This window comes from Bos indicus x Bos taurus, chromosome 4, assembly GCF_003369695.1.
Source record: "Bos indicus x Bos taurus breed Angus x Brahman F1 hybrid chromosome 4, Bos_hybrid_MaternalHap_v2.0, whole genome shotgun sequence".
In the NCBI taxonomy this organism is placed as follows: domain Eukaryota; kingdom Metazoa; phylum Chordata; class Mammalia; order Artiodactyla; family Bovidae; genus Bos; species Bos indicus x Bos taurus.
Genome location: NC_040079.1, coordinates 117,876,828 through 117,948,916, shown reverse-complemented (window position 1 = coordinate 117,948,916; position 72,089 = coordinate 117,876,828).

Genomic DNA, 72,089 nt, shown 5'->3' with positions numbered 1-72,089 from the left:
CCTGGAGAATCCCAGGGATGGCAGAGCCTGGTGGGCTGCCGTCTATGGGGTCACACAGAGTCGGACACGACTGAAGTGACTTAGCAACTGTTCATAGTGTTCTATAATCTTTTGCATTTCAGTGTTATTCATTGTAACTTTTCTTTCATTTCTGAGTGTATTTATTTCGTCCTCTTTTTCTTTTTTCTTAGTAAGTCTAGGTAAGATTTTGTCAGTCTTGTTTATTTGACAAAAGAACCAGCTCTTAGTTTAACTGATCTTGTTATTACCATTTCATTCTCTATTTCACTTATTTCTTATCTGATCTTTATTATTACTTTTCTTTAACTAATTTTGGGATTTGTTTGGTTTTTCTTTTCATTAATTATTTTATGTATAAAGTTAGCATGTTTATTTGAGGTTTTTCTTGTTTTTGCAAGTAGGTTTATATCCCTATGAAGTTCCCTTTAGGACTGTTTCTGCTATACTCTATAGATTTTCATATGTTTTCAGGTAACATGCATTTATAACTTGATTTATTTGTTGATCCAACAGCTAGTCAATAGTATGTTTCACTTAAGGCCACTATTTCCTTTTTGAGTTTCTGTCTGTTCTACCCCTTGATACAACTGAGAGGTTAAGTTTCTCTACTTTCACTGTGTTGCTGTCAATTTCTCCTTCAAATTTGTTTAAAACTAAACAATGTATTTGGTATCCTACATTGGGTGAATATATATTAATAACTATTATTATCTTACTGAGGAATAGTCTCCTTTTTATCAATATATAATGTTTATTACTTTCTCTTGTTGCTTCTTTTGGCATGAAGTCTAGTTTGTTTGACATGATTATGGTTACATCATCCCATTGTTTCACTTTGAGCCTATATTTTCTCTAGAGCTGAAGTAAGTAAGTCTCCAAGAGGCAGCATATATCTTGGTCTTGTTTTTCCATCCATCCAGCTGTTTTTTGATTGGTGTATACAATTCATTTACATTTTGTGTGATAATTTCATACATGAGGACTTAAAAATTTTATCTTTTGGGTTTGAATTTTCTATGTTTCTATGTTTTCTTTTTCTTTATTTCTGTATGCTCTCATAGTCTAATGGTTCCTTATGATATTTTCTTTAACCAGTTTTCTATCCTTCTTTCTTCTTCTTCTCTTTTTTTTTTTTGGTTGTGTGTCTGTGCTATAGACTTTTGTTTTGTGGTTACTATAAGGTTTTTATAAACTATCTCATAGATAAAATAGAATTTTTTCTGCTGATGATATCTTAACTTCATTTGTCTATTCAGGGTTTGTCCTTTTTCTCTTTCCTTTTATATGTTTGCTGTCACAAATCATCCCCTTTTATATTGTGTTTGTTACCAAATAAGAGCGGTTTTAGCTATTTCAGTGTTCTTTTATCTTAAACTTTATGGTGTTTCATTAATTATGCTTGTTAAGTGTTTAACAACTTCTCCTGATATAGTTTAAATTTTTTACTCTATTTACTACCTTTCTCAACATTTTGCCTTTTTATTTCTTTTGGAAGAGCTTCTTTCAACATTTCTTGTAATGCAGGTTGACTCATGGAGAACTCCTTTACCTTTTATGTCTGGAACAGGTTTTATTTCCCCTTCATACTTGAAAAATAATTTTGCTTGGTTGAGTATTCTTAGCTGACAGTACTTAGTGAAAGTGGCTTAGTTGTGTCCAACTTTTTGAGACCCATGGGTATGGATCCCTCTAGAATCCTGATGTGTTGATCAGAGAAAACTTGTTGTATTATGGATGTTTTACTAGTTGTAAATTGAATTGAAGGGAAGTGAAAGTGAAAGTCACTTAGTCATGTCAGACTCTTTGCAAACCCCTGGGCTATACAGTCCATGGAATTATCCAGGCTAGAATACTGGAGTGGGCAGCCTTTCCCTTCTCCAGGGGATCTTTCCAACCCAGGGATTGAACCCAGGTCTCCAGCATTGCAGGCGGATTCTTTACCAGCAGAGTCACAAGGGAAGCCTTTGTGTAAATTGAAGAAGGGAGACAAAGAGAGCATCTCATCCCTACATGATGCTGATGTCATCCCAACATGACTCTTAAATATGAGTAACATTAGTTTAAACTTTTTGCATAATATAGGAAACACAACTTAAAACTCCAATATAAAATTTTCCATATTAGGCAAGATTCAGAAAATTATACATATTTTATTTGCATATGTGTTTATACTATGTAGATAGATAGATGACAAAAAGAATATCGACTGAGATGGATAGATAAATAATATATACTTGTACAATCTGTATTAAGAGAAATTTGATAGAAATAATAGTGCTAGTTGTTTATACCACTAACAAATCAATATGTAAAATGACACATGTACAAATATCTTCATATTTTTGAGCATCATTCATATTAGCATAAAATTGAAAATCCAGAACTCCATCTATAAAGCACCATTAAATCAGTGTGCCGTACTCAACACCCACACGATTTCACTTTTCTATTATTCTCTTGTGATTTTCTTTCTTCCTGCTCTGATGATTCTGTCAACATTATTATCAGAACTTATCACAGAGTAAGTAAAAATGATGTAATGGATAAACTATTAAGCTACTGATGGACAGTAGCACTATATGAATGTTAAGGTCCTTTTCAGCCTTGAAGTATAATTTTTATTGGGGGTAAAATGAGTTTTACTGTCAATGCATCAAATATCTAAGGGGGCTGCAATTTCAAGTATAGTTTTAACTAACTAAAATATAAAAACAGATTAGGAAAAATGGTTAAAAAAATACAGTATTATTATAGGATGTGTAATGTTTCAAGGCATTATTTAAGGCTTGTACATGTTAGAGGACATTTAGGTATCTAAGATGTTGTTAAGAATGATTTCAAACTTTGATGGCTTCATTTAGGAGGGTGAAATTAATCCATTTTTATGTATTGATGCAGTTTCACACACCTATATCAGCATATATTCCTAGACTTGCTATGATAATGTACCAGAGAATTGGAAGTCTTTTAGAATTCACAACCCTTTGGCATCATAAACCATCATGATTCACACTAGAATCAGAGGAACAATGATTAGAGTTTGGCTGAAGTTCAGCTCCAGTTATTTATATAGTAAACACAGTATAATCAAGCTCTTGAAAATCAAAGACAGTGAATTTTGAAGTCAATAGGAGAAAAAAAAAAGACTCATTATATTTTGGGAATACTGATAAATTCATAAATAGATTTCTGAACAGGCACCTTGGAGGCTAGTTGAGAGTAGAATAATATTTTCAAAGTATGTGAAGGAGGAAAAAAAAAAAACTGTCAACCAAGTAAACTTTCCATAGCAAACTTTTCCTTTATAAATGAAGAAGAGATAAAGATTTTATCAAAGAAACAGAAACTGAGAGATTTTATTACTAGGAGATGATACAGGAAATTTTTGAAGCTGAACAACATGAAAACATAGGAAAGTATACAATTCACTGGTCAAGGTAAATGTACAGTCAAATTCAAAATGTTCTAATACTGGAATGACAGTATATAAATCACTTTTAACTCTAACATATAGGTAAAAAAAATGTTAAGAGTAACTATAGCTGCAATATTGTGTTATGGATACATAGCACAAAAATATGTAATTTTGTATATTAACAACATATACTGTGGAGAGGCGTCTAAGTATGTAGAAAGTTTGTAAGCAAGTTAAGCTGTTTCAACTTTAAAAACTCTTGAGAGTCCCTTGAACATCAAGGAGAGCAAAGCAGTCAATCCTAAGGGAAATCAGTTCTAAATATTCATTGGAAAAACTGATGCTGAAGTTGAAGCTCCAACACTTTGGCCACCTGATGCAAAGAACTGACTCATTGGAAAAGACCTTGATGCTGGGAAAGATTGAAGGCAGGAGGAGAAGGATACAACAGTGAATGAGATGGGTGGATGGCATCACTGACTCAATGGACATGTGTTTTAGCAAGCTCCAGGAGTTGGTGGCATTCTGCAGTCCATGGGGTCGCAAACAGTTGGACATGAATGAGTGACCGAACAGAACTTATCAAACCTCAACTCACAAAGAAATACAGCAAGAGAGGGAAAAAAAGGAGAAAGGAAACTAAAAACTCACAATATAATAGACAAAGTGGTGATAGTAAGTCCTTAGCTATCAATAATTATTCTAAATATAAATCGTTTACATTCTTCAACTAAAATAAAATTAGCACTTGAATGCATTAAAAATATCCAATTTTATGCTGTCTACAAGGAACTCTCTTATGTTTTAAGGATGCACATAAACTGAAAGTAGAGAGATTGAAACCGACATCCCATGTTAATAGAAAAGGATTAGGGATAACTATACTTTGCTGTACATTAGAAATTATCACAATTTGTAAGTCAACTATCAGATCAGATCAGTCACTCAGTCATATCTGACTCTTTGCAACCCCATGAATTGCAGCACGCCAGGCCTACCTGTCCATCACCAACGTCCTGAGTTCACTCAGACTCACATCCATCAAGTCAGGGATGCCATCCAGCCATTTCATCCTCTGTCGTCCCCTTCTCCTCTTGCCCCCAATCCCTCCCAGCATCAGAGTCTTTTCCAATGAGTCAACTCTTAGCATGAGGTGGCCAAAGTACTGGAGTTTCAGCTTTAGCATCATTCCTTCCAAAGAAATCCCAGGGCTGATCTCCTTCAGAATGGACTGGTTGGATCTCCTTGCAGTCCAAGGGACTCTCAAGAGTCTTCTCCAACACCACAGTTCAAAAGCATCAATTCTTTGGCACTCAGCCTTCTTCACAGTCCAACTCTCACATCCATACATGACCACTGGAAAAACCATAGCCTTGACTAGACAAACCTTTGTTGGCAAAGTAATGTCTCTGCTTTTGAATATGCTATCTAGGTTGGTCATAACTTTCCTTCCAAGAAGTAAGCGTCTTTAAATTTCATGGCTGCAGTCACCATTTGTAGTGATTTTGGAGCCCAGAAAAATAAAGTCTGACACTGTTTCCACTGTTTCCCCATCTATTTCCCATGAAGTGATGGGACCAGATGCCATGATCTTCATTTTCTGAATGTTGACTATACTGAAATAAAATTTTTAAATGGGTCCTTAGCCTTATAGGACTGGGAAGAGGAAGAAGAACCAAAAAGTTCTCTCTTCTTATGCGTGCAAAAAGAATAGGCCATCTGAGGACAACAAGAATTCTATAATCCAGGAAGATAATGTTACTAGAAACACTGTTGGACCTTGATCTTAGACTCTTAGCATCCATGACCATGAGAAGATAGATTTCTCTTTTTTAAGTTACTCTAGCTATAAATTTTCCTTATGGCAGCCCTGGTAGACTAACCTTCTTTCTGGTCGAAGACTACTGATTTGAGAATAACCATATTCTCATTTTTCTTATTTATATTTGTCAAGTAAAATTAATTTCATTGTCATAAAAAGGCAGTTTCCTGATAGCTCAGCTGGTGAAGAATCTACTTGTAATGCAGGAGAACTGGGTTTGATCCCTGGTTTGGGAAGATCCCTTGGAGAAGGGAAAGGCTACCCACTCCAGTATTCTCGCATGGAGAATTCCATGAACTGTATAGTCCATGGAGTTGTAAAGAGTCAGACACGACTGAGCAACTTTAACTCATTCACTTACTCATGACATATATGTGAGACAGAGTGGAGTTCAAATTCTGTCTTTATTGTAAGTGTGATTTTACAGAACCACAGAACTGTTTTCAACCACAGATGTTATATTTATTCTGTTAAGCTATAATTATGATTTGAATGAAATTACACATGCATACACACATGCACACACACAATTAGCAGCAAAAATAAAAGAGATCTAACTTTGACTAAGTTTCCTCAAAGATTAAAAACTAAAAAAACACTCCATGTTAAAAATTAATGGGATGTTTCTGGTACTAAGGACCCCTGGTTTGTAGGGACACTAGACAAACTCTCAACACACTTTTTACTTTGTGAGTAGACACAGATCATTGTAATGAAGATGCTATTCGACTTAGGGTAGTCTGAGCTTAATGTTTCTTGATTATCAGAGGACAGTGTCATGACTAGACTTATGGAGCCAACTTAGTCATTTTATCTCCTAGAGAAATAATCCATAGATAAAAATAACAGGCATACTTGTACACTGAGGTGTACAAAATAAAGAAAATAGTTTATGCTCACGTGAACAACTTTTTATGTTGCTTCCTTGTTGTTTGGTATCTAAGAATCCTCAAGAGGTTCCTGTGAAGCAGGTATGTTCACCCTGGGTGAACTCTACTTTCATTTTTTCTACTTTCATTTTTTCTCTAGCCACCCAGTGAAGAAAACAGAATTAACTAGAGCTATCTCACTACTCACAGTTACTAGTATTTAACCCTGCACCCCCAGAGAATTTCACTATTGCCCTTTCCATCAAAGCATTAAGGCATGAATTTATTGATGGCCAGTGATATGCCAGCACCTGCAATATGACCATCAAGCACCACTAGAGGCATCATGGCACTGACTTCTCAGAGCTCTGCATTTGGAAATATGGCTCATTAACTCCTCCCATTGTACCCTATGTCACATATGTTGTAACTTCTCCCCCTGCTGTGTTCTTTTGAGAAGCAAAAGCTATGATGGGATTATATTTCCAATAAATTAAATGGGTAATATGCCTTGTTATAGCTGAAATGTGCCCCCCCACCACTAATGCCTGTGTTGAAGCCCTAACATTTGATGTGAATGTATTTGGATATGGGGCCTGTGGGTGGCAGTTAGATTTAAATGAAATGATGACAGTGCAGTCCTCATAATGGGAGTAGTGCCATTTTAAGAAGAAGAGACCAGACATCTTGCACTGTCTCACTCTCTCTCACAGTAATGTGAGATGCTGGTCATCTGTAAATTAGGAAGAGAGATCTCACCATGAACTGAATCTGCTGGCACATTGACCTTAAACTTCCAGTTTCTATAACGATGACAAATATTTGTTTTTTTAAGCCACAATCTATGGTACTTTGGTATAGAAACCTAAACTGATTAACACAATAGTTGGTTTTGATAAGTTGGGTATTGCTTTAAAAAAATACCTAAAAATGTGAAAACAGCTTTGTAACTGGGTTATGGGTAGAGGCTAAAGGAGGTTCGAGCTGCATGTTAGAAAAATGCTTAGATTTCTGCATACAGACTGTCAGAAGAAAGACAGATGTGAAAGGTGATACTGGGGAGCTCAAAAGAGCTCTGGAGAGACCTTCCATCTTCTTAGAAGAGGCTAAAATCATGTACAGAATCTTGGTAGAAATGTGAACATTGAAGGCTATTTTGATGAGGCCTCAGTTGGAAGTAGTGACTATGAGCTGTGGGGGTAAGGTTGCCACCCCAGTGTACCTGCAGGGAAAGCATCAAACTAAACAGGATCATTCTCAAGCTTTAAGTTCTAATGGAATAGACCATGTCAGGTTTTGGACTTACTGGTCACATCACTTTCTTTCCCACTTCTTTCTTTAGGAATAAGAACGCCTATCTTACACTTTCCCACCATTTTATTTTTTAGGTGGATAGCCTTTCTGGTTTCACAGAGTCACAGCTGAAGACAAACTTTAGCTCAGGAGGACTCATACCCTGTATCTCATGCAAATCTGATTTAGATGATATTTAGATGTTCCTTTTGACTTTGGACATTAGAGTTGATGCTGAATGAGTTAAAAATTCCTGGGACTGTGGGATTGAAAGTATATATTTTGCATGTGACAAAGAGAGGCATTTTGGAAGGCCAGGGACAGAGTGCAATGGACTGAATATCTGTGTCTTTCAAACTTCATATGGTGAAGCCCTAATCCCAAATGAGAGGATATTTGAAAATAATGATTGGGAAAGTTAATTATGTTTAGACCAGATCATGAGGTGAGATCCTCAGGATGGGATTAGTGTCCTAATGAAAAGAGAGTGTGTGCTCCACACACTCATACCAAGGAGGGTCCGTGCATGCACACACAGACAAGGGAGGCTTCTGTAATAAAGGAAGAGGAGCTTCACTAGACATATAATCTGGTGGCACTTTGATCTTGGATTTTCAGCCTCCACAAACTGTCTGGAGTCTATTAAATAAATAGAAATAGACAGAAATAAATGTCTGCTAGTCTATGGTGTTCTGTTATAGCAGCCCTAGCTAAATAAGATAGCTTGTGAGAGAAAATGGGACAGAGTTAGGCAAGGCTGAGAGACTCTCTGGATAAAAGACTAAATCTTACAAAGTAGAGAAGGAATAGAAAGAAGGTTGGGTAGAAAGAGTCCTAGATGGCAGTGCAGTTCCATGAGAGTTTGGCAAGACTGATGGGCAAAGTCAGAGTGGTACCAGGGCTCACAGGAACATGCTTGAGTTAGCTTTCATGGAGCCAGAGCATAGCAGTTGTGGTCATCATTCAACTTGCCTTTTCCATAGTAGGTATTATGAATGACATACTTTTATAGATACATAAAGTGCATTGAGTTTGAATCAGAAGGCCCAGGGTTCAAGTCTGAGGTTTTGTATTTTCTGCTGGGAAAACCTAGAACAAACAGGCTTTTGAAATTCTGTTTCTCAGCTGAAAATGGTCTAAAAGGAAGTACCTCTTTTGAGGCATGGTTGTAAAGATATAGACACACACACATAATGTAAAATGCAAAAACATTCCCTGGCACACTGTGTAGATACAATAAATGTTAACTATTAGGATTATTCAGTTCAGTTCAGTTCAGTTGTTCAGTCATGTCTGACTCTGTGACTCCATGGACTGCAGCATGCCAGGCTTCCCTGTCCATCACCAGCTCCCAGAGCTTGCTCACACTCATGTCCATTGAGTCAGTGATGCCATCCAACCATCTTATCCTCTGTTATCACCTTCTCCTCCTGCCTTCAATCTTTCCCAGCATAAGGGTATCTTAAAATGAGTCCGCTCTTTGTAGTAGGTGGCCAAACTATTGCAGTTTCAGCTTCAACATCAGAGCTTACAATGAACATTCAGGACTGATTTCCTTTAGGATGGACTGGTTGGCTCTCCTTGCAATTCAAGGGACTCTCAAGAGTCTTTTCCAACACCACAGTTCAAAAGCATCAATTCTTTGGCACTCAGCTTTTTTTATAGTCCAACTTTCCCATCTATATATGACTACTGGAAAAACCATAGCCTTGACTAGATGGACCTCTGTTGGCAAAGTAATGTCTCTGCTTTTTAATATGCTGTCTATGTTGGTCATAACTTTTCTTCCAAGGAGTAAGCATGCTATCAATGTCCCAGAGTCACACACAAATAAATGGAATTCCATTCAAATGCAAATTATTGCAGACCTACTGGTTTCCCCTCATCCAGTTCCAAGTATCAGATCAATGTTTTTCTGTCTTTGTATATTTTTTAAATTGGAATATAATTGCTTTGCAATGTTGTGTTAGGTTCTATTGTAAAGGATATAGGTCACTTTTTAACAGAAAGCATTTTTATCTTCTCCTCACACACACAGGCAGTTTTCATAGATAAGTTGCTTTGATCCCAGCCTATAATAAACTTTGAATTGTGTACAATGTTCATGATCAATGATAAATGTATTGGACCCATGAATTAAGATAGACAATGTTGAGACACATTAATTAATTAAAAAAGGAACACTTGAATGTAATGGGGGATCATAATTTACTCATATTTTACCCAAACAGTGCAAGCTAAGTAATAGATGTTTTGAAGCAGATATAGTTTGTGAATTAAAAAAGCACTAGAGCATCAAAAAATAATCTGTACATTGTGGCATAGTTTACGAAGTACTGTCAATTGTCGTGGGATTCTCAGTGAAGACCCACTTGTGTCTTGGGATATCAAAATAAGGCTTGCTAAAATCTAAAATGTAAAAAAAAAAAAAAAAAAAAAGATTCCACAAAAGTTCTTGATTTCTCCCAACTACACTTACAGTTTTGCAAAGAAAGAAAAAAAATTGAAGTGAAGAATTTGATTCCTCCATTAGTTATTAATTCCTATCTAAATCAAGACTAAAGGAAGGCTTTCCAAAACACCCTCAAAAAGAGGCTATCAGTTATAGCTGATTGAGTTTCAAAACTCTTACTATGTGTACTCCTATGTCCCATGTGGTCCTTTTGGATAAGAACTAAACCAAATCAACTGAACGGAGGCAAATAATGTCCCTACCTTCCAGTGAAAGGTCTTATTGATAATAACAGATTCTGAGGAAGTATTGTATCCTTGTAAACTTGGAACCCTTCTAGACAAAACTACAGGTTGTAACACTGTTCTACTTGGAGAAGCATCTTTTTCTGTAAGATGCAACTATAAACTGGTTCCTTCAAAATCATGGAAATGTATACTTATATTTGTGTACATATAATTATGTGATTTGAAAGTCTCAAGAGAGGGTATTGGGTTCTTTCAACTCTTAAGTATCTTCTGCTAAGATACGATGAAAGAAGACTTGTGAAGAACAAGATTTAGAACAAAAGTCCACTGACATTGAAACGGTTGTTGATGTGTTACCAGACTAGATAGAGGACCGGTCAGGTGACAGCTACCCACAGGGCACAACTCTAAGGTTTCAACATCTCTGAAGTAAATGAGTTTATAATTCCAGATATTCAGATTTTCCAAGTATTTCTGTATGCAACTGAGGAAAAATAGACTGCTTCTACTGAGATGGAATATATTGTCATTAGTTATTTTTTAAAAATTAAAAGAACACACACACACAGCTTTCTCATTGCCACCAATGGAATGCAGTTGATACTGTTTATAATTTTTGCCATTAAGATATATTGGATGGTGGTTGTCTGGGCTCTATAGTAGCAAACATTCAGGTGAAGTTTTAAAAACACTAATTCAAAGCCTGATCCTTTTAATAGAGGACAAGCTGTATGCTTTATTATTTGAATTATTAAAATATTAAATTATTTAATAATCTTTCAAATATGTTTTGTGATTTTGAAGATGGCAGACAATTGACAAATGCTTTAAATTCCTTATGTTGAAAATACACAGTTTTTATTAACAAAAAGGAGTTTTTCTTTGGTTTTACTACATGGGTATTAAACTAATACTTGAAAAAATAAACTAAAAGATTGTTAGGAGATTAGATAGTCTACATCTCTTAAGAAACTTTTATTGATCCTTGATGTCACAAGAATGTTTCTTGGTATAGGTGATGGCATATTCATTTCCAGCTTCAACTTCAAACACAAATTACGCTGCATAAAGGTGCGAGATAAGCTTTGTGTCACTGTAGTATCAGAACACTGATTAATGTGGAGCAAAGGCATGAGAGAGAGGACAAGTTAAAAGTTAAAACTGAGATATTGAGAATAAGGGAAACAAAACTCATTCTCTTATTTTCATCATTTTAAATAGCAAGTGGTCTAGAGACAACACTTTGCAAAATATGTTGGAAATAAAGACATCCCAAACTAATCATTAAAAGATGTATTTTAGAAAGTGCTTTTAACTCTTGCGTGCTGTCTTGGATTGGTAATAGGGGCCCTGCAGCAGGAAGCAGTGGATGGAGGGCAGGAGAAATGTGGAGCTGAAAGTCATGATTCAGTTTGATGAAATGGGGGCCATTCCCGGATGTCATGATGAGGTTCGTGTTGTGACCCTCATTGTGGAGAAGCTGTAAATTTATATAAGTGTTGTTGAGTGTTCCCCATAGTATTTTGTGTATATACACATAGTTGCACTTATCCACTTTCACTTTTCACTTTCATGCACTGGAGAAGGAAATGGCAACCCACTCCAGTGTTCTTGCCTGGAGAAACCCAGGGACGGGGGAGCCTGGTGAGCTGCCATCTATGGGATCGTGCAGAGTCGGACACGACTGAAGCGACTTAGCAGCAGCAGCAGCACTTATCCTAAACTGTATATGTGAGACGTGCGTGGTAATTCTCAACAAAATTTTGCCTTTGCTAAAACAAGTACTAAGTAATCTTTAGTTTTATATAATTGTGTTAGTTTTCTAAGACTATCATAACAAAGTACAAAGACAGCAAAGTTTAAAGAAAAACAGAATTTTATTTCTTATATTTCTTCAGGCAGAAATGTGAGATCAAGATGTCCGTAAGGTTGATGTCCTCTGAGACCTTCTCTCCTTGGGGTGTAGATTGCTGTCTTCTCCCTGTGTCTGTGTCTTAATCTCTTTTTGCTAAAAGGATATCTTGTTTGTTAATTGGATTAGGGCCCTAAAGAGCCTAATTTGACCAACTTTTTAGAGACCCTATTTTCAAATACAATCTTATTCTAAGATAATGGGTGTGATAGGGCTTCAACATATTAATTTGAGGAGAGGGTACCATTCAACCCATAGCAATAGTAGATCTCTGTGTAACATATGCAAGTAGATTACACACATACATACACAGACATATTGTCTATATATAATGTATTTTATACTCTCTTTTATAATCCACCAGTATCTATCTCTATTGATAACTTTGTCTATGTTGTTCAGTCACTCAGTAATGTGCAATTTTTTTGTGACCCACCAACTGGAGCATGCCAGGCTTCCCTGTCCTTCATCATCTCTCAGAGCTTGCTCAAACTCATGATGCCATCCAAGCATCTCATCCTCTGTCATCCACTTCTCCCCCTGCTTTCAATCTTTCCCAGAACCAGCATCTTTTCCAATGAGTCAGCTATTCTCATCAGGTGGCCAAATTATTGGAGTTTCAGTTTCAGTACCAGTCCTTCCAATGAATATTCAGGATTTATTTCCTTTAAGATTAACTGGTTTGATATCCTTGCTATCCAAGGGACTCTCAAGAGTCTTCCAACACCACCTTTCAAAGGTATTCAGTTCTTCAGTCTTCTTTATGGTTCAACTCTCACATCCACACATGACTACTTTGATTAAATGGACCATTGTTGACAAAGTAATGTCTCTGCTTTTTAATATGCTGTCTAGTTTTGCCATAGCTTTTCTTCCAAGATGCAAGTGTCTTTTACTTTCTCTGTCTATATGATGTATATACTTTCATCTTGAAAAATTCAAGACTCTTCTATGTATTTTTTAAAGTTTAGAAAGAAGTAATATCATAGGAATATATTTCTGAAATGTGGCAGACAAAATTTAAGTTTTGTCAAGGAATTAGATAAAATTTACCTTCAAATAAGATTGAGATGTTATGATATATGTGTCATTAGATTGGTACATTCTCAGACAAACTTTAACACAATAGATATTAAACTGGAAGTGAATTATACAAATTATATTTTTGAATTGTGCCCTTCATCTACTCTTATCAGTGATTCAGTTGAGGGCATTGATGACAGTCTTTCCTTAAGGAGCATAAAAAGAATGATGTATAAGTATCCAAAGTGGCTTTGAAAGGTAGAAACAATCTTAAATCTTTGCTGACCAGACCATAACATATATAATATTTTAAGCTTTTAGCTGCTAATATATTAGAAATAATTAAAAGCAATATATAAACACTTACAAATACTGTTAGAAAAGCAATAGGTTTTCCTGAAAGAGAAGAAAATTTGTGATTATTTACTCTGGTAATATGATGGTACAAGAGCTACAGATATTTAATTAGTTTTATTTTCAGAATAAAAGGCTAAAATGGTATGCTGGGTAAAAAAAAAATGAAATTGATGTATATGTTAATTCAATAACAACATTTTACATACTAAGTGTCTGTAATGAAATATAACCATGACTGAGAGTGTTCTAGAAGCAGATATTTACAATATTGTAAAAGAAATTCAGACACTGATTGATAACATTACATTTAAGTTCCCATCTAAACATAAAATTTTAAACTATGATATAAATGAGAGGGGAGTTTGGATTAATATTTAATAATTGCTTTCTCTGTACTTAATGCATTAAACTCAGGTTAAAACCCTGGATTTGCAGAATGATAATCAACACTCAGCCATTTCTATACATAGTTAAAGTTTGAAATAATAAATATACTGTACTTGTAGTACAATTATCATATATTTTTAAAACATTAAGTATTTTATTTATTACTTTTTAAATAATATTAGATTTGGAGAAGAAATACAAATACAGGACACAGAGTTCCCATGTAACTTCACCAGCTTCACCAGCTTCTCTTAGTGTTAACTTCACCAGCTTCTCTTAGTGTTAACTTTTTACATAGCCATGCCAAAACTATTGCATTCTTTATAGACAAAGAAATTAGCCTTGATACAACACTCTCATCAAAATCACAAATGTTTTGGATTTTACCAGTTTTCCCATAATAACAGTTTAAAAAAATTTTTTTTTATTATACTAGAATCTATCAGGATAACACACTGAATTCAGTCATCAAGTTTCTTTAATCTCCTTCAGTCTGTGAAAGTTTCTCCGTCTGTATTTTATGACCTTGAGAATGTTGAAGAGGCAAGTTATAGAGTGTTTTTCAATTTGGGTTTCCTTGGAATTTTACTATGGCTACATTGGGGTTATGGATGTTGGCAAGAACGCCACAAGTGGTAAGTGTCCTTATCACTTATCATGGAATGCATGATATTACCATAACGTGACATGACATAACATGAAGTTACTTTGCTCTGTTAGAGTGTTGTCTGCCAGTTGTCCCCATCATAAAGTTACTCTTACTCACTTTAAATTCTGCTCCTTGGAAGACAATCATGAAGTCAAACTCACACTTAAGGGGAGAGAAATTAAGCCCTAGCTCATGGAAGGGAAATAACTTTTCCATATGTTATTTGGAATTTTTCAGTAAGAAAGATTTGTGCTTTTCCTTATTTATTGTTTACTCAATCATATATTCTGAATTCATTATATTAGAATGAATCAATTGTATTAGAATCCAAACAATAAAGTAGATATGTATATAAATCTTATATAATAAAATATCCACATGTATATATTGCTATAAATAAATGATTGAGTAAATGAATAAGTGAAGAAAAGCATGAAACTTTCTCACTGAAAAATTCCAAATAATATATGGAAAAGTTATTCCCCCTCTATGATCCAGAGCTTAATCCCTCTCCCCTTACAGGTGAGTTTGACTTAGTGATTGTCTTCTAATATTTATTTATTTGCTCAAATTATTTCAGTTTTGACCATTGATAAATCTTTCAGGTTGGTTTCTATGTCCTTTAGATGTGAGTCTAACTCCATGCTTTTTTTTTTTTTTTTTGGTGATGGGTCAAAACATTCCCTTATTTTCTGGCATATAAGATGCCCCAGGCTCATTTTGCATTTACCTTGTCTTCACCATTTCTCCAAAATTCCTTATATCATTTGTTGGAGGGTGGGATTTAGAAACCAAGATCTGAGCACTGTGTGCTCATTGTGACTGGAAACCATGGCTATTGAGGACTCACTGCTTCCAGGTCCTCTAAACAGACAGAATTAAGAGATGTCTGTATTTATCTGTATCCATGCATGCATTTATATCTACATTTACATATATATGTGTCTATCTTAGTGTATTTTAAGATGAAAGAGTTCATACTGATATTTGCGTAGGTAATCCAGAACCACAGGATTCACCCTATTCTTTCCTGAATATTTTCCAGTAAATCCTTTCCCTGACAGTGAGAAACCTGCCTCCTGTTCTTTATAATGCATTTATTTATTTATTCAACACTAACATATATGCAAAACAATTTCAGAACTTGCAGCCTATATCTCTTTAAAAAAAAAATGTTTACTAAGTAGCTTGCAGGTTTACATGCAAGTAATTTTATTATTTGTTGTTCAATCCCTCAGTAGTGTCCGACTCTTTGGGACTCCATTAAGTGCAGTAGGCTTCCCTGTCCATCATCTCCCGGAGCTTGCTCAAACTCATGTCCATTTAGTCGGTGATGCCATCAAATCATTTCATCATCTCTTGTCCCCTTCTCCTCATGCCTTCAATCTTTCCCGGCATCAGGGTCTTTTCCAGTGAGTTGGCTCTTTGCATCAGGTGGCCAAAGTATTGGAGATTTAGCCTCAGCATCAGTCCTTCCAAGGATTAAGCAGGATTTATTTCCTTTGGGATTGATTGGTTTGATCTCCCTGCAGTCCAAGGGACTCTCAAGAGTCTTCTCTGACACCACAGCTCAAAAGTATCAATTCTTCAGTGCTCAGCTTTCTTTATAGTCCAACTCTCACATCCATACATGACTTGGAAAAATCAAGCTTTGACTAAACGGACCTTGGTCAGTAAAATAATATCTCTGCTTTTTAATACACTTGCTAGGCTTTTGTTTCAAAGAGTAAGTGTCTTTTAATTTCATGGCTGCAGTCATCATCTGCAGTGATTTTGGAGTCAAGAAAATAAAGTCTCTCACTTGTTTTCATAGTTTTCCGATGTATTTGACATGAAGTGATGGGACAGGATACCATGATCTTAGTTTTTTGAAGGCTGAGTTTTAAGCTACTTTTTCACTCTCCTCTTCCACCTTCATCAAGAAGCTCTTTAGTTCCTCTTCATTTTCTGCTTTAAGGGTGGTGCCATCTGCATTTCTGAGGTGATTGATATTTCTCCCAGCAATCTTGAATCCAGCTTGTGCTTCATCCAACCCAGCATTTTGTGTGATGTACTCTGAATAAGAGTTAAATAAGCAGGGTGATGGGATTCAGTCTTGACATACTCCTTTCCCAATTTTGAGCCAGTCCATTGCTGCATGTCCAGTTCGAACTGTTTCTTCTTGATTTGCATATAGGTTTCTCAGGAGGCAGGTGAGGTGATCTGGTATTCCCATCTCGTTCAGAATTTTCATAGTTTGCTGAGATCCACACAATCAAAGGCTTTAGTGTAGTTAATGAAGAAGCAGTAGATATTTTTCTGGACTCCTCTTGCTTTTTCTGTGATCCAGAGGATGTTGGCACTATGATCTTTTCATCTTGAGTTCCTCTGCCTTTTCTAAATCCAGCTTGAACACCGGGAAGTTCTCAGTTCATGTACTTTTGAAGCCTAGCTTGGATAAGTTTGAATATTACTCCCCCCCCCCATTTTATTATTAACATTTTATTCAGTTAAAATACAGATTTCCAAAGTCCTTAGGTCATCTTCTTTTCTCCCACTTTCTTTGGTGACATTTTGAATGCATTTAGGTTCATTTCTTGTAGAATCCATTCCATCCTAGAATACTGATTTTTTTTTTTTAATTTACATGTCATAAGTTTCACTCTTTGTGATGTACATGTCTATGTGCTTTGGCAAACACATAATCTTGTTTATAATACTTCAGTACAATATAATTTTTCTTTTTACCCTAAACATTTCCCTGTGACTCTTTATTAAGTTAATCCATTTATATTTGTGACCAAAGTGCAAGTCTGTCTGCCCAATGATGAGCAGTGAAACAAAAAAGAAAAATACCAGAAGGTTGGAGTTTGGAACATAGAAAGGTTTATTACAGGGTCATGCAATGAGATGAGTGGCTCATGCCTTAACAGCCACAAACTCCCCTAAAACTTTTCACAAAACCCTTTTATAGTAAAGATGAGGGAGGGATGTGGTTAGCTGTTGCAAATTTCTTGATGTCAGATCCTTTGTTCTTAAGGATGAGTTATGGTCAGGTAAGGATGTCTCTGTAAATCTCTACCAAACAAATGTTATTCTCTGTTCTGACAGGTTTCAAGGTACAACTTTCACCCTCCAGAGTCCTGGTCCTGGCTAAGAGGAGGCAGATCGCAGTTGGCAACACCCTCAGGGGCAGGTTCTCAGACCCTGACCCATTGTCATCTCTGAGTGAGCCAGGAGCTCAACCCAACTGGCCCTCAGGCTCTTCAGACCACCCAAATAGGGATGGGGGAGGAGTCAGGTCCCACAGACTGGGATCCAGGAAGACTGCAGCTGCCATTTTGCCGCAGAGACAGGGATGAGGGAGAGGTTCACTACTGCCTCAAATCCTGGGCTAATGCTAGTCAGTGACCTTTGTGAGGGCTCTGAAACTCTGCAGGACACAGGCCCCAGTCTGTTCCATGGTCCTACCAGCTCACCCATTGGCCTAAGGCCAAGGAACAGGCTGGAGGGCCCCAGCAGAACCTTTCCACTGCTATTGGCTAGTCACCTCGCTAACTATACCTCATTGACAGTTGGTCGCTTTTGGGTGGGGCCCACTGTGACATCAACCAATAACCAAGCAGGACCTTTTTCCTGTAATGGGTGCAGGGTAGGTACACACACAAATGGCTGCATGCTAAAGGCTGCATTCACTATATTATACTTTCATCAAACATGAATCTGTTTTCTGCCTCTCTTATTTTGACTTTTTCTTATTGTCACACAAATGTAATTAAACAATAAGTAACTTTTTGGGTTTAGCTTTTTTCACTTAGGAAAATGTGGTGAATATTCACCCATGTTGTTGCTTGTGTCAATAGCTATTTATTTCTGAATAGTATTCCATTGTGTGGATACATGAGAGTTTGTTAGACTATCCATCTATGAAGGATACCTTGGTTCTTGTGAATCAAACTTCTTTAAACATCTATGTTCATACTTCTGATGAAACAAAAGTTTTCAATTTTGGAGAGGGAAACGGCAATCCACTCCAGTATTGCTTGGGAAATCCCATGGACAGAGGAGTCTGGTGGGTTATAGCCCCTGGGATTGCAAAGAGTCGAATGTGATTTAGCAACTTAACAACAAAAAAAGTTTTCAATTGAATAGGGTAAATATTAGAAAGAGAATTGCTGGGATTTATTGTAAGTACATGTTATATTTTATAATAAATTTTCAAATAGTCTTGCAAGGTATACCTTGCTTTCTTACTAGTAATGCATTAGATTTCCTCTTATTCCCACATAAAATTTGATTTTTCTATTAAATATTAAAACACTGAGAAACTAGTTTGTCAACATTATATATTTTTAAAATAATAGTATCACTTTGCCTCTGTTAAATGCTTTATAAACACTTACTAATTTATGTTTCAGTTCTCTCTGAATATATAGACCCAATGAAATGTCATAGTTATTTTTATGATTGTGTGCTTAGTCAGTCATGTTTGACACTGCAACCAGAGCAGGGTTTGTAACCAAGCAGGTTACTCTGTCCATGGACTATTTTTCAGGCAATAATACTGGAGTGGGTTGCCATTTCTTCCTCCAGCAGATATTCCTGACTCAGAGATTGAACCTGTGTCTCTTATGTTTCTTACACTGCAGGTGGATTCTTTACCCGCTGAGCCATGGGGGATACCCAGTTATTTATGTGCTGATCAAAAGAATTGGAGTACATACAACTCAGTGTTAATCTAGGGTTTCTCTAATAGTTCAGTTGGTAAAGAAACCATCTGCAATGCAGGAGACTCAGGTTTTATTCCTGGGTCAGGAAGATCCACTGAAAAAGGGAAGGATACCCACTCCAGTATTCTTGGCTTCCCATGTGGCTCAGTTTATTAAGAATCTGCCTGCGATGAGGGAGACTGGGTTTGATCCCTAGGTTGGGAAGATGCTCTGGAGAAGGAAAAGGCTACCCACTTCAGCATTCTGGCCAGGAGAATTTCATGGACTGTATAATTCATGGGGTTGCAAACAGTGGGACACAACTGAGAGACTATAATTTTCACAATGTTAAACTTGAGTATTAATCTATAAATTTGATGCATTTTTTCAGATCATGATTTACTGATCTATAAATCAATCCCTTTGGTTAGTTCAGTTCCATCACTTAGTCATGTCAGACTGTTTGTGATCCCATTGATTGCAGCAAGCCAGGCTTACCTTTCCATCACCACATCCCAGAATTTACACAAACTCCTGCCCATTGAGTTGGTAATGCCATCCAACCATCTCATTCTCTGTCATCTCCTTCTCCTCCAGCCTTCAATTTTTCCTAGCATCAGCATATTTTCCAATGAGTCAGTTTTTCACATTAGGTGGCCAAAGTATTGGAGTTTTGACTTCAGCATCAGTCATTCCAACGAATATTCAGGATTGATTTCCTTTAGGATCAACTGTCTGGATCTCCTTGAAGCTTATGAGACTCTCAAAAGTCTTCTCCAAAACCACACTTCAAAAGCATCAGTACTTCAGCGCTCAGCTTTCTTTCTAGTCCAGTTCTCACATCCATACATGACTACTAGAAAAGCCATAGTTTTGACTAGATGGGTCTTTGATGGCAAATTAATGTCTCTGCTTTTTAGTATGCTGTCTATAATGGTCATAGCTTTTCCTCCAAGGAGCAAGTGTCTTTTAATTTCATGGTTGCAGTCACCATCTGCAGTGAATTTGGAGCCCAGAAAAATAGTCTGTCACTCTTTCCATTGTTTCCCCATCTATTTGCCATGAAGTAATGGGACCAGATGTCACGATCTTAGTTTTCTGAATGTTGAGTTTTAAGTCAGCTTTTTCACTCTCCTCTTTCACTTTCATAAAGAGGCATTTTAGATCTTCTTCACTTTCTGCCATAAGGGTGGTGTCATCAGCATATCTGAAGTTAATGATGTTACTACTGGCAATCTTGATTCCAGCTGTGCTTCATCCAGCCTGGAAATTTGCATGATGTACTCTGATAGAAGTTAAATAAGTAGGATGACAATTAGCAGTACAGCCTTGACAGACTCCTTTCTCGACTTGGAACCAGTTTGCAGTTCCATGTCCTGTTCTAACTGTTGCTTCTTTTTTTTTTTTTGAACCTGGACTGGCATCTCGTTTCATACATGACATTTCACATGTTTCAATGCCATTCTCCCAAATCTTCCCACCCTCTCCCTCTCCCACAGAGTCCATAAGCCTGTTCTATACATCAGTGTCTCTTTTGCTGTCTCGTATACAGGGTTATCGTTACCATCTTTCTAAATTCCATATATATGCGTTAGTATACTGTATTGGTGTTTTTCCTTCTGGCTTACTTCACTCTGTATAATAGGCTCCAGTTTCATCCACCTCATTAGAACTGATTCAAATGTATTCTTTTTAATGGCTGAGTAATACTCCATTGTGTATATGTACCACTGCTTTCTTATCCATTCATCTGCTGATGGACATCTAGGTTGCTTCCATGTCCTGGCTATTATAAACAGTGCTGCGATGAACATTGGGGTACACGTGTCTCTTTCCCTTCTGGTTTCCTCAGTGTGTATGCCCAGCAGTGGGATTGCTGGATCATAAGGCAGTTCTATTTCCAGTTTTTTAAGGAATCTCCACACTGTTCTCCATAGTGGCTGTACTAGTTTGCATTCCCACCAACAGTGTAAGAGGGTTCCCTTTTCTCCACACCCTCTCCAGCATTTATTATTTGTAGACTTTTGGATCGCAGCCATTCTGACTGGTGTGAAATGGTATCTCATAGTGGTTTTGATTTGCATTTCTCTGATAATGAGTGACGTTGAGCATCTTTTCATGTGTTTGTTAGCCATCTGTATGTCTTCTTTGGAGAAATGTCTATTTAGATCTTTGGCCCATTTTTTGATTGGGTCATTTATTTTTCTGGAGTTGAGCTGTAGGAGTTGCTTGTATATTTTTGAGATTAGTTGTTTGTCGGTTGCTTCATTTGCTATTATTTTCTCCCATTCTGAAGGCTGTCTTTTCACCTTGCTAATAGTTTCCTTTGATGTGCAGAAGCTTTTAAGTTTAATTAGGTCCCATTTGTTTATTTTTGTTTTTATTTCCAATATTCTGGGAGGTGGGTCATAGAGGATCCTGCTGTGATGTATGTCAGAGAGTGTTTTGCCTATGTTCTCCTCTAGGAGTTTTATAGTTTCTGGTCTTACGTTGAGATCTTTAATCCATTTTGAGTTTAATTTTTGTATATGGTGTTAGAAAGTGTTCTAGTTTCATTCTTTTACAAGTGGTTGACCAGATTTCCCAGCACCACTTGTTAAAGAGATTGTCTTTAATCCATTGTATATTCTTGCCTCCTTTGTCAAAGATAAGGTGTCCATATGTGCGTGGATTTATCTCTGGGCTTTCTATTTCTAACTGTTGCTTCTTGACCTGCATACAGATTTCTCAGGAGACAGGTAAGGTAGTCTAGCATTCCCATCTCTTTCAGAATTTTCCAGTTTATTGTGATCCATACAGTCAAAAGCTTTGGCGGAGGCAATAAAGCAGAAATAGATGTCTTTCTGGAACTCTCTTGCCTTTTTGATAATCCAGTTGGCAATTTGATCTCTGGTTCCTTTGCGTTTTCTAAATACAGCTTGAACATCTGGAAGTTTATGGTTCATGTACTGTTGAAGCCTGGCTTGGAGAATTTTGAGCCTTACTTTGCTAGAATGTGGGATAAGTGCAATTGTGTGGTAGTTTAAACCTTCTTTGGCATTTCATTTTTGGGGGTTGGAATGACAACTGAACTTTTCCATCCTGTGGCCATTACTGAGTTTTCCAAATTTGCTGGTATATTAAATGCAGCAGTTTAACAGTATCATATTTTATGATTTGAAAGAGCTCAACTGGAATTCTATCACCTCCACTAGCTTTGTTCATAGTGGTGTTTCCTAAGGCCCACTTGACTTTGCATTCCAAAATGTCTGCCTCTAGTGATCACACCATCGTGGTTATCTGAGTCATGAAGATCTTTTTTGTATAGTTCTTCTGTGGATTCTTGCCACATCTTTTTAATATCTTCTGCTTCCGTTAGGTCCATAACGTTTCTGTCCTTTATTGTACCTATCTTTGCATGGAATGTTCCCCTTGTATCTCTAATTTTCCTGAAGAGATCTCTAGTCTTTCCCATTCTACTGTTTTCCTCTATTTATTTGAATTGATCACTGAGGAAGGTTTTCTTATCTCTCCTTCCTATTCTTTGGATCTCTGGATTCAGATGGATATATCTTTCTTTTTCTCTTTTGCCTTTAGCTTCTCTTCTTTTCTCATCTATTTGTAAGGCCTCCTCAGACAACTATTTTGCTTTTTTGCACTCCTTTTTCATGGGAATGGTCTTGATCCCTGTCTCCTGTACAGTGTCATGAACCTCCATCCATAGTTCTATAGGCACTCTGTCTATCAGATCTAATCCCTTGAACCTATTTGTCACTTGCATTGTATAATCCTAAGGGATTTGACTTAGGTCACACTTGAATAGTGTAGTGGTTTTCCCTACTTCAATTTAAGTCTTAATTTTGCAATAAGGAGTTCATGATCTGAGCCATAGTTAGCTCCAAGTCTGGTTTTTGCTGACTGTATGGAGCTTCTCCATCTTTGGTGGAAAAGGATATAATCAATCTAATTTCAGTATTGACCATCTGGTAATGTCTTTTGTTGTTGGAAGAGGGTGTTTTCTATGACCACTGTGTTATCTTGGCAAAAATCTGTTAGCACTGTCTTGCTTCATTTTGTGCCCAAGCCAAATTTGACTGTTACTGCAGGTATCTCTTGACTTCCTACTTTTGCATTCCAGTCCCCTATAATGAAATGAACATCTTCTTCTCTGGGAACTCCAAAATTACAACTCACTGTTGAACAGTTGTCAACAGGAGAATGTTGGATTCCACCAAAAAAAAAAAGAAAAGAAAAAAGAAAAAGAGCCCCATGTCCAAGGGCAAAGGAGAAACCCCAGGAAAATGGTATGAGGGGTGAAATTGCATTTCGACTCCAACCCCAAACCCACCAGAGATGCTCAGAGGGCTCAAACAAAATGTGGTGCACACTAGGAAACCATAAAAACTGAGCCAAACTTGCCTTTGAGTGTTTGAGTGTCTCCTGCAGAGTAATGGGTAAGCAGTGGCCTGCTGCAGGGACAGGGGATCTGGATACAGCAGACCTGGGTATGACATAAGCCCTCTTGGAGGAGGTTGCCATTAACCCCACCAAAGAACCACTAGAACTTACACTGGACTGGGGAATCATTAAGAATAAATAATATATTGGTTTCTTTTATTTATTTTTTGGTTAGTTGGACAATATAGGCCATAAAGCATCACTAGATGCTTTGTAAGTTTGTACATAAGTTTGTAATGTAACTGTGTAATTTTATACACACATATGTACACACACATTATATATATATATACACACACACACACACACACACACACACACACACACACATATATCCAAGTAACCAATGATCCTGAATTTAGATACACCAGAGATACCAGTTAGAGGGTAACTGTGAATAATTTTGTATGGTTTTTTGTAAAATTTAGGAAACAAAATAGCCACAGAGCTTACTTGCTGTGGATAAATATACTTGGAGACTACATCTGGGTCCACCAGTCATAATACATTTATAACTGAAAGATCTAAGCAGACATGGCAGCTCCATGAAAAATAAGACAAATATCCAGTAAAAAACAAAAACAAAACTTCTGTGGCTTTAATGATCTTTTATAACGCCTGCACATATTAATATCCTCCCCACCTACATAGTTCACTACAGCATTGTAAATTTTGTTGTTCCCTTGGTGAGGAAGTAATATTCCAGTGAATTAGTTAGGGGTTTGTTAGCACTTAACCAACAAACCCTAAAACACAGTGACTTGATACAACAGAAATGTATTTGTTTTCTAGTTACATAATCAGGATTTCAGAGTAGTGAGAAGCTCTTCTTTGAGTGATAGATTAAGAACACAGACCTTTTACGTTTAGGGACTCCAACACTTCCAACATATGACTTGCAAGGTCATGACAGAATCCTGCATCAGAATTGAGGAAGGAGAAGAGCTCAGAGAGGAATGGGTGGATGGACAGGGTGAGCTTTGAAAGTGGTGCAAAATTAACTGCAGGCCTAAAATTTGTAGTCTACATGTATTCTTAGAAATGAAATAAGATGGGACATATATTTTCTCCCCTTGTAATCAATATAATTTTGATGGCAAATACTTTCCTAGAATATTATCAAGTTAACCTAGCATCTATAGGAATAGTAATAACCAGTACCCATCAGTCTGGTCCCAGACTTGAATTTGAATGGAGGTAGACCATGAAAAAAGAACCCTTGCTGTTTAGAATCCATTAGTGGCTAAATTTACTGGACCAAGTCAGCAAGGGATGCTGCCCTGAGTATGTTCTGATATATGCTTCTCATATACCCTTGATTGATTGTTTGCCTGAACTTATCTTATTGGTTTCTTAAGGAAAAACTTTTAGTCATGAACTCTACTGGAGTTCTGTGTACACTCTAGAAATACTACACTGATTCAGTAACCATTAAACTAAAACCAATAAAATGTTCATCATTCTTTTTTTATCTGTATTTATATCCTGGTAAAGTAGAATTAAAAACAAACAAACAAACAAAAAACACTGTGGAAATACTCCATTTTCTGAGGAGAGTGTGAAAATGAATAAAGGAAAACTCATTTAAATAGAGTAAGGAAGCCCAGTGTGTGTTGGGAGAGAAAGGGGCTCTCAATAATATACCACTCACCACAGCCTACAGAGTCCAGTAGGAAGAATGATTTCCTCTGACCCAATCAAAAGCCACCCAATGCCTACAGCCAATGAAAATCCCTATAGTCCTTTCCAGTTTCTTCCTTTCCTCGATAAGAGCATGCCCCTCTCCTCTCTTCTCCAGACTTGTGTAGTATTCTGCATAGTTTGTTCAGAACTGAAATTATCAGGTATTCCAAAACAAACTCATTTTGTTGATAAAACAACCTGCTCCTTTGCTTTTTAGATTCAACAGAAGACAATACAGCACATTGAGTAAAGTAAGTACCTGGGCTAAGCTTAAGGAGTTTAAGTTTTCCAGTAGGTTGCTGAAATCTTTATATTAGAATTTCACATAAGGCTAACACAAAGAGGAGGAGCTACAAAGGTAATAATCATCGGTAAAATATGTAAAACTTGGAATAATGTATGCCAGTGTCTGTTGTCTCTCAACAGACTCAACTCTAGAGACTTATGTCCTATGTTCAGATTATGAACATTTTTATCCAAATTAAGGGAATAATGTGCTCAGTCACTTAGTCCTTTACAACTCTTTGCGACCCTATATACTGTAGCCCACCAGGCTCCCTGTCTATGGGATTCTCTAGGCAAGAATACTGGGATGAGTTGCCATTTTCTTCTCCAAGGGGAATAAAGACCGATAAGTTAACCTAGAATTAGTTATAACAAATCTTTCCCAAGTAATTAAGCCAAAGAAGAAATTTGAAAAACCCTCAAAATAGTTGAGAAAGATTTGATAGATCTGCCAGTGCCCTGAGTTCTCTGAGTAAGTAAAGTCCTCTTATTCAGGATCCACATTCACATGCTGCCTTGGTGCTGGTTAGATGACATTATACTTGTTTCAGATAACTGTCGTACCCAAGTCTTCCTCAGTTTTTAGTGATCATTCACCTAGAACCAGACATCCTGGAATGGGAAGTCAAGTGGATATTAGGAAGCATCACTATGAAAAAAGCTGGTGGAGGTGATGGAATTCCAGTTGAACTATTTCAAATCCTAAAATATGATGCTGTTAAAGTTCTGCACTTAATATGCCAGCAAGTTTGGAAAACTCAGCAGTGGCTTCAGGACTGAAAAAGTTCAGTTTCATTCCAATCCCAAATAAAGACAATGCCAAAGGATGTTCAAACTACCACACAATTGCACTCATCTCACACTCTAGCAAAGTAATGCTCAAAATTCTGCAGCCAGGCTTCAACAGTACATGAACCATGAACTTCCAGATGTTCAAGCTGGATTTAAAAAAGGCAAAGGAGCCAGAGATCAAATTGCCAACATCCACTGGGTTATTGATAAACCAAGAGAGTTCCAGAAAAACATCTATTTATGCTTTATTGACTACGCCAAAGTCTTTGACTGTGTGGATCACAACAATCTGAAAAATTCTTAAATAGATGGGAATGCTAGACCACCTGACCTTCCTCTTGAAAAATCTGTATGCAGGTCAGGAAGCAACAGTTAGAACTGGACATGGAACAACAGACTGGTTTCAAATTGGGAAAGGAGTACGTCAAGGCTGAGTATTGTCACCCTGCTTATTTAACTTCTATGCAGAGTACATCATGTGAAATGCTGGACTGGATGAAGCACAAGGTGGAATCAATTTTGCTGGGAGAAATATCAATAACCTCAGATATGCAAATGACATCACCCTGATGGCAGAAAGTGAAGAGGAACTAAAGAGCCTCTTGATGAAAGTGAAAGAGAAAAGTGAAAAAGTTGGCTTGAAACTCAACATTCAGAAAACTAAGATCATGGCATCTGGTTCCATCACTTCATGGCAAAGAGATGGGGTAACAATGGAAACAGTGACATACTTTATTTTGGGGGGCTCCAAAATCACTGCAGATGGTGACTGCATACATGAAATAAAAAGATGCTTTCTCCTTGGAAGAAAATCTATGATCAACCTAGACAGCATGTTAGAAAGCAGAGACATTACTTTGTCAACAAAGCTCCATCTAGTCCAAGCTATGGTCTTTCCAGTAGTCATGTATGGATGTGAGAGTGGGACTATAAAGAAAGCTGAGTGCCAGAGAATTGATGCCTTTGAAAAGTGGTGTTGGAGAACACTCTTGAGAGTCCCTTGGACTGCAAGGAGATCGAACCAGTTCATCCTAAAGGAAATCTGTCCTGAATGTTCATTGGAAGGACTGATGCTGAGGCTGAAACTCCAAAACTTTGGCCACTTGATGCGAAGTACTGACTCATTGGAAAAGATGCTGGTGCTGGGAAAAATTGAAGGCAGGAGGAGACGGGGACGACAGAGAATGAGATGGTTGTATGGCATCACTGACTCAATGGACATGGGTATGAGCAAGCTCTGGGAGTTGGTGATGGACAGGGAAGCCTGTCATGCTTCAGTCCATGAGGTTGCAAAGAGTCATACGCGACCAAGCTACTGAACTGATTGACTGGGCAATATCCCCAGGAGGAGGAAATGGCAGCCCATTCCAATATTCTTGCCTGGATAATACCATGGACAGAAGAGTCTGTCAGGCTACTGTCCATGGGGTCCCAGATCAGACATGACTGAAGCGATTTAGCATGCATGCCACATCTATGTATAGGAATCTTCTAAGCTTCCCAAAATGGTCCCCAAGTAATCCTGATTTTAAATCAAAGCATTCTGGATGCTTGGGGGTGGTGCACTGGGATGACTCAGAGGGATGGTACAGGGAGGGAGAAGGGAGGAGGGTTCAGGATGGGGAACACGTGTATACCTGTGGCGGATTCATGTTGATATATGGCAAAACCAATACAATATTGTAAAGTTAAAAAATAAAATAAATAAAATAAAAATCAAAGCATTCAATTGCCTGATCTCAGTAAAATGTCTGGAGCATGATCACACAGTTCTTATGTCAGCCCCTGAGCTTTGCCCTACCAGCATCTCTTGTAATAACAACTTTGCCACAAATTCTGAGATGACTGAGCAAGAATATATTGCCCCTGGTCTGGCTTTGATTCATGTACAGAGATGTACACAAGTGACAGGACTAACGAAGATCAGTTTCTATATTAGACCTTCTGTCTTCTGATACCAGCCCACCAGTGTTCTGTTTCCTTTGTCTATGCTTGTATTAAGTGCCATGTGTAGGCTGGGTTCAAGAAGCTGCTTTCCTTATCATAACAGTTTCAAACTTCGTTACTTTTGCCACCCCTCTTCCCCACAATCCTGACCCTGGTGCACAAGCAAAGCTTCTCTAAAGAGACATGTTACTGCTGGGGATATCCTCCTCTGTGGATTGCTTGAGCTGTCCTCTGCATCCTCCTCCACTGATATAGGGACTCTGGAGCTTATTATTCAGTCTATTCTCTATCCCATATTCTGCGTGCGGGCCTGAACATCCTTGGCTCTTTAAGCCTGGTCTCTTCCCGAATGCTACCCCTTATTAGAAATAACAAGAAAAAACTAATCATAGGGCTAGTTCATGCTATAAATATTAAACAATTGGCTGAGAAGAAATTATTTATGAAATTTCATTAGTTTCAAAAATAGCATAATAGAAAAAAATCAAAAGAAAACAAAATGCAGAGAGGACTAAAACTATTTTTCTGGAATTGAAAAAAAAAATTCAACATAGGAATGAAAAAGGAAATGGGATAAATTCCCCTAATCTTTGTTTTTTTAATGTCAGAAAAAAAAAGTACTTATATAGAACACCTCCAGAGCTACTCAACTCTCCTCAGAATTGATTCTATTATCCTTTTTAAACATTTTTAAATTGAAGTATAGGTGATTACAATGTTGTGTTAGTTTCAGATGTATAGCAAAGTGTCAATTACACATATGAGTATAATTATAACATATATATATATATATTTTTTACATTCTCTTCCATTTTAGATTATAACAAGATATTGAGTATAGTTCCCTGTGCTATACAGTAGGTCCTTGTTGGCTATCTCTTTTATATATAGTAGTGCATATGTTTTAATCCCAAACGTCTAATTTATCCCCCATCTTCCCCTTTGGCAACCATAAACTTGTTTTTTGTTTTTGAGTCTATTTATGTTTTGTAAATAAGTTCATATGTATCATATATGTTTAGATTCCAAGTATAAGTATCATATGATGTTTGTCTTTCTTTCTCTGACTTACTTCCCTCTGTATTATAAGATCTAGATCCATTCCTATTGCTGAATATGGCATTATTTTATTATTTTATTATGACTGTCACTCCATTATCCTTGTCACATTTTAAAGATGTGCACCTGGACCAGCACTGCCCATTCTCTTTATGGCAGTCAGGTTTGCATTCTGCTAATGGAGACAGCCTTGTCTAGAATACCTTCATTTCGGTAAATCCTTAAGCTACTTCAGGAAAAGATTTTCCAGAACTCTTTATGTTCACTCTTGCCATGACTTATTAGTTACAGAAAGAGTCAAATTAAATGGAAAGTCCAATTCATGTAGTATACCCTGACTTACTTCTGTAAGTTTTTACTTTTGTAGATTATTTTAATTGTCCTTGTAAATCATTCCAAGATGTACATATGTTTTCCAATGAGGTAGATGGAATTAGTGCCTGTAAAAGGACTATGACTTTCAGATTCCATTTTGTTTTCCCATCAAATAATTACTAATGTAGAGCTTAGACCTTGACAGGATGGACAATAAGAGCTATTTGCTTAATTCACTTGAACAGGTAAAATCATTCTGGACAGATGTCACCTGTCTGTGTGGAGCAGCCCAGTTGCCAGTTCAAGCACATCTATGAAAACGACAGGTTCAGGACACTGTCTTTATGTAACATCGCTGCCCTTGGTTTCCCAGCCTGTTGTAGTCATTGTCCTTGCTCTTGTGATTGGATGACTTGGGGAACACCAAACTCTTTTTTTTCTTGGGCGGGGGCGGGGGGAGGGGGTGCGGATGGATAGAGGGAAATGTGTCCTTTGTTCCTCAGCTCCTGAACTGATATACTGGTTCACATTGGATAAGGAACTTGAACTTTTCTGTATTTTTATATCTTTATTTGCAAGAAGAAAAGATTCATCTTTGCCACTTGCTTTACAAGATATGACAGAAAAAATGAAATTTTAATATTGGTACTTTAATATTTTCCCCACGGGGGAAAATACATCCCTGCCAGCAATTCTTTGTCACCTTCTCTAACATCTAAAAATGAATTATAAGTACTTTAAAAGTGGTTATAAAAGTATTAGAATTCCTTAAATAATGCTGTGTATATGTACTACCACATCTTTATATTCTAATTTGTGAATAAAATGATTAGATATTCCAAAAACTCTAATAGTCATATCATGGAAAATATTACATTTGAATTTGATGTATCACTGCTATTGTCCTCATATGTTAGAATGTGGGATGGATTAATAAATTAATTTTAATGTTTGTCATAGGAAACCAGCACACATGGCCAGATCATCCTGAAGCACATTTAAGCACGCACAGTGTGCTTGAAGGCTCAGCCCACAAGTATCTGCTGTGCCATGTTCTGTCTCATTTACTGCACGTCTGCTTCAGAGGGCTGGGCATCCACAGTCAGGCTACCTGTGTTGATCTTCCACTGAACAGTTGGTTGGCACATTAACAATATGATTATGAACTCCAGGCAGCCCTCAGAGCCATCTCATTCCATGGTGTGATGTTTAAGAAGTTCATTTCCTTTCAGCCAAAATATTTCTCTTGTTCTTTTTTTCTTGAGAAACAGAGCCTTTTCCATAGCTTTTACAATATGAGTAAAACCTTAAGGTGAGCTTGAAACCCCAAGTCAACAAGTTTTGAATATGGCTATTCTATTAGGATTCTTCAAAGAAACAGAACCAATTGTATATATTCATAAGTATATATGCAAATATAATTTATATTTATAAATAATTTAATTGTAATTTATATGCAATTTAATGATAATTTCCATTTATAGATAAATACCATCATTTATTTTCAGAGAATTGTCTCTTGTGTTTTGGGGAAATATCAAGTAAATGAATACATTTATAATTTAACTACGCTTACTGCTAAATAGGCTTCCCTGGTGGTTCAGAAGGTAAAGGGTTTACCAGTAATGTGGGAGACCTGGGTTTGATTCCTGGGTTGGAAAGATCTCCTGTAGAAAGGAATGGCCACACACTTGAATATTCTTGCCTGGAGAATCTCATGGACAGAGGAGCCTGGCAGGCTAGAGTCCCTGGGTTTACAGAGAGCTGGAAACAACTTAGCAACTAAGCACAATGCTGCTGCGCTAAGTCGCTTCAATCGTGTTGGACTCTGTGAGACCCCATAGACGGCAGCCCACCAGGCTCCCCTGTCCCTGGGATTCTCCAGGCAAGAACACTGGAGTGGGTTGCCATTTCCTTCTCCAATGCATGAAAGTGAAAAGTGAAAGTGAAGTCCCTCAATTGTGTCCCACTCTTCGCGACCCCATGGACTGCAGCCTACCAGGATCCTCCGTCCATGGGATTTGCCAGGCAAGAGTACTGGAGTGGGTTGCCATTGCCTTCTCCAAGCACAATGCTAAAGGGGAAATATAACAGGATGTTGTAAGGACGAATAACAGTGCTGAAGGAGGAACAGGAAATTAATTTTGATCTGGGTGGTCTAAGGGTATGTCTTTATGCAAAAACTTCTGGGAGTTAGAAAGGATGAGAATAGGGCAAACTTAGAATGGAAATAAAGCAATTCGAGATAATTTCATATTGAAAACTGTAAGCTGAAAAAGAGCTTGAAGTTTCAAGGCATTCAAAGAGTTACAGGTTTAGATATAGGATGATAGGGAAGCCAGTGAATGACAGCTGAGCAGAAGTGGTCATGTGAATGAGACATGAGTCACCGCAGGTGTCTGGAATTAGTACCTGTATGGTTAGCTCTGTTTACTAAAATGAGAAAGATAAGGTTTGTCTACTGAAATGTGGACAATAAAAATAGCTTGGGAGGGACCATATTGGAACTCCTAAGAAGGAGATTGGTCCTTGGTGTTCTTTGGAAGGACTGATGCTAAAGGTGAAACTCCAATATTTTGGTCACCTCATGTGAAGAGGTGACTCACTGGAAAAGACTCTGATGCTGGGAGGGATTGGGGGCAAGAGGAGAAGGGGACAACAGAGGATGAGATGGCTCGATGGCGTCACCGACTTGATGGACATGAGTTTGGGTGAACTCCGGGAGTTGGTGATGGACAGGGAGGCCCGGCGTGCTGCAATTCATGGGGTCGCAAAGAGTCGGACACGACTGAGTGACTGAACTGAACTGAACTGAAGGTTATATTTTATATAAAAAATATGTAAGCTACTCAAGTGTAGTTAGCAGGGAGGCACTTAGACACAGGGTTCTACATCTCAGAAGAGAGGTCTAGAGGTCTACAGGACACACAATCTGGAGGTAGGACAGGGGTTGTTAGAACAGTGTTGATGCGGTCCCCCAGGAAGGGATGATCTCACCTTCCTCCATGTGGTCTATCACTGGTATAGTGAACTTGCTGCTAATATTAATTATTCATTTCTAACTAAAGACTTTGGAACATAATTTTAATATTTTAGAGTTATTTTAATGATAAATCTATTAATATAGAGACTTTAAAATGAGACCAATGATCTAGGTTCAAACATATGAATTTGGGGAAATTAAATTGAGTCATTCACTGTCTATATTTAGATTAAAAAAAATAATCTCTACCTATCTGTTGAATAATTTACTAAGTACCAAACAGCTGATAGATTTCCCTCTCAGTGAATCTCATATTTTTCTTTAGAATTTGCCAAACTATCATTGGCAACCTTTTTAACAAAGTATTTTATTTTGCAACATTTACTTTTCTAAACTTTCAAAATCGAAGCTATATGAATATTGAAAAGTTACAAATCACATGTCATTTCATGAACCCAGATACATTTGTTAAAACTGAGATCACTCACGTAACTGGCAGTAGATAAAGAAAAAGCACCTGGAAACAGTCTTCACCTCATCACTTCTCATTAAGCGTTATCCAGTAACTGGATACTCTGAGTCTGGGTTAGTTTTTCCTTCAAATATTTATGTTTTTTATGTATGCTGCTGTTGCTGCTAAGTCGCTTCAGTCATGTCTGACTCTGTGTGACCCCATAGACGGCAGCCCACCAGGTTCCCCCGTCCCTGGGATTCTCCAGGCAAGAACACTGGAGTGGGTTGCCATTTCCTTCTCCAATGCATGAAAGTGAAAAGTGAAAGTGAAGTCGCACATTCCTGTCCAACTCTTCGCGACCCTATGGACTTCAGCCCACCAGGCTCCTCCGCCCATGGGATTTTCCAGGCAAGAGTCCTGGAGTGGGGTGCCATTGCCTTCTCCGTTTTTTTATGTATAAAATATACTTATTCAAAGAAAACATAATCACTCCCATTTGGACTATACCTAATAACACTAGCCAGTAGAGTATATTTTACTCTTCCAAGACAATTGGGTTATAACTTTCACCTATGGAAAATTCATTATTCTAATGCTAAGATATATTTATGGAGAAAGAAATGGCCATCCACTCCACTAACTCCAGTATTCTTGCCTGGAGAATCTCATGGACAGAGGTGGCTGGTGGGCTACAGTCCATGGAGTCACAAAGAGTCGGACACGACTAAGTGACAAACACATACACATACACATGCTAAGAGAAAACCAAAGTGATAATCGTTATTATAAAGAACAAAAATTTTGTGATAACCTTGTCATATGAAATAAAGTGGTGAATATTTACTATAAGAAATATTCTTGTTTTTTAGGAAACTATTTTTGCAAACTATTAACTTTTACCATTCTTACAGTTCTTAAATAAAAAATAGTGCAGTAGTCAAGGTTTTATTGTGGTTCATTTTTTCCAGTAATGGAAAAAATGCAAGATGTAACTCTCTTTGGGGTATTTCAAGTTCAAATGAAGCTGGCTCACCATTTTTATATTTATAAAAGTGTTCCCTTGGTGCCCAGTGGATTCTGCTTGGAGCTTGGAACTGCTAATTTATCTCTAAGCCCCTGTTTCTTCCTGGGTAAAAGTAGAAAAAGCATCTGCCTTCAAGGGCCTTTGAATTTTTGAATTAAACACTGTGGTGCAATACAGAAGTTTATGTTTAATTTTACATTATGAAGAGCCTATTTACTATTTTTGTAGCATATGGAGCACATTTTCCACTAAGATTCAGGTCTTATCAGAGCAAAATGGACATGTAGCCCTGGATTTGCAATGCACACCGGTGACAATTGTCTAATTCACATATGTGTCTGATGCCATAGAAACTCATGTCTAGCAGTAGGGGTATAGGCAAGTGATGTGGAGTCTATGTTCCAAAGGTGCGACTTCTTTCTCTCTACAACTCCATCATCCCTAAGGCCAGCTCCTCTGCTATTCTTCTATCATTTAATTATGCAAATTCTAGTGCTGGATAACCATTGATTCTCATAACGGGTTGGAACCAGAAACCTAACCTATAGGAAGTCATCAACAAGAACCATGTGACATCTAGTTCCCATCTCCTCTAAATATAAGATGATAATATTTACAGCAGCATTGATTTTCCTGTGGCCAGGTAAGACCAAATTGCCTACATTTCTATTGCCATATTTTCCTATTAATAAACCTGCAGAACATTCAAAGTTTATTCAAGTATTCTCAGCAGTCATATGGATTCAAAGAGACATTATGTTTTTCATGTTTCACTGGTTTATATTGACAACCATAGAGTCTATGATCATAACATGTTAATATAAAACATAGAAACATTTTGTATAACATTATTCAAAAGATCTTGGTGAGTGATCAAACAGACATTAAAAGCTATTTATAAAAAAGAATGCATTTGAGTTAGTTCTAATGAGATGGATGAAACTGGAGCCTATTTTACACAGTGAAGTAAGTTGGAAAGATAAACACCAATACAGTATATTAACACACATATATGGTATTTTAAAAGATGGTAATGATGATCCTATATGCAAGACAGCAAAAGAGACACAGATGTAAAGAACAGACTTTTGGATTCTGTGGGAGAAGGCAAGGGTGGGATGATTTGAGAGAATAGAAATGAAATATGTATACTACCCTATGTAAAATAGATGACTGGTGCAAGCTTGATGCATGAAGCAGGGCCCTCAAAACCAGTGCTCTGGGACAACCCAGAGGGATGGGGTGTGGAGGGAAGTGGAAGCGGGGGTCAGGATGGAGGCACATATGTACACCTGTGGCTGATTCATGTCGATGAATGGCAAAAGTATCTGCAATATTATAAAGTAATTAGTCTCCAATTAAAATAAAAAAATATATTTTTTAAAAAAGCAAAACTGTCTGAAAAGAGGTTTCCACCTAGTTTTAAGTCTTTGTGAGATCTTTCAGGTTCAGCCATAGGTAATTACAGACTTTTCCCAGCAAGGCTCATAGGAAGACTGTACACCCCACACCTAACTTGGTGCACAGTCGCTGCCCTGCAGGTTCTGAAGAGAGCTGAAGTCAGTTGAGGAATCCAGCTCTGAACTGGTGATGGTCTTTATATATGAACATTAATAACCTTTCACTTTCTTTTTAATAGAAGAATAGTTAATTTACAATGTTGTGTAAGTTTCTGAATGTACAACAAAGTGATTCAGTTAAACACATTTGTTTTCATATTTTTTTTCCACTATAGCTTATTAAAAGATATTAAGTATAGTTCCCTGTACTATATAGTAAGTCCTTACTGTTTGCCTATTTAGTATATAGAAGTATGGATGTTAAACCCAAACTCCTAATTTATCTCTCAGTTCAGTTCATTTCAGTCACTCGGTCATGGCCTACTCTTTGTGACCCCATGGACTGCAGCACACCAGGCCTCCCTGTCAATCACCAACTCCCAGAGTATACATTATCCCATTGAGTCAGTGATGATATCCAACCATCTCATCCTCTGTTGACCTCTTCTACTTTCATCTTCAATCTTTCCCAGCATGAGGGTCTTTTCAAATGAGTCAGTTCATCCCATCAGGTGACCGAAGTACTGTAGTTTCAGTTTCAGCATCAGTCCTTCCAATGAATATTCAGAACTGATTACCTTTAGGATGGACTGGTTGGATCTCCTTGAACTCCAAGGGACTCTCAAGAGTCTCTTCCAATACTACAGTTCAAAACCATCAATACTTTGGCACTCAGATTACTTTATAGTCCAAATCTCACATGCATACCTAACTACTGGAAAAAACAAAGCTTGGATTAGGTGGACCTTTGTTGGCAAAGTAATGTCTCTACATTTTATTATGCTGTGTAGATTGGTCATAACTCTTCCTCCAAGGAGCAAGTGTCTTTTAATTTCATGGCTGTAGTCACCATCTGCAGTGATTTTGGAGCTCCCCAAAATAAAGTATGTTACTGTTTCCATTGTTTCCCTATATATATGCCATGAAGTGATGGGAAAAGATGCCATGAGCTTAGTTTTCTGAAAGTTGAGTTTTAAGCCAGCTCTTTCACTCTCCTCTTTCACTTTCATTAAGAGGCTCTTCAGTTCTTTGTTTTCTGTCATAAGAGTGGTGTCATCTGAATATCTGAAATCTTGATTCCAGCTTTTGCCTCATTCAGCCTCATCAGGTCTGATGAGGTCTGATTCCAGCTTTTGCTTAATCAGGTCTCATGATGTACTCTGTATTTATGTTAAATAAACAGGGTGAAAATATACAGCCATGACATAATCCTTTCCCTATTTGGAACCAGTCAGGTAGAGGTCTGACAGAATGTGGTCAACTGGAGAAGGGAATGGCAAACCACTTCAGTATTCTTGCCTTGAAAACACCATGAACAGTATGAAAAGGCAAAATGATAGGATACTGAAAGAGGAACTCCCCAGGTCAATAGGTGCCCAATATGCTACTGGAGATCAGTAGAGAAATAACTCCAGAAAGAATGAAGGGATGGAGCCAAAGCAAAAAAACAATACCCAGCTGTGGATGTGACTGGTGATAGAAGCAAGGCCTGATGCTGTAAAGAGCAATATTGCATAGGAACCTGGAATGTCAGGTCCATGAATCAAGGCAAATTGGAAGTGGTCAAACAGGAGATGGCAAGAGTGATCATCGACATTCTTGGAATCAGCAAACTAGAATGGACTGGAATGGGTGAATTTAACTCAAATGACCATTATATCTACTACTTCAGGCAGGAATCCCTTAGAAGAAATGGAGTAGCCATCATGGTCAACAAAAGAGTCCAAAATTCAGTACTTGTATGCAATCTCAAAAAAAAAAAAAAAACACAGAATGATCTCTGTTTGTTTCGAAGGCAAACCATTCAATATTACAGTAATCCAAGTTTATGCCCTAACCAGTAATACTAAAGAAGCTGAAGTTGAACAGTTCTATGAAGACCTACAAGACCTTTTAGAACTAACACCCAAAAAAGATGTCCTTTTCATTATAGGGGACTGGAATGCAAAAGTAGGAAGTCAAGAAACACCTGGAGTAACAGGCAAATTTGGCCTTGGAATACGGAATAAAGCAGGGCAAAGGCTAATAGAGTTTTGTCAAGAGAACGCACTGGTCATATCAAACACCCTCTTCTAACATCACAAGAGAAGACTCTACACATGGACATCACCAGATGGTCAAATACCGAAATCAGATTGATTATATTCCTTGCAGCCAAAGATGGAGAAGCTCTATACAGTCAGCAAAAACAAGACTGGGAGCGCACTGTGGCTCAGATAATGAACTCCTTATTGCCAAATTCAGACTTAAATTGAAGAAAGTATGGAAAACCACTAGACCATTCAGGTATGACCTAAATCAAATCCTTTATGATTATACAGTGGAAGTAAGAAATAGATTTAAGGGACTAGATCTGACAGAGTATCTGATGAACTATGGACGGAGGTTCATGATATTGTACATGAGACAAGGATTAAGACCATTCCCATGGAAAAGAAATGCAAAATTGCAAAATGACTGTCTGGAGAGGCTTTACAAATACCTGTGGAAAGAAGAGAAGCAAAAAGCAAAGGAGAAAAGGAAAGATATAAGCATCTGAATTCAGAGTTCCATAGATTAGCAAGAAAAGATAAGAAGCCTTCCTCAGCGATCAATGCAAAGAAATAGAGGGAAACAACAGAATGGGAAAGACTAGAGATCTCTTCAAGAAAATCAGAGATACAAAGGGAACATTTCATGCAAAGATGGGCTCGATCAAGGACAGAAATGGTATGGACCTAACAGAAGCAAAAGATATTAAGAAGAGGTGGCAAGAATACACAGAAGAACTGTACAAAATAGATCTTCACGACCCAGATAATCACAATGGTGTGATCACTCACCTAGTGCCAGACATCCTGGAATGTGAAGTCAAGTGGGCCTTAGAAAGCATCACTATGAACAAAGCTAGTGGAGGTGATGGAATTCCAGTTGAGCTATTTCAAATCTTGAAAGATGATGCTGTGAAAGTGCTACACTCAATATGCCAGAAAATTGGAAAACTCAGCAGTGGCCACAGGACTGGAAAAGGTCAGTTTTCATTCCAGTCTCAAAGACAGCAAATGCAAAGAATGCTCAAATTACCGCACATTTGCATTCATCTCACACACTAGCAACGTAATGCTCAAAATCCTCCAAGACAGGCTTCAGGAATACGTGAACTGTGAACTGCCAGATGATCAAGCTGATTTTAGAAAAGGCAGAGGAACCAGAGATCAAACTGCCAACATCCACTGGATCATAGAAAAAGCAAGAGAGTTCCAGAAAAGCATCTGTTTCTGCTTTATTGACTGTGCCAAAGCCTTTGACTATGTGGATCACAATAAACTGTGGAAAATTCTGAAAGAGATGGGAACAACCAGACCACCTGATCTGCCTCTTGAGAAACCTATATGAAGGTCAGGAAGCAACAGTTAGAACTGGACATGGAACAACAGACTGGTTCCAAATAGGAAAAGGAGTACATCAAGGCTGTATAGTGTCACCCTGCTTATTTAACTTCTATGCAGAGTATATCATGAGAAACGCCGGGCAGGAAGAAGCACAAGCTGGAATCAAGATTGCTGGGAGAAATATCAATAACCTCAGATATGCAGATGACACCACCCTTATGGCAGAAAGTGAAGAGGAACTAAAAAGCCTCTTGATGTAAGTAGAAGAGGAGAGTGAAAAAGTTGGCTTAAAGCTCAACATTCAGAAAACAAATATCATGGCATCTGGTCCCATCACTTCATGGAAATAGATTGGGAAACAGTGGAAACAGTGTCAGACTTAATTAATTAATTAATTTATTTTTTGGGGGGGTGCTCCCAAATCACTGCAGATGGTGACTGCAGCCATGAAATTAAAAGATGCTTACTCCTTGGAAGAAAAGTTATGACCAATCTAGATAGAATATTCAAAAGCAGAGACATTCCTTTGCCAACAAAGGTCCGTCTAGTCAAGTCTATGGTTTTTTCAGTGTGAGAGTTGGACTGTGAAGAAAGCTGAGCGCCGAAGAATTGATGCTTTTGAACTGTGGGTTGGAGAAGACTCTTGATAATCCTTTGGACTCCAAGGAGATCCAACAAGTCCATTCTAAAGGAAATCAGCCCTGGGTGTTCTTTAGAAGGAATAATGCTAAAGCTGAAACTCCAGTACTTTGGTCACCTCATGCAAAGAGTTGACTCATTGGAAAAGTCTCTGATGCTCGGAGGGATTGGGGGCAGGAGGAAAAGGGGACGACAGAGGATGAGATGGCTGGATTGCATCACTGACTAGATGGACATTAGTTTGAGTGAACTCCGGGAGATGGTGATGGACAGTGAGGCCTCGCGTGCTGATTCATGGAGTCGCAGAGAGTCGGACATGACTGAGCGACTGAACTGAACTGAACCAAACTGTTGTTCCATGTCCAGTTCTAACTGTTGCCCCCTGACCAGCATAAAGATTCTCAGGAGACATGTCAGGTGGTCTTGTAACCCTACTTCCCATCTCTTTTAGAATTTTTCTAAGTTTGTTGTGATCCACACAGTCAAAGGCCTTGGCATAGTCAATAAAGCAGAAGTAGATGTTTTTTTCTGGAACTCTCTTGCTTTATCCATGATCCAACAAATGTTGGCAAATTGATCTCTGGTTTCTCTGCATTTTCTAATTCCAGCTTGAACATTTGGAAGTTCACGATTCATGTATTGTTGAAGCCTGACTTGGAGAATTTTGAGCATTACTTTGCTAGAGTGTGAGATAAGTGCAATTATGCAGTATTTTGAGCATTCTATGGCATTACCTTTCTTTGGGATTGGAATGAAAATTTACACTTTGCAGTCCTGTGGCTACTGCTGAGTGTTCCAAATTTGCTTGCATATAGAGTGCAGTGCTTTGACAACATCATTGTTTAGAATTTGAAATAGCTCAACTGGATTTCTGTCACCTCCACTAGCTTTGTTCATTGTGATGCTTCCTAAGGCCCACTTGACTCCATTTTCCAGGATGTATGGTTCTGCATGAGGGATCACACCATTGTGGTCATCTGGGTCATGAAAATCTTTTATTTATAGCTCTTCTGTGTATTCTTCCCACCTCTTCTTAATACCTCCTGCTCAGTTAGGTCCATACCATTTCTGTCCTTTGCTGTGCCCATATTTGCATGAAATGTTCCCTTGGTATCTCTACTTTTCTTGAAGGGATCTCTAGTCTTTCCCATTCTATTGTTTTCCTCTATTTCTTTGCATTGATCACTGAGGGAGGCTTTCTTATCTCTCCTTGCTATTCCTTGAATCTCTGCATTCAAATGGGTATATTTTTCCTTTTCTCCTTTGTTTTTGACTTTTCTTATTTTCTCAGCAGTTTGTAAGGCCTCCTGAGACAATCATTTTGCCTTTTTTGCACTCCTTTTTCTTGCAAATGGTCTTGATCCCTGCCTCCTGCACAATCTCACAAACTTCTCTCCATAGTTCTTCAGGCACTCTGTGTATCAGATCTGATCCCTTGAATCTATTGCTCACTTCCACTGTACAATTATAAGTGATTTGATTTAGGTCATACCTGAATGGTCTAGTGGTTTCTCCCACTTTCTTTAATTTGTTTCTGAATTTGGCAATAAGGAGTTCATCATCTGGTCCACAGTCAACTCCCAGTCTTGTTTTTGATGACTGTATGTAACTTCTCCATCTTTGGCTGCAAAGAATATAATCAATCTGATTTCAGTATTGACCATCTGGTGATGTCCACACGTAGAGCCTTCTCTTTTGTTGTTGGAAGAAGGTGTTTGCTATGACCAGTGTGTTTTCTTGATATAACTCTTTTAGCCTTTGCCCTGCTTCATTCTTTACTCCAAGGCCAAATTTTCTGTTACTCCAGCTATTTCATGACTTCCTACTTTTGTATCCAAGTCCCCTGTAATGAAAAGGACATTTTTTGGGGGTGTTATTTTTAGAAGGTCTTGTATGTCTTCATACAACTGTTCAAATTCAGCTTCTTGAGCACTACTGGTCAGGGCATAGACTTGGATTACTGTGATATTGAATGGTTTGCCTTAGAAAAGAACAGAGATCATTCTGTCATTTTTGAGATTGCATCCAAGCACTGCATTTCGGACTCTTTTGTTGACTATGAGGGCTACTCCATTTCTTCTAAGGGATTCCTGCCCACAGTAGTAGATATAATGTTCATCTGTGTTAAATTCATCCATTCCATTCCATATTAGGTAGCTGATTCCTAAAATGTCAACGTTCACTCTTGCCATATCCTGTTTGACCACTTTCAATTTGCCTTGATTCATGGACAGAACGTTCCAGGCTCCTGTGCAATATTGCTGTTTACAGCATCGGACTTTACTTCCATTACCAGTCACATCCATAACCTAATGATGATTTTTCTTTGGATCTGTCTCTTCATTCTTTCTGGAATTATTTCTCCACTGATCTCCAGTATCATATTGAGTACCTACCAACCTGGGGAGCTCATCTTTCAATGTCCTATCTTTTTTCCTTTCATTGTGTTCATGGGGTTCTCAAGGGAAGAATACTGAAGTGATTTGCCATTCCCTTCCCCAGTGGACCACATTTTGTCAGAACTCTCCACCACGACCCGTCTGTCTTGGATGGCCCTACACAGCATGGCTCATAATTTTATTCAGTTAGACAAGGTTGTTGGCCATGTGATCAGATTGGTCAGTTTTCTGTGATTGTGATTTTCAGTCTGTGTTCCTTCTGTTGGAGAAGGATAAGAGGCTTATGGAAGTTTCCTGATGGGAGAGAGGGACTGAAGGGGAAACTGGGTCTTATTCTGATGGGTGGTGCCATGCTCAGTAAATTTTTAATCCAATTTCCTGTTGATGGGTGGGGCCTTTTTACCTCCCTGTTATTTACCTGGGGCCAAACTATGGTGGAGGTAATGAAGATAATGGTGACCTCTTTCAAAAGTTTCTATGCATGCACTGCCTCATTCAGTGCTCCCAACCCTGAAGCAGGCCACCACAGACCTGTGCCTCTGCAGGAGACTCCAGGACACTCATAGGCACATCTCGGTCAGTTTCTTGTGTGGGTCACTGCTCCTTTCTCCTGGGTCCTGGTGCACACAAAGTTCTGTTTGTGCCCTCCAAAAGTCTGTTTCCTCAGTCCAGTGTAAGTTCTGGTGGGTCTCTGGTCCGGTTAATGGCTATCTCCTCCAACAGGACTAATGCCATAGCCAGGACTGCTGCACCCAGAGCCCCTGCCCCTGTGGCAGTCCACTACTGACCCATACCTCTGCAGGAGACACTCAAACTTAGTTCTGTCTCAGTGTTTGTGGGGGTCTCTGTGTCCTGGTGGACACAATGTTTATTTGAGCTTCCTGAGTGTCTCTGGTGGGTATGGGGTTTTATTCTGAACATGATTTTGCCCCTCCTACCATCTTGCTGGGGCCTCCTCTTTGCCCTTGGACATGGGTGTCTCCTCAAATTGCTCCAACACAGCACAGCTGCCGCTCCTGTGCCTGCCCTCTTGCTAGGGCTTCTCTGCCCTTGGACATGGGGTATCTCCTCACATTTGCTCTAGTGCAGTGCAGCCGCCTCTCCAGCACCTTGCAGCCAGCACTGCCCCATTACCCTATTATCCCCTTTATTAATCATGTTTGTTTCCCATGTCTTTGAGTCTATTTCTGTTTTGTAAATAAGTTGAAGCCCTGCCTTCCAGGAGTTTAAAACCTTCACTTCTTTTTAGGGTCTCTCTATCTCAGGTTTAGGGCAGAGGTCTTCTTCAGGTGCTTCTGTTGAGACCAATTTATGGGGCAAAATTTGGGGGGCAACCTGTGAACAATATTTCCCGCTCTGACTCAGTACCCAGTATTTTCTACTCCTCATTTACCCCAGGATTCAGAAAACTTCAGCAACTCTTTTATGTGGGGCTCCTCATTGGTGAGAGAAGCCCCAGGTCTGGGCAGGTCTCCCTGGCCCTCAACAAGTGTGCCAGCCTATAGAGGTAAACAGAACATCTTTAGGTTTTAGACTTGCCTGTTCCACTTCAGTGAGTGATTTTAATTATTTAATTATTTTAATAATTTAATTATTTCATTCTGGAATGTTGCTTTCATTGGCCAGTCTGACACTTGACAGCTCAGCAGAATGCCTGACACTACCAAACTACCATCTCTCTTTTGATAAGTTTAATATTTCATGGACATTTCTTAGTCAACATTATGGACTTGCTCAAGTGTAAATCACTAATAAACTGCAATTCTACATTCTTTCTGATCTGCTGCTTCATCAAACTTGTGATCATTTTTTAAAGTCACCTGTTATTTTTTCCCAGGTCAATGAATTCATTTGAATATCTAAATTTTTGACAGACATAAGGGAAACATGAGAAATTATTAAATGGAAATGAGAAAGTGAAGGAGAAAAATCCTGGAAATTTTAAAATAAATAAATGTAAAAGCAACTCTCTAAAAATATCATTTACCTAACCTAGGTTAATGCAGTTAATATGAAAAATTATTAACAATACAGGTAATAATTAGTTGATTAATTAATTTATAGATAAATGAGCTTAATTGATTATATAGGTAAAATAATAATTTTGCCTTGTTGTTTAGTCCCTACATCCTATCTGACTCTTTGTGACCCCATAGACTGCAGCACACCAGGCTCCTCTATCCATGGGATTTCCCAGGCAAGAGTACTGGAGTGAGTTGCCATTTCCTTCTCCAGGGGTTCTTTCTAACTCAGGAATAAAACCCATGTCTCCTGCATTCCAGGTATGTTCTTTGCCACCGAGCCACTAGAGAAGACCGAAGTTAATAATACTAGTCTTAATAATACTAATACATGTCCATGACTTACTCTTAGACATGCTGTAAGCTAAAACTCAATGTTTTAATTGCATTTACATGTTAATTTTATGAATTCATGGTGTGGACTTAAAAACAAGGCCCAAGGAACCAAACTGCCCATGTGTGTACAAATCCCAGCCCTACTGAAATTGAAGGACACACTACAACCTCAGGGATGGAAAGTAGAAAGTCTTCCTCAATTCCATGACAGTACTATAAGGAGCATTAAGTTAGTTACTATTAATAAATTTCCTGAAATCATGTGTTGAAGAGCTTGAATATAATACCTCACTTTAGTGTGCTTGGAAGATACTGCATCTTTCACAAATTGAAAGTGTGTTGTAACTCTGCATTTAAAAAGTCTGTTAGGACCATTTTCTCAACAGTGTTTGCTCACTTCCTGTCTCTGGGTCACATTTGGGCAATTCTTACAATATTTAAACTTTTCATTATTCTTATATTTGTTATAATGATCTGTGGACAGGGATCTCTGATGCTAGTATGCAAAAGGATTATGTGTCACTGAAGGCTGAGGTGATGAATAGAAATTTTTAGCAATAAAATATTTTTAATTAAGTCACATACATTGCTCTTTTAGACAGAATGCTATTTCATATTTAATAGACTACAATGCAGTGTAAACATAATTTTTAGATGCACTCGGAAAGCAGAACAAATCACTACTTTCTTTATTGCAATGTTCACTGTATTGTGATGGCCTGGAAGGGAGTGAGCAGCATCTGTGACACCTGCCTGTACCTGTTTGGAGCAAAACCTTATCTCTTTCTGTACAGCAGTATACTCAACTCTGCTTCTGTATTATTTATGTTCTCCAGGTGAGATTCTGAGGGCTCAAAAGTAAAGCGATTTAAACTGTATGGATTATTCTAATGACTTCAAGCTTTACTTGTAGTGATATATATGATTTATATGTTTGATGCCTTATTCTTGCTTTTGATTTATAGTTTACATATATAATATATAAACTTGCAATTTATTTTCCAAAATGGGACAACTTTGAGATTGAAAGTGGGCACTACTAATACAGTCCCACTGGGATGACTAGTCTGACCAGAATCTTTACATGTATTTATATTTTTTCTTCTACTGTATTTCAGGGTAAGTGTGACATCTGTTCTTTGACGTATTCTCTTTTTTGGTTGGGAATCATGTAGATTAATGAATTTAAGGATGTACTCAGCAGATGCTATTGGTGTCCTACTTACATATCTCTGGCATTCATTTTTCTACAAGTCTGAATGCTGTCCCTTCACTCGTGTAAAACTCTTTGTGACTCACCAGGCTCCTCTTTCCATGGTATTTTCCAGACAAGAATATCGGTGGGTTGTCATTTCTTCCTCCAGGGGATCTTCTCGACCCAGGGATCAAACCTGTATCTCTTATGTTTCCTTCATTAAAAGGCGGGTTCTTTACCACTAGCAACACCTGGGAAGCCCCTCTACAGTCTACACACAGTGAATTCCTAAAACTCTGCTTGATTTGTTTTTCTTTCTGCAGGGACACACAAGCCAGAGTTTAAGATTTAGTGTTCCTGGAAACAGCTCACAACCAGTGAGGGATGGAGAGTTGGAAAGTAAGAAACCCAGCCTCCTCACCTCCTAGCTGGAATAACCTGAAATCCTGCTTCCCCACGTCCCCAGCAGTGTCACATGGCAGCTGTCGGGCAAGACATTACATCCTCTTTAGCCCCTTTATTCCTGTCTCACTTCTCTGTGGGCCTTCCCATCCCAGTACCTTTCCACTACAGTAAAGCACATACAGTGGAATCTGGGTCTTCAAGTTGGCTTCTGCAGAAATTTAAAACAAATATATGAATAAATACATGCATTGGGCAAACCTCAATGAAAAGGTCACTAGGCAACTCAAAGGAAAGCCATCCATGTAAGTTTCAGACCCACTGTTCAGGATATAAAGACATACTATTTCAGAAAGAATGATTTACCTTAAATTCAGCACTCAAATTCAAAAAAATATTTCTGTGTATGGTGTGTTGAATGTGCGTGTATGTGTGTGTGAGCATGACAAAGAGGGAGAGAGATCAATGATTACAGATCATTAAGAGGATAATCTTAAATTTAACTAAACTGAGTAAAGATTTTTGACAAAGGATGAATTAGATTAATTTACCTAAAGAAGGAATCTGATAGCATCATTTCTTTTCTTTTCTACCCCCCTTCCCTGTTTTCTCTGTTTACATCTAATTGTTTCACTTACTATAAGTTTTCCAGAAAATAAAGAATTTGAAACATGCTGGAAGGGCTTCAAAATCTTGGCAACCTTCATGCCTCAGGAGAGAATGGTCAGCATGTTTCTAATCTTCCTAGTGGCTGAACTATCACCTAAGTAAAATGTAACAGAATTGGCCTCAGAATCACCCAGGTTTCCTCAGTTGAAATTGTTTTATTTTGTTTTTACTAAATTATGATATAATTCACATACCATCAAAGTCAGCATTTTAAAGTGTGCAGTTCAGTGTTTTTATTATATTCACAAGTCTGTGCAACCATCAGCACTATCTTCCCTGATGTTTCAGACCCTAAAGCTTCTGCCTACAATGCGGGAAACCAGGGTTCAATCCCTGGGTCAGGAAGATCTCCTGGAGAAGGAAATGACAATCCTCTCCAGTATTCTTGCCTGGAAAATCTCATCAACAGAGGAGCCTGGTAGGCTACAGTCCATGGGATCCCAGAGTCGGACATGACTGACTGACTTCACTAACACCACTATTTAATTACAGAATTTTCCTCAGCCCATATTAATTTAAGGTGTACAACATAATGATTTACTAGAAGTGTATGTTGCAAAGCGATTACCACCATAACTTTAGTTAACATACATCATCTTACCTGGTTATAAATGGGCACAGTGTGTAATTCTCTTGTGTATGTACTTAGGGGTAGAATATTTTCATTACATGGTAAATCATTTATTTACCTTTCTGAGGAACTACCAAATTGTTTCCCACAGTGGCTGAAGCATTTTACATCCCCACCATCAATGTATGAGGATTTCAGTTTCTCCACACCCTACTTGTGTGCTGAACTGAGTCCTCCCAAATTTATATGTTGAAGCCCTAACTCCCAGCACCACACAATGGGACTGTAGATATAGGATCTTACAAGAGCAGATAAAATTAAAGTGAATCCATTAGGGTGGGTCCCAATCCATTAAGGCTGGTGTCCTCAAGTGAACTGGAAATTTGGACACTGGGACACACTAGGACCCAAGTGCTCATAGGTAATGCCATGTGAAGAAACAGCAAGAGTAAAGCCATCTGCAAGTCTAGAGGCTTCAGAGGAAATCAACCATGCTGACACCTTGATCTTGGATTTCTAGCCTCCAGAACTGTGAGGAGTAAGTGTATCTTCTGTAAACCACATAGTCTTCTGTGGCTTGTTATGGCAACACCAACAAACTAGCACATTCCTCCTATTTTGTCATTTCCTCAAAAGTAAATCCATCTTATTAGAAGTGAGTTAGCATCTCTTTGTGGTTCTGATCTGACTAACAATGACTAACAGTGTAAAGCATTATTTCATGTGCTTGCTAGCCTTGTGTATATGTTCTTTGGAGAAATGTGAATTCAAATTATTTTCTTTATTTATAACTGAATATTTGTCATTAAATATTTGTAAGAAGTCTTTACGTTTCTGGATATTTGACCATTAGCTATAAATATCACAGATGCTTTCTCCCATTCTTTGGATTACCTTTTTATGTCGCTGATAGTGTTCTTTTGCACACACAGCATTTTAATTTTGGTGAAGTCCAATTATCTGTGCCTTTTTCTTTTATCTATATAATATCTAGGAAACCATTGACACCCATAGTCAAAAAGATTTACATTTTCTTTTAAAATTTTTATAGTTTTAGCTATTACATTTTGTTCTTTGATCCAATTTGAATTAATTCATATAGTGTGAGGGATGGCTTCAAATTCATTCTTTCACATGTAGATATACAGTTGTTCCAGTAACATTTGTTGAAAAGACTATTCTTTTTTCCTTGAATGGTTTTGGAAAATTGTCAAAAATCTTGAGTTTATTTCTGCACTTTCTATTCTACTCCATTGCTCTGCATGCATATTCTTATAACTGCTACATTATATCAACTCCTGTAATTTTCCTGTAATTTTTGAAATCAGGAAGTGTATGAACCCATTTTTGATCTTTTTTGTTTCCCAGTATAATTCTGACTAGGCTAAGTCTCTCTTGCTTTTCTACATGGATTTTTATATCAGGTTATATCTTTATGCAAAATAACATAATTTTGATACGAATCACATTGGATGTTGAGAATATTATCCTCTTAAGATCACTGAATCTTCCAATACATGAAAATAGTTTGTATTTCTATTTATTTAGATTGTCTTTTGTTTATTTCAATAATGTTTTGTAGTTTTCAGTGCATTAGACTTGCACTTGTTTGGTTAAATGTGATCCTAAGTGTTTTACTGCTTATATTACTTAAAATGGAATTGGTTTCTAATTTTATTGTCATATTGTTCACTACTATTTTTTTTAATTGATCTAGGTTTTGGCAACTTTGGTGTACTCATTTATTAGCATTTTTTTTTTTTAAGAGTCTGGAGTTATTTACCTCATCTATGTTCCTCTTATTCTAAGAATAACCGAAATAATCCTAGTATAAAGGAATTTATCTGGTTTAGTCTAACTTTCTGGGCTTCTTTTTTTTTCAGTCTACTTTTTTCTTGTGCCTTCATTCCTTTTATTTCTGATTTTCACACTGAATCTTTTTTGATCCTGAGGTTCTGAGCCTATTTTCAAAGAAAAATAAATGCAAATCTGTGCTATTGCTGTTATCAGAGCAATAACACCTTACTGAAATGTATTACTGATCCTCTATTTTAACCTAACATATTAAAAGGTTAAAAATTTAGGTTAAAAACTAAGTGTTTAATTGTATTTGTGTGTGTGTGTTTGATTGGAACAGCTCAGTGATTTTCACCATCTTGGTTAGGTAATTTACTGAAGGTTTTGAGGCCAATAATTGTTGTTTTTTTTTTTTTTTAATGAGGATATTGAAAAGTGAGCTTATAATTAATCTTTTACATTGTTACACTATTTATGCATCTTTAACTGTGTTTCACTAGATGCAAATATATCCTGTAGCACCTATTAACATTTAATTTACTGTTAACTTCAGAACTTTGAATATATATGTAATAATTTCAAATTCAAATATTCAGTTCAGTTCCTCAGGTGTATCCAGCTCTTTGAGAACCCATGAACTGCAGCACGCCAGGCCTTTCTGTCCATCACCAACTCCCGAGTTCAGCCAAACTGATGTCCATTGAGTCAGTCATGCCACCCAAGCATCTCATCTTCCATCGTCCTTTTCTCCTCCTGCCCTCAATCTTTCCCAGCATCAGGGTCTTTTCCAATGAGTCAGCTCTTCGCATCAGGTAGCCAAAGTATTGGAGTTTCAGCTTTAACATTAGTGCTTCCAATGAATACCCAGAACTGATCTTGTTTAAGATGGACTGGTTGGATCTCCTTGCAGTGAAAGGGACTCTCAGGAGTCTTCTCCAACACCATAGCATGATACTGGATGCTTGTGCCTGGTGCACTGGGACCACCCAGAGGGATGGTATGTGGAGGGAGAAGGGAGGAGGGTTCAGGATGGGGAACACGTGTATACTTGTGGTGGTTTCATGTTGATATATGGCAAAACCAATAGAATATTGTAAAGTTAAAAAATAAAAAAAATTAAAAAAGCATCAATTCTTTGACACTCAGCTTTCTTTACAGTCCAACTCTCACATCAATACATGATTACCGGAAAAACCATAGTCTTGATTAGACAGATCTTTGTTGACAAAGTAATGTCTCTGCTTTTGAATATGCTATCTAGGTTGGTCATAACTTTCCTTCCAAGGAGTAAGCATCTTTTAATTTCATGGCTGCAATCACCATCTTCAGTGATTTTGGAGCCCCCCAAAATAAAATCTGACACTATTTCCATTGTTTCCCCATCTATTTCCCATGAACTGATGGGACCAGATGCCATGATCTTCATTTTCTGAATGTTGAACTTTAAGCCAACTTTTTCACTCTCCTTTTTCACTTTCATCAAGAGGCTTTTTAGTTCATTTTCACTTTCTGCCATAAGGGAAGTGTCATCTGCATATCTTAAGTTATTGATATTTCTCCCACCTATCTTGATTCCAGCTTGTGTTTCATCCACCATTTCTCATGATGTACACTGTATATAAGTTAAATAAGCAGGGTGACACTATACAGCCTTGATGTACTCCTTTCCATTTGGAACCAGTCTGTTGTTCCATGTTAAGTTCTAACTGTTGCTTCCAGACCTGCATATAGGTTTCTCAAGAGGCAGGTGAGGTGGTCTGGTATTCCCATCTCTTGAAGAATTTCCCACAGTTTATTGTGATCCACACAGTCAAAGGCTTTGGCATAGTCAATAAAGCAGAAATAGATGCTTTTCTGGAACTTTGTTGCTTTTTCCATGATCCAGCAGATGTTGGCAATTTGATCTCTGGTTCCTCTGCCTTTTCTAAAACCAGCTTGAACATCTGGAAGTTCATGGTTCACACATTGCTGAAGCCTGGCTTGGAGTATTTTGAGCATTATTTAGTAGCGTGTGAGATGAGTGCAATTGTGCGGTAGTTTGAGCATTCTTTGGCATTGCCTTTCTCTGGGATTGGAATGAAAACTGACCTTTTCCAGTCCTGTGGCCATTGCTGAGTTTTCCAAATTTTCTGGCATATTGAGTGCAGCACTTCCACAGCATCATCTTTCAGGATTTGAAATAGCTCAACTGGAATTCCATCACCTCCACTAGCTTTGTTCGTAGTGATGCTTTCTAAGGCCCATTTCACTTCACATTCCAGGATGTATGGCTCTAGGTGAGTGATCATATAATCATGATTATCTTGGTCATGAAGATCTTTTTTTTTTTTACAGTTTTCTGTATATTCTTGCCACCTCTTCTTAATATCTTCTGCTTTTGTTAGGTCCATACCATTTCTGTCCTTTATCGAGCCCATTTTTGCATGAAATGTTCCCTTCATATCTCTAATTTTCTTGAAGAGATCTCTAGTCTTTCCCATTCTGTTGTTTTCCTCTATTTCTTTGCATTGATTGCTGAGGAAAGCTTTCTCATCTCTTCTTGCTATTCTATGCAACTCTGCATTCAGATGCTTATGTCTTGCCTTTTCTCCTTTGCTTTTTGCTTCTCTTCTTTTCACAGGTATTTGTAAGGCCTCCCCAGACAGACATTTTGCTTTTTTGCACTTCTTTTCCATGGGGATGGTCTTGATCCCTGTCTCCTGTACAATGTCGTGAACCTCATTCCATAGTTCATCAGGCACTCTATCTATCAGATCTAGTCCCTTAAATCTATTTCTCACTTCCACTGTATAATCATAAGGGATTTGATTTAGGTCATACCTTAATGGTGTAGTGGTTTTCCATACTTTCTTCAATTTAAGTTTGAATTTGGCAATAAGGAGTTCATGATCTGAGCCACAGTCAGCTCCTGGTCTTGTCTTGCTGACTGTATAGAGCTTCTCCATCTTGGGCTGCAAAGAATATAATCAATCTGATTTCGGTGTTGACCATCTGGTGATATCTGGCATAGGCAATAAAGAAGAAGTATATGATTATCTGAAATGCTCATGCTTTTTTGATGGGTCAGCAGATGTTGTCAACTTGAACTCTGGTTCCTCTGCCTTTTCTAAATCCAGCTTGAACATCTGGAATTTCACAGAGAATTTTGGGCATTACTTTACTAGAGTGTGAGATGAGTGTGCAGATAGTGACTGCAGCCATGAGATTAAAAGACGCTTACTTGTTGGGAGGAAATTCATGACCAACCTAGATAGCATATTCAAAAGCAGAGACATTACTTTGCCAACAAAAGTCCATCTAGTCAAGGCTATCGTTTTTCCTGTGGTCATGTATGGATGTGATAGTGGGACTATGAAGAAGGCTGAGCGCTGAAGAAATGATGCTTTTGAACTGTGGTGTTGGAGAAGACTCTTGAGAGTCCCTTGGACTGCAAGGAGATCTAACCAGTCCATTCTGAAGGAGATCAGCCCTGGGATTTCTTTGGAAGGAATGATGCTAAAGCTGAAACTCCAGTACTTTGGCCACCTCATGCGAAGAGTTGACTCATTGGAAAAGACTCTGATGCTGGGAGGGATTGGGGGCAGGAGGAGAAGGGGACGACAGAGGATGAGATGGCTGGATGACATCATTGACTCGATGGACGTGAGTGTGAGTGAACTCCGGGAGTTGGTGATGGACAGGGAGGCCTGGCGTGCTGCGACTCATGGGGTTGCAAAGAGTCGGACATTACTGGTGACTGAACTGAACTGAACTGAACTGAGATGAGTGTAACTGTGTAATAGTCTGAGGATTCTTTGGAATCGCCTTTCTCTGGGATTGGAATGAAAACTGACATTTTCCAGTCCTGTGGCCACTGCTGAGTTTTCCAAATTTGCTGGCATATTGAGTGCAGTACTTTCACAACATCATCTTCTAAAATTTGAAACAGCTCAACTAAAATCGTATCACCTCCACTAACTTTAATATTGATGCTTCCCAAGGCCCACTTGACTTCATATTCCAGGGTGTTTGGCTCTAGGCGAGTGATCATACCTTCATGATTATCTGGGATATAAAATTATTTTTTATATAGTTCTTCAATGTATATTTGCCACCTCTTCTTAATATCTTCTGCTTCTGTTAGGTCCATAACTTTTCTGTTCTTTATCGTCCCCATATTTGCGTGAAATGTTCCCTTGGTGTCTCTAATTTTCTTGAAGAGATCTATCATCTTTCCCATTCTATTGTTTCCTCTATTTTTTTCATTTATCCCTGAGGAAGTCTTTCTTATCTCACTTTGCTATTCTTTGGAGCTCTGCATTCAAATGGGTATATGTTTCCTTTTCTCCTGTGCCTTTAGCTTCTCTTCTTTTCTCAGCTACTTGTAAGGCCTCCTCAGACAATCATTTTGCCTTTTACATTTCTTTTTCTTGGGGATGGTCTTGATCCCTGTCTCCTGTACAATGTCACGAACCTCCATCCATAGTTCTTCAGGCACTCTGCTATCAGATATAATCCCTTGAATCTATTGCTTACTTCTACTGTATAATCATAAGGGATTTGATTTAGGTCATACCTGAATAGTCTAGTGGTTTTTCCTGCTGTCTTCAGTTTAAGTCTGAATTTGAACAATGAGTTAATGATTTGAGCCACAGTCAGCTCCAAATCTTGTTTATGCTAACTATATAGAGCTTCTCCATGTTTGGTTGCAAAGAATATAATCAATCTGTTTTCGATATTGACCATCTGGTGATGTCCAGGTATAGATTCTTCTCTTGTGTTGTTTGAAGAGGGTGTTTGCTATGACCAGTGTGTTGTCTTGGTAATACTCTATTAGCCTTTGCCCTGTTTCATTCTGTACTCCAAGGCCAAATTTGCCTGTTGCTCCAGGTATCTCTGGACTTCTTACTTTTATATTCTAGTCCCCTATAATGAAAAGGACATCTTTTTTGGTGTAATTTCTAGAAGGTCTTATATGTCTTCATAGAACCATTCAAGTTCAGCTTCTTCAGCATTACTGGTCAGGGCTTAGACTTGGATTACTGTGATATTGAATGGTTTGCCTTGGAAAAGAACAGAGATCATTCTGTAATTTTTAGATTGCATACAAGTGCTACATTTTTGGACTCTTTTGTTGACTATGAGAGCTACTCCATTTCTTCTAAGGGATTCTTGCCCACAGTAGTAGATATAATGGTAATCTGTGCTAAATTCCCCCACTCCAGTCCATTTTAGTTCTCTGATTCATAAAATGTTGATGCTCACTCTTGCCATCTCCTGTTTGACCACTTCTAATTTGCCTTGACTCATGGACCTAACGTTCCAGGCTCCTGTGCAATGTTTCCCTTTGCATCATCGGACTTTACTTCTATTATCAGTCATATCCACAACTGGGTGTTGTTTTTGCTTTGGATTTGTCTCTTCATTCTTTCTGGAGTTATTTCTCCACTGATCTCCGGTGGAGATATTGGGCACCTACAAACCTGGGAAGTTCATCTTTCACTGTCCTCTCTTTTTCTCCTTTTCATTCTGTTCATGGGGTTCTCAAGGCAAGAATACTGAAGTGGTTTGCCATTCCCTTCTCCAGTGGACCACATTTTGTCAGAAGTCTCCACTATGACCCATCTGTCTTTGGTGGCCCTACACAGCATGGCTCATAGAGTCATTGAGTCAGACAAGGTTGTGGTCCATGTGATCAGATTGGTTAGTTTTCTGTGATTGTGGTTTTTTAGTCAGTCTGCCCTCTGATAGAGAAGGATAAGAGGCTTATGGAAGTTTCCTGATGGGAGAGACTGACTGAGGGGGAAACTGGGTCTTGTTCTGATGGATAGGGCCATGCTCAGTAAATTAGTACAATTTTCTGTTGATGAGTGGGGGTGTGATCCCTCCCTGTTATTTACCTGGGGCCAAACTATGGTGGAGGCAATGTAGATAATGGCCACCTCCTTCAAAGGGTCCCTTGAATACACTGCCACACTCAGTTCCCCCAACCCTGCAGCAGGCCACCGCCAACCCATGCCTCTTCCAGAGACTCCTGAACACTCATGAGCAAGTCTTGGTCAGTCTCTTGTGGGGTCACTACTCCTTTCTCCTGGGTCCTGGTGCACATAGGTTCTGTTTGTTCCCTCTAAGAGTCTATTTCCCAGCCCTGTATAGGTTCTGATAGTTGGAGTTAATGGTGACCTCATCCAAAAGGGCTTATGCCATACCCTAGTCTGCTGCACCCAGAGCCACAGCCCCTATGGCAGTCCACTGCTGACCCGTACCTCCACAGGAGATATTCAAACAATGTTCTATCTCAGTCTCTGTGGGATTTCTGGGTCCTGTTGCACACAAGGATTGGTTGAGCCCTCTTAGTGCTTCTGGCTGGTATGGGGTTTGATTCTAAACACGATTTTGCCCCTCCTACCATCTTGCTGGGGTTTCTCCTTTGCCCTTGGTCAATGGGCATCTCCTCAAAGTCACTCCAATGCCATGCAGCCACCACTCCAGCACTGTGCAGCTGCCACTCCAGCTCTGTGCAGCCTCCATATGAGAGCATGACCCAGTTCTCCTAGAATCAGTCTCTCCCATCTGAAAGCTTCCATTAGCCTCTTATACTTTTCCCTCAGAGAGCACATAGAATGAAAACCACAATAACAGAAAACTAATCAAACTGACCACATGGATCACAGCTTTGTCTAACTGAATGAAACTATGAGCCATGAATGTAGGGCCACTCCAGAAGGACAGGTCATGGTGGAAAGTTCTGATAAAACATGGTCCACTGAAGAAGGGAAAGGCAAAACACTTCAGTATTCTTGCCTTGAGAACAGTATGAAAAGGTAAAAATATAGGCCAGTAAAAATGAAATCCCCAGGTCTCTAGGTGACCAATATGCTACCAGAGAAGAGTGGAGAAATAACCTCAGAAAGAAGGAAGAGATTGAGCCAAAGCAAAGACAATGCCAGTTGTGGATGTGACTGGTTATGGAAGTAAAGTCTGATGCTCTAAAAGACAACATTCTATAGGAACCTGGAATGTTATATCCATAAATTAAAGTAAATTGGAAAAGGTCAAACAGGAGATGGCAAGAGTGTACATCAGCACTTTAGAAATTAGTGAAGTAAAATGTACTGGAATGGGTGAATTTAATTCAGATGACCATTATATCTACAACTGTGAGCAAAAATACCTTAGAAGAAATGGAGTAGCCCTCATAGTAAGCAAGAATCTGAAATGTAATACTTGGGTGCATCCTCAAAAAATGACAGAATGATCTCTGTTCATTTTCAAGAAAACCATTCAATACCACAGTAATCTAAGTCTATGCCCCAATGAGTAATGCTGAAAAAGTTAAATGGTCCTATAAAGTCATACAAGACATTCTAGACTTAACACTCAAAAAAGATGTCCTTTTCATTATAGGGGACAGGAATGAAAAAATAGGCAGTCAAGAAACACCTGGAGCAACATGCAAATTTGGCCTTGGATCACAAAATGGATCAGGACAAAGGCTAACAGAATTTTTCCAAGAGAACACACTAGTCATAGCAAACCCCTTCTTCCAACAACACAAGAGAGTACTCTACATATGGACATCACTACATGTTCAATACCAAAATCAGATTGAATATATTCTTTTTGGCCACGGATGGAAAAAGGCTCTATACAATCAGTAAAAACAAGACCTGGATCTGACTGTAGCTCAGATCATTAATTTCATATTGCCAAACTCAGAATTAAATTGAAGAAAGTGGGGAAAACCTCTTTCCTATTGACCATTCAGGTATGACCTAGATCAAATCCCTAATGATTATAGAGTATATGTGACAAATAGATTCAAGTGAGTAGATCTGGTAGACAGATACTTGAAGAACTATGGATGGAGGTTCATGACATTGTACAGGAGGCAGGGATCAAGATCACTCCCAAGAAAAAGAAATGCAAAAATCATAATTGTTGCCTGAAGAGGCCTTATGAATAGCTGAGAAAAAAAGAGAAGCTAAAGGCAAAGGGGAAAAGGAAAGATATACCCATTTGAATGCAGAACTCCAAAGAATAGCAAGGAGAGATGAGAAAGCCTTCCTCAGTGATCAATGCAAAAAAATAGAGGAAAATGACAGAATGGGAAAGACAAGGGATCTCTTTAAGAAAATTATAGATACCAAGAAAACATTTCATCCAAAGATGGGTACAATAAAGAACAGAAATGATATGGACCTAACAGAAGCAGAAGATATAAAGAAGAGGTGGAAAGAATCCACAGAAAATCTATAAAAAAAAAAAAAAATGTTCATGGCCCAGTTAACCATGATGGAGTGATCCCTCACCTAAAATGAGACAATCTGGAAAGTGAAGTCAAATGGGCCTTAGGAAGCGTCACTACCAACAAAGCTAGTGGAGGTGATGGAACTCCAGCTAAGCTATTTCAAATCGTAAAAATGATACTATGAAACTGCTGCATTCAGTATGCCAGCAAATTTGGAAAACTCAGGAGTGGCAACAGCATTGGAAAAGGTCAGTTTTCATTCCAATCTCAAAGAAGGGCAATGCCAAAGAATGTTCAAACTACCGCACAATTGCACTCATCTCACACACTAGCAAAGTAGTACTCAAAATTCTGCAAGCCAGATTCCGACAGTATATGAACCATCCAGATGTTCAACCTGGATTTAGAAAATGCCAAGCAACCAGAGATCAAATTGCCAACATCTGTTGGATCGTGTAAAAAGCAAGAGAGTTCTAGAGAAACATTTACTTCAGCTTTATTGACTATGCCAAAACCTTTGACTGTATGTATCACAACAAATTGGAGAAAATTCTAAAGGAGATGGGAATGCCAGACCACCTTACCAGCCTCCTGAGAAATCTGTATGCAAGTCAAGAAGCAGTAGTTAGAACTGTACATAGAAAAAAGACCAGTTCCAAATTGGGAAGGAAATATATTGCCACCTTGCTTATTCAAGTTCTATGCAGAGTACATCATGCAAAATGCTGGGCTAGATGAAGCACAGTCTGGAATTAATTTGCTTTGAGAAATATCAATAACCTCAGATATGTAGATGACACCATCCTTATGGCAGAAAATGAAGAACTAAAGAGTTTCTTGATGAAAGTGAAAGAGGTAAGTGAAAAAGCTGGCTTAAACTCAACATTCAAGAAACTATGATCATGGCATCCAGCCCTATCACTTCATGGCAAGTAGATGAGGAAACAATGGAAACAGTGAGATATTTTATTTTGGGGGGCTCCAAAATCACTGCAGATGGTGACAGAAAACATGAAATTAAAAGAAACTTGCTCTTTCTGAGAAGAGCTATGACCAACCTAGACAGCATATTAAAAAGCAGAGACATTACTTTGCCAACAAATGTCCATCAAGTCAAAGCTATGTTTTTTTTCAGTAGTCATGTATGGATGTGAGAGTTGGACTATAAGGAAAACTGAGTGACAAAGAAATGAAGCTTTGAACTGTGGTGTTGGAAAAGACTCTTGAGAGTCCCTTGGACTGCAAGGAGATCAAACCAGTTAATACTAAAGGAAATCAGTCTTGAATATTCATTGGAAGGACTGATGCTGAAACTGAAGCTCCAATAACTTGGCTCCCTGATGTGAACAATTGACTCATTGGAAAAGACCCTGATTCCTGGAAAGACTGAAGGCAGGAAGAGAAGACAAGAGGATGAGATGGTTGGATGGCATCAGTGACTCGATGGATATGACTTCAAAGAGTCACACATGACTGAGTGAGTGAACTGAACTGAACTGAGAGCAAGACCTACTTTTCTCCACAGTGAGTCACTACTATAAGGAAGCTTACAGAAGCCTCTTATTCTCATTCAGCAGAGGGCAGAGAGAGGAAATAAAAACTACAGTCCTCAGTTCAGTCGCTCAGTCCGACTCTTTGCGACCCCATGAATCTCAGCACGCCAGGCCTCCCTGTCCGTCACCAACTCCTGTCCATCACCAACTCCTGGACTTCATTCAGACTCACATTCATCGAGTCAGTGATGCCATCCAGCCATCTCATTCTCTGTCATCCCCTTCTCCTCCTGCCCCCAACCCCTCCCAGCATCAGAGTCTTTTCCAATGAGTCAACTCTTTGCATGAGGTGGCCAAAGTACTGGAGTTTCAGCTTTAGCATCATTCCTTCCAAAGAAATCCCAGGGCTGATCTCCATCAGAATGGACTGGTTGGATCTCCTTGCAGTCCAAGAGACTCTCAAGCGTCTTCTCCAACACCACAGTTCAAAGGCATCAATTCTTCAGCGCTCAGCCTTCTTCACAGTCCAACTCTCACATCCATACATGACCACAGGAAAAACCATAGCCTTGACTAGATGGATATTTGTTGGCAAAGTAATGTCTCTGCTTTTGAATATGCTATCTGGGTTGGTCATAACTTTCCTTCCAAGAAGTAAGCGTCTTTTAATTTCATGGCTGCAGTCACCACCTGCAGTGATTTTGGAGCCCCCAAAAATAAAGTTTGACACTGTTTCCACTGTTTCCCCATCTATTTCCCATGAAGTGGTGGGACCAGGTGCCATGGTCTTCGTTTTCTGAATGTTGAGCTTTAAGCCAACTTTTTCACTCTCCACTTTCACTTTCATCAAGAGGCTTTTTAGTTCCTCTTCACTTTCTGCCATAAGGGTGGTGTCATCTGCATATCTGAGGTTACTGATATTTCTCCTGGCAATCTTGATTCCAGCTTGTGTTTCTTTCAGTCCAGTGTTTCTCACCATGTACTCTGCATCTAAGTTAAATAAGCAGGGTGACAATATACAGCCTTGACGTACTCCTTTTCCTATTTGGAATCAGTCTGTTGTTCCATGTCCAGTTCTAACTGTTGCTTCATGACCTGCATACAGATTTCTTAGTCCTATCAGCCTCCAAAACTAAAACCACAATCACAGAAAGCTTCCCAAAATGAAAAGAAATAAGAATGAAGGAACAAGATCAATACGCAGAAGAACAACTAAATGAAATGATAGGCAATCTTCCAGAAAAAAACAGTTCAGAATAATAATAGTAAAGATGATTCAGGATCTCAGAAAAAAGATTGAGGCAAAGGTTGAGAAGATGCAAGGAATGTTTACTAAGGACCTAAAAGATCTAATGAACAAAGAAACAGAGATGAACAATAACTAGAAGGAATTAATAGTAGAGTAACTGAGGCGGAAGAAAGAAGAGGTGACCTGGAAGATAGAATGGTGGAACTCAAGGCTGCAAAACTGAATATAGAAAAAAAGAATGAAAAGACATCAAGAAGCTTAGCAAAGCTTTGAGACAACATTTAGTGCACCCATATTCACATTGTAGGAGTCTCAGGAAAGACAGAAAGGGAGCAAGAAAATATTTGAAGAGATGATAGCTTAAAAATCCCCCAACATGGGAAAGGAAACAAGTCATCCATGTCCAGATACCACAGAGAGTCCCAGGCAGGATAAACCCAAGGAGGAACACACAAAGACACATAGTAATTGAACTTACAAAAATTAAAGACAAATATAAATTATTAAAAATAACATTGGAAACAAGAAAAATAACATACAAGAGAAAACTCATAATGTTATCACCTGATTTCTCAGCAGAAACTCTACAAGCCAGAAGGGAATGGCATGATATATTCCAAGTGATGAAAAGGAGCCTGCAACCAAGAATACTCTACCTAGCATGACTCCTTCAAATTTGAAGGAGAAATCAAAAGCTTTCCAGACAGGCAAAAGTTAAGAGAATTCAGCACCATTAAGCCACTTTTGCAACAAATGCTAAAGGAACTTCCCTAGGCATGAAACACAATAAAAGGATATGATCTGAAAAAAAAATAATAATAATAAATAAACACAAAACAATTGACAAAATAGTAACAGGATCATACCTATTGATAATTACCTTAAACATAAATATAAAAAAAATGCACTGACCAAAAGACATAGACTGGCTCAGTTGATGAAAAAACAAGACCCATATATATGTTGTCTATAAGAGACTCACTTCATACCTACAGACACTTAACAGCCTGAAAGAGGATGGGAGAAGGTATTCCATGAAAATGGAAATCATAAGAAAGCAAGAGTTGCAATACTCATATCAGACAAAATAGACTTCAAAACAAAGACTTTTATAAGAGACAAAGAAGAATATATAATGATCAAGGGTTGAACCCAAGAAAAAGACATAACAAGTATAAATATTTATGTACCCAATACAGAAGTACCTCAATATATAAGGCAAATGCTAAAAACCATAAATGGAGAAATCAACAGTAACACAATAATAGTGGGGGACTTTAATACCCTACTTTCATCAATGGACAGATCATCCAGATAGAAAATCAATAAGGAAACACAACCCTTAAATGACACTTTAGATAATTGGACTTGATTGATATTTTTACCAAAAAGCACCCAAATACACATTTTTCTCAAGTGCACATGGAGCATTCTCCAATATTGACCATATACTGGACCACAAGGCGAGCCTTGGTAAATATAAGAAAATCAAAATCATATCATGCATCTTTTCTGACCACAACACTAAGAGATTAGAAATAAACTACAAAAAAAAAAAAAAAAAAAAAACAAAAAACCTCTAAGAAACATAAACAACATGATGGCTAAACAATATGCTACTATCCAACCATTGAATAAATCAAAGAAATAAAAAAAAAATACCTAGAGACAAAGGAAAATGAAAGCACAATAGTACAAAACTTATGGGATGGAGCAAAAGCTGTTAAAAGAGGGAAGTTTATAGCAATACAATCTTACTTCAAGAGACTAGAAAAAATTCAAACAAACATCCTAATCTTACACCTAAAACAACTAGCGAAAGAAGAACAAACAAAACCTAAATCTAGTAGAAGGAAGAAAATCATAAAGATCAGAACAGAAATTAATGAAATAGAGACAAATAAAACAATCACAAAGATGAATGAAACTAAATACTTGTTCTTTGAAAACATAAAAAAGATTGATAAATTATTATCCAGTCTAATCAAGAAAAAAAAAAAAAAAAGAGAGGACTCAAGTTAGTAAAATGATAAATTAAAAAAAAAAAAAAAGAAGTTACAACTGACTACAGAGAAATACCAAGAATCATAAGAGACTACTATTAACAACAGTATGCCAATAAAATGGAAAACCTGGAAGAAACGGACCAATTCTTAGAAAGGTACAGTCTTTCTAGACAGAACCAGGAAAAAATAGAAAATGTGAACAGATCAATCACAAGCACTGAAATTGAAACTGTAATTAAAAATCTCCCAACAAACAAAAGTTCAGGGCCTGATGGCTTCACAGGAGAATTTTAGCAAGGATTTAGAGAAGAATGAGCACCTATACTTCTGAAAGTGTTCCAAAAAGTCACAGGAAAAAAATATCCCAGGAAATTTTATGAGGTAACCATCACCCTGATAACAAAACCAGACAAAGATACCACACACACAAAAAAGAAAGTTACAGGCCAATATTACTGATGAACATAGATGTAAAATCCTCAATAAAATACTAGCAATCTATATCCAATAATACATTAAAAAAATCACACATGATGATCAAGTGGGATTCACCCCAGGGATGAATACAACAATCTCAGGGATTTTTCAACACTGGCAAATCAATCAGTATGATGCATGATATGAACAAATTGAAGAATAAAAACCATATGATCATCTCCATAGATATAGAAAAGAATTTTGACAAAGTGTAGTTCCTGTTTATGATAAAAACTCTCCTGAATGTGGGCATAGAGGGTACATACCTCAATATAATAAATAATACAGTTAGCATCATACTCAATGGTAAAAAGCTGAAAACATTTCCTCTAAGATCAGGAATAAGACAAGGATGCCCACTCTTACCACTTTTATTCAACATAGGTATGGAAGTACTATCTACATCAATCAGAGAAGAAAAAGAAGTAAAGGGACTGCAAACTGGAAAAGAAGTTAAACTGTCACTATTTGCAGATAACATGATACTATACACAGAAGATCATAAGGATGCTACCAGGCAACTACTAGAACTCATGAATGAATTTGATAAAGTTGCAGGTTACAAAACTAATATAGAGAAAACTGTTGCATTTCTATACACTAGCAATGAAAGATCAGAAAGAGAAATTCAAGAAGCAATTCCATTTACCACAACATCAAAAAGAATAAAATATCTAGGAATAAACTAATCTAAGGAGACAAAAAAACCTGTACTCCCAAAACTACAAGACATTGATGAAAGAAATCGAAGAAGACATAGTTCAGTCACTAAATAGTGGCTTCCCTGTCCATTACCAACTCCTGGAGCTTGCTCTAACTCATATCCATCGAGTTGGTGATGCCATCCAACCATCTCATCCTCTGTCATCCCCTTCTCCTCATGCCTTCAATCTTTCCCAGCATCAGGGTCTTTTCAAATGAGTCAGCTCATCACATCAGGTGGCTAAAGTATTCGAGCTTCAGCTTCAGCATCAGTCCTTCCAATGAATATTCAGGACTGATTTCCTTTAGGATGGAGTGGTTGGATCTCTTTGATCTCCAAGGGACTCTCAAAAGTCTTTTCCAACACCACAGTTGAAAAGCATCAATTTGTCATCACTCAGCTTTCTTTATAGTCCAACTCTCACATCCATACATGACTACTGGAAAAACCATAGCTTTGACTAGATAGACCTTTGTTGGCAAAGTAATGTCTCTGCTTTTTAATATGTTGTCTAGGTTGGTCATAGCTTTTCTTCTAAGGAGCATACACGTTTTAATTTCATGCCTTCAGTCACCATCTGCAGTGATTTTGGAGCCCCCAAAAAGAAAATTTCTCACTGTTTCCCTTTCTATTTACCATGAAGTGATGGGACCAGATTCCATGATCTTAGTTTTCTGAATGTTGAGTTTTAAAATGGAAAGATATATCATGTCCATGGATTGGAAGAATCAATATTGTTAAAATGCCTGTACTAGCCAAGGCAATCTACAGATTCAATGCAATCTGTATCAAATTACCAATGGCATTTTTCACAGCACTAGAATTTAAGAAAATCTAGAAATTTGTATGGAGACACAAAAGACCCCAAATAATCAAAGCAATCTTGTAAAAGAAAACATAGCTGGAGGAAATAGGCTCCCTGACTTGAGACTAGAAAGCTACAGTCATCAAACAGTATGACATTAACACAAAAATAGAAATATAAACAGTGGAATAGGGTAAAAAACCCAGGAATAAGCCCATTCACCTATAGTCAATTAAACTTTGACAAAGGAGGTAAGACTACACAATGTTGGAAATACAGTCTCTTGAAAAAATGGTGGTTGGAAAACTGGACAGCCACATGTTAAAAAATGAAATTAGATCATTCCTTAACTCCATACACAAAAAATAAGTTCAAAACATATTAAAGACCTAAATGTTAGACTGGACACTATAAAATTATTAAAGGAAAGCATAGGCAGAACACTTCCTGACATAAATCACAGCAACATCTTTTTAAATCCATCCCCCAGAATAACGGAAATAAAAGCAAAAATGAACAAATGAGACCTACATAAACTTGAAAGCTTTTGCACAGCAAAGGAATCAGTAAAAAAAATGCAAAGACAACCCACAGATTTGGAGAAAATATTTTCAAATGCTGTGAATGTTAAAGTATTAGTCTCCAAAATTTACAATTTATGACACCTAATAGCATCAAAACAAACAACCTACTCAAAAAATGGACAGTAGACCTGAATAGACATTTCTCTAAGGAGAACATACAGATGGCTGATAGCCACATGAAATGATGTTCAGCATCGCTAGTTATTAGAGGAATGCAAATAAAACTATAATGTAAATATAATACAAATGAAATACAAACCTCACACTGGTCAGAATGGCTATTATCAAAAATCCACAAAAACAAATGCTGGAGAGGTGTGGAGAGAAGGGATACCTCCTGCCCTGTTGGTAAGAATGTAAATTGGTTCATCCACTATGGAGAACATTATGGAGACTCCCTAAGAAAACTAAAAATAGAGCTACCATATGACCCTGTAATCCCACTTCTGGGCATATATCAAGAGAAAAACATAGCCTGAAAAAAAATTTTATTGCAGCACTATATATAATAGCTAATACATGGAAACGATACAAATGTCCATCAGCAGAGGAATGGATAAAGAACATGTTGTACATATATACAATGGAATATTAGTATCATTAGAAAGAATGAAATAAGGCCATTCATAGAAACAAGAATGGACTTAGAGAGTGTCATACTGAGTGAAGTAAGTCAGAGAAGGAGAAATATCATATGATGTCTCTTATATGTGGAATCTAAAAATAAATGATACAAATGAGCTTACCTACAAAACAGAAAGAGACACAGACTTAGAAAAGGAACTCATGGTTGCCGTCGGGGAAGGGATAGTTATGGTTTGGGAAGGTCATTCACACACTGCTATATTTAAAATGGATAACCAACAAAAGCCTATTGTATAGCACATGGAACTCTGCTCACTGTTATGTGCCAGCCTGGATGGAAGGAGCATTTGGGTGAGAATGGGTACATGTATGTTCATGGCTGAGTCCCTTCACTGTTGACCTGAAACTATCACAACATTGTTAATTGGCTATGCCTGCCTCCCCCCCCCCAAATAACTACAACAACTAAAAAAACTAAACACAATTCAAAAGTCTATTTTATTTCCATAACCATGTTTTATTTTTAAATACCCATTTTATTCTCATTGTATCAGAAGTGGGGTAAAAAAATGGAAACTACTAATTTTATTATGGCTGATTTCCTAAAATTTATTGGATGTTGAGAATCATTATTTTCCATAGAATAGCATAAAAAAACATATAAAACATAAAAACTCAGAAATAAAAACACATTGTTAAATGATTACTAGGGGAAAATTATTGAGAAGGAAATAGAAGGGAACATATTTTATAAGCAAAAATTAAATAACATTATTGAATTTCATTATAATAAGTCATCTGTGAAAAAGTTCTATCTTCAAAACAGAGAACATGTCAATCACTATGTGGAAGAATTATCAAGAAACTGGTAATTCAAGTTTTTATAAATTTGTTCACATAGTTTTTTTTTTTTTTTTTTGCTCTTATATGCATGACAATTTAGGAGCAGTAATTTTTTTCAGTCAGTTTAATTAAAGTATAATTTATACATAATAAAATACAACTTTTTGAGTTTATTGTTCTCTGTTTTCATAAACATGTATAATCCTGTAACTATCATCATAGTCAGATTATAGATCAGATACATCTCTGCACAGAAAACTCTGTGGTGGCCCTTTGAAGCCAACACCAGGGTCCACATTCAGCAAATATCTACCTGCTGTGATTGAGTTGTGAGTTCTTGGTTTACTCTAGATATAAAACTGCTATCAGAAATGTGTTTTTTATATATTTTCTCTAAGGTGTATCTCTTTGTTTCATTTTTTGACAGTGGCTTTTAAAGACCAGAATATTTTAATTTTGATGAAGTCTAGTTTATCAAAATTTTAAATTTGCAGAAAATTTTGATGGTATTGTAGCTCAGAAATATTTATCTAACCCAAAGCTAAAATTATTTTCTGTTTTGTTTTCTTCTAGAAATGTTATCATGTTTTAGTTTTTACACTTAAGCATATGATTGATTTTTAATTTTTATTCTAAGAAATATATAGATCAGTCTTATGGACTCTGTGGGAGAGGGAGAGGGTGGGGAGATTTGGGAGAATGGCATTGAAACCTGTATAATATCATGTATGAAACGAGTCGCCAGTCCAGGTTCAATGCACGGTACTGGATGCTTGGGGCTGGTGCACTGGGACGACCCAGAGGGAGGGTGGGGTGGGGAGGGAGGAGGGTTCAGGATGGGGAACACATGTATACCTGTGGCAGATTCATTTCAATGTTTGGCAAAACTAATACAATATTGTAAAGTTTAAAAATAAAATAAAATTAAAAAAAAAAGAAATATATATCAAGGCTTGCTACTTTGCATATGGATCCCCAAATGTTCCAACACATTTGTTGAAAAGACTATCTTTTCTCCATTTAGTAGCTTTGTACTTTTGTTGAAAACTAAACAGCCATTTATGAAAACAAACATTTTTTTTTCTGGATTCTCTATTATTTCCCTTTGATTCTGTGGATATTCTTTCATGAATGTCAGACTTTCACTCTTAGAATAAGTCTTATTTGGGTATGGTGCAACATATAAAACTGATAAATTGTCCTTTTTTCCTTTCAGTTCTGTCAGTTTTTAACTCATGTATCATGAAGCTCCGTTGTTAGGTGCATACACATTTAGGATTTTAATAATCTTCTGAAGAATTGATTTCTTTATCATTAGATACTGTCCTTTATCTGCTGATACCTTACCTTGACTTGAGGCCTATTCCATCTGAAATTATAGTCCTTATCACTCTATGTTTTATTTATACTATTTTGTCATGTTTTATTTTTAATTACGCTATAAACCCACAAAAGTTTGCTACTCTTTTTGCGTCACACATTATATTTTGTTCAATATTTTAATTTTACCCTTATTTTAACAGTTTTTTAAACATGTTCATATATTTATCTTTGTGTAGACTTTTGTTCATCTAATAAAAAATTTATTTTTAAATGCATTGACTGCTTTTTTTTTTTTTGCCTTTAAGTTTTCTATTGTCTACTGGGATAGATGCTTTCCAGGTTCTGCCCATTTTAATCTGTCTTCACATGAGGATTGAAGTTGTACTTCGCTGCGTTTTCCCAGAGATATGAAGCCATTACTGTGTATGAGAGAAAGGTCCAGACAGGGCTCCTGGCTGATTCTGCAGCAGTGGTCACAGCCTTCTTTCAGGCCTGCATGACAGAGGGATGCTTTCTCAGATGTCCACACCCTGTGGTGCTATAACCTAAAATTAGGTCACTATCACTGCATCACAAATGACCTAAATTTAGGTTCTAGCACTGCACAACCAATAACTCATAGTTTCTATGAATAGGAGTTCAGGTTTTACTTCCTGGGGCCTGTGTATCAAGATCTCTTACAGTTTGCAGCTGACAGTTGTGCTGGGCTGCACTTTTACCTGAAGACTCAACCTTATTCCAAGCTCACTCCCAGGGTTGGCAGGATTGGATTCCTATAGACTGTTGAACTGAGGGCCTCAGTTCCCTGATGGTAGTTCGCCAGCAAGCAAGACTGAATTAATATTCCTTTATAACCTAATTTTGTAATTCAAACCTGTTTTTTCTGTTATAGCTATTGTGACAAAACATTATGGACTCACTGGCTTAAGCAGCAATAGTTAATTTTCTCCCAGTTATGGAGGCCGAAAGCCAAGATCATGACAGTATTCTAATAAGTGAACTCTTCCCACCTTGTGGATGGCCATGTGCACACTGTATCTTCACATGGAAAAAAAGAGAGGGCAAGTTTCCTGGTACCTCTACTGATTAAGAGCACTAATTCCATCCTGAGGACCCCACTTCATGATCTCATAACTCTACTTACATCTTAAGGGCTCCACCTCCAAATGCCATCACATTGGGGATTAAAGCTGACACAGGACTTGGTGAGGGGATGAACATTCAGTTTACAATAACATCCTATCACTCTTTCTGTATTCTAATCATTAGAAGCAAATCACTATATCATGACACCCAAAAGGAGAGGTTGCTCAAGGAGGTGGATACTAAGAGGTGGGGGATTCTTGGAAGCCAATTTAAAAGCAGTTTCCCAACCCCTCCCCACAATGATTTCCATCTTTTCTAAGTATGAAATGCATCACTTCCTCATGAAAACCTTATTCATCTTATTCCAGGAGAATGTTCATAATCTCAGTATTTAAGTCAAGTTCACATCTTCAAGCTGATTCATGGAAAACACTGTGAACTTCCCTTGAATATGTGGCTACCAAGGTTACTGTACTGTCGTGCTGGTCTAAAACCAATCCCCTAAATTTTTTAGCTATGTTTTTACTTGCTTATGGGCGCCATCCATGGAGTCTGCCCTTGCTCTGACACAGGTGGGCCAAATATGCATCTCATAGTTGTTAGGAGGAACTTGTCTTTCCTGCGCTTTCAGAGTATGTAACTGCTCTAATGGAGAAGGCAATGGCACCCCACTCCAGTACTCTTGCTTGAAAAATCCCATGGACGGGGGAGCCTGGTAGGCTGCAGTCCATGAGGTCGCTAAGAGTCGGACACGACCGAGCGACTTCACTTTCACTTTTCACTTTCATGCATTGAAGAAGGACATGGCAATCCACTCCAGTGTTCTTGCCTGGAGAATCCCAGGGACAGAGGAGCCTGGTGGGCTGCCATCTATGGGGTAGCACAGAGTTGGACACGACTGAAGCGACTTAGCAGCAGCAGCAGCAGCAACTGCTCTAAACTCCAGCTCTCTGATAGGTTCAGAAAGTTATCAAGTTGTATAGCATCCAGTGTTATGTGTTAGTTTTAAAGGAAAACACATCCTTTCTAGCTGTCTGCATTTTTGGTTGAAGCTTGAAATTTGGTCTTTAATTTTTTATTTTATCTTACAATATTTAAAAAAAATATTCAACAGACTTATCTTTCCATGTTTTTATTTTGACCTTACTATTACTTAATGTCCTGAGTACATTTCTCCAACCTCATCACGTAAGGCTAAACATTAAAGAAAAACATGTCTCAGATATGGAGACAAATGGGATTGTCTTGAGTTGGTGTTTTCTGAGATATTTGGTTGACTAAGCAGACTTTCTTAACAGGCATCTTTATTTGAAACATAGCTTCATTATGGAAATAAGTACAATAAGGCTTAAGTGTCAGACTAGTTAATATGTATCTTTCTATTTTTTCCTGGAATGACTATGAGTATATCTGGAGTATGTTTCTCTTAAATTTCAATTTATGCTTTATTTATTGAATATCTTTCAAAATTTCCAGTTGACCTAATTTCCTGAAGAATGGCTAAACTGATAAGAACTTAGAATATATCATTTTGAAGTATGTAGTTAGCATTAAAATTGTGAGACTAGGAACAATAATAAGACTACATATAGTATAATTTCAGACTGAAAGTGATGAATGAAAGATTTTGACAAAATATGCAATGTGATTTGGTGATATATAATTCATAAAAAAATAAATGTTGGCCATATAAATAATGTTTGTTAGTTTATTGAAGACTAAAACAAATCAAATTTGAAGCTTTTGTAGTCACATGGATTCTTAAACCATTGTCTTAAAAGATGTTACTATCATATAAAATTGTCCTTTGATTAGTATTCAGCAAAGTGAAGGAAATAAGTACTCAGCAAAGTGAAGGATTTTAAAAAGGTGGGTAAGTTAAATAAATATTCTGTTTCATGAAACAGAATCTATGTATTAATAATTTGGGTGTTTGGGAAGTAGTTGTAGGTAACTAAGCATTCCCAGTTTTTCAGCCACTGAAACATTTGTATTTGAGTCAGACTTGTACAGTTATCTTTGGCAGCTTCTGCTATGTTCAGTCTCACAGTTCTTGTTGTTTGGTTTATGTTTTTGTTCTTATAAGTTCTTGTGGTGGAGAACATTTCTCTTAGGTTCAGGAGCAGGATTGCTGTGGTGGTTCCTTGCTTCCTGCTTAAATCCTACAGCTACTGCCATAATAAGTAATAAACATTGGACATTTGCACTGGTGTTAATACTCAGCCTAGGTATTTAATGGAAAAACTCCAGAGGTTTGGCAAAATGGCAGTGGATGTTGCTTATTATTGAATTTCTTCCATCTCATCAGTGGATCATATGAATAGAATCTTGGCTGTTTCAAACCAAAGTGACCCTAAAGTAAAACTTTAGGGCCATTTTTAAATCTCCTAAGATCATTTAAAAAATCAGTTAGGGCCATTTAAAAATATCTCTGCCCCTAGGAAAGATGTCATGACCCACACATCATTCTGTGCTTCAGACTCTGGCACTGTTTCTATGTAGTCTTGAGATACCTACTGTCTGCCCCTATGGAATTATTTAGTACTCAACTAGTAACCTGAATTTGCCCTCCTACTAAAATGTCATTTGCAAGTCACAACTTAAGTCCTTTATTCATACTGTGCTATATAAGCATTTCTTTCTCATTAATGAATAGTCCAAATGACCATGGTTGAGAAAATTAATTTAACATCATTCAAGAAATAGCTAGAAGCCTCCCACTCTGCTATTCAGTAGTTCTTAAAACATTTTTATAAAATATACACAGGGGAAATATACACCAGCACACTGAGCATTGTGCTACATACATTATGATGGTATAGACAGGAAATGTTCATTGGAAGGAATGATGCTAAAGCTGAAATTCCAGTACTTTGGCTACCTGATGCAAAGACTTGACTCATTGGAAAAGACTCTGACGCTGGGAGGGATTGGGGCAGGAGGAAAAGGGGATGACAGAGGATGAGATGTCTGGATGGCATCACCAACTTGATGGACGTGAGTCTGAGTGAACTCCGGGAGTTGGTGATGGATAGGGAGGCCTGGCCTGCTGCGATTCATGGGGTTGCAAATAGTCGGACATGACTGAGCGACTGAACTGAACTGAGACAGGAAGAGATTTTGAGTCAAAATTTACGCACATTTAAAGGTAAATATGACTGCATTACAGTCAGTCATATACTAGGGATTTGGAAGTAATATTTACATTCCCTGTCCCATTTATTCTGAATAAAATAAGTTAGAAAGAGTAGAAAATACATTAAAAAATTAATGAATTACAATCATGCAATCTTTAAATGTTTAAAAATCTGTCAATGTACAAAGCCTAAATCTTTTGTAAAGGATGGTGTTTGCATTTAAGAGCTCCTGTCTCAACTAGGAAGATCTGGCATGTGTAACTCACAGATAGTATTAGTTTTCACCTATTATGACCTTGCAATTCAACTTATTGACTCAACAGGTGAATAGCACATGTTCACATATCCTTATTTTTTCCTTAAATAGTCAAATGATGGTAATCTGAGACTTCAGTTTCCTCAAAACCAGACAAACATACTAGCAGTGTGAATAACAGCATTTGCAAAGCTGGTTTATCTTGCAGTTGTATACAGGGACTCTGTTTTTTTCACCT